Source organism: Medicago truncatula, chromosome 1, assembly GCF_003473485.1.
Source record: "Medicago truncatula cultivar Jemalong A17 chromosome 1, MtrunA17r5.0-ANR, whole genome shotgun sequence".
NCBI classification, from domain to species: domain Eukaryota; kingdom Viridiplantae; phylum Streptophyta; class Magnoliopsida; order Fabales; family Fabaceae; genus Medicago; species Medicago truncatula.
In genome coordinates, this window is record NC_053042.1 from 45683580 (window position 1) to 45755668 (window position 72089).

Here is a 72089-nt window from a genome sequence, read left to right on the forward strand (position 1 = left end):
GTTAGTTGCTGAATTGTAGTTTATCTACATCACCAATCCATTACTCTTTCTTTACGCAACTATTAGAATGGTTGCATATACATATATATATATATATATATATATATATATATATATATATATATATATGGGGTTTGCTACAATAGACCCACTCATTTTCATGAAGGTCTATTTTAGCAACCTGCACCTTTTCACTTGGACACAAATGCCCAAGTTTTTGTTTTTCAGGAAATTAAAACGGAAGGGTAAAACGGTAATTAGCTGTTCTTTCTTTCTTTCTTTCTTTCTTTCTAATTTTTCTTCTCATGTCCGTCGTTCTCCCTCTTCCAATTTTTTATCCCTCTTTGTCCTTCTCTCACCAAATCTCCATCTATTCATCAACAATTCCTTATCATGAATCTTCTGAATTTTCGACCTCTTCTCTTAGTCATGTTTTCGATATCTGTTTTATAGAGAAACAGCTAAAACCCTAAATCCCAAAATCAAATGCAACAATTCTTTTACTGAAGAAAAGGTATACCCCTGCTACTGTGTCTTAATTTAACAATTTGCTTTTTCTTTTTCTTTGTTTAATCTATATTGTGATTTTATTTCTTCTCTTTTTGGGTAATTTATAATTGTTCTTGCCAATGCTATTCAGGTTTAAATTGAGATAGTTATGTCATCGGAGGGAAGAAATGAGGCCATTGATGGGTCCTTGGAATATGAAGATGATGAAATAATAGATTCTCTGACCACTGTACCAGAGCCACAACATGGACCTTTACCTCAAGCCAATCACATTGATGATGGTGTTCTTTATGAAGGAAAGGTATTTAACAGTGATGATGAGGCTTACAATTTTTACTGTTTGTTTGCGCGAAAAAATGGTTTTTCAATTAGACGTCATCATGTTTACAAATCTATTAAGAATCAGTCGGATGATAATCCATTAGGTGTTTATAAAAGAGAGTTTGTTTGTCATCGTGCTGGTACTATTAGCGTAGACAAAGATAATGAAGTGGAAGGTAAAAGGAAACGGAAGTCGTCAAGATGTAATTGTGGTGCTAAATTGTTGGTGAATATAACAACAATTAACTCTGAGAAAAAATGGGTGGTGAAATATTTTAATAATAATCATAACCATGAGTTATTAGATGATAAAGAGGTTAAATTTCTTCCTGCTTATCGAAGTATTCCAACTATTGATCAAGATCGTATTCTTTTGTTGTCAAAAGCTGGTTGTTCTGTTAGTTTGATAATTAGAGTGCTTGAGTTAGAGAAAAACATAGATGCCGGAAATCTTCCATTTTTGGATAAAGACATTAGAAATTTCATTCAATCTCAAAGTGGTATTGGTAAAGAATTTGATGCTTCAAATGTTCTCAAATTATGTAAAAGTCTTAAAGATGCAGATAATGCATTTGAGTATGAATTTTCAATCGATGAAAATAACAAATTGGAGCATATTATTTGGGCATTTGGTGATTCAATTCGAGCATATGAAGCCTTCGGAGATGTGATTGTTTTTGATACCACTTATCGAATAAATCGTTACGAAATGCCGCTTGGAATTTTGGTTGGGGTCGATAATCATGGCAATTCCATTTTCTTTGGTTGTGTTCTATTGAAAAATGAGAAGATTCCTTCCTTTACATGGGCTATAAAGGTATATTTCTATTTATTTGAGGTTATCATTTCTCAATAAATTTGAGTTTTTAGTAAGTTATTTTACATTTTTTGTATTTTCAGACTTTTCTTAGTTTTGTTAAAGGAAAATATCCACAAACAATTCTTACAGATCAAGATCTTGCAATGAAAGAAGCTATTTCAATGGAATTACCAAACACAAAACATGCATTTTGCATATGGCATATCCTGGCAAAGTTACCAACTTGGTTTTCTCTTCCATTAGGGTCGAGATACGATGATTTTAAAGATGAGTTTTATCGATTATACCATTTAGAATGTGAAGATGATTTTGAGAGGGAATGGAAATTGATGGTTGAACATTTTTGTCTTAGCAAGGATAACCATATTGACCTGCTCTATTCGCTTCGTCAATTTTGGGCACTAGCTTATTTGAAGGACTTCTTTTTTGCTGGAATGACTACAACTGGACGTTCAGAATCTATAAATTCATATATAAAAAGATTCTTGGGAGCCAATACAAGTCTGACTGATTTCATAAATCAAGTAAGAAATTAATTGAGTTAATTGATTTTTCTCTAGTAAGATGCATATAATTATTAGTTTTAATTTACTAATAATTAATATATTGTTGTGCAGGTTGGGGTTGCTGTTAACATTAGAAATCAAGCTGGAGAAGAAGCAAGAATGCGCCAAAAGTACCATAATCCTCGTATTAGAACGTGTTTTCCTATTGAGGAACATGCCGCATCTATTCTTACACCTTATGCCTTTAAGTTGATTCAACATGAGATTGAGTTGTCTACAAAATATGCGGCAACTGAAACTAATAATAGTGTATTCATTGTGCGACATCATACCAAAAGTGACGGAGGCCGCTTTGTAAGTTGGATACAAGAAAATGAATCAATCCATTGTTCTTGCAAGGAATTTGAATTTACTGGGATATTATGTAGACATGCTTTTCGGGTGCTTGTGATGAAAAATTATTTTACCCTCCCTTCCAAGTATCTTCCTCTTCGTTGGAGACAAGAAAGTTCATTGATTCCAAAATCTAGTCACATGATTAACAACAATGGTGGCTCGCTTGTTAAGTTTAGGTCCTTAATTCAAAGTCTAGAAATTGAATCGTTGAAGACAAAATTACGAGAACAAGCTGCAACTAGAGAGTTAGAGAAAGCCATTCAAGTGATTAAAGCCATGCCTGAAATTGAAGAAAAGTTGGTGGGTGTTGATTCTACGGTTCCAGATAATGATGAGTTGAATGTTGAAAATCCTTTACCTTCAAAAACAAAAGGTCGACCAAAAGGATCAAGGCTAAAAGGAGGAGTTGAAATTGCAAAGAAACCTCGTCATTGTCATGTTCCAAATTGTGGTGGAACTGATCATGACTCGAGGAATTGTCCAAATAAAAAGAAAAATATTGAAGCATTACCTTCTCAATCTCCTAATAAGTAAGTTTTTTTTTATTTGAGGTATTTATTTTTGAAGTACACAATCTTATTGAATGTTTATATTGAAAATTTGAATTTTTTTTCCTGGTTCTTTGTTAGGAGGATGAAGGGTTGGAGAAAATCATCTTAATAGTGAGATATGTTGTTGCTGCTGCTGTTGTTTGTTGTTGCTACTGCTGCTGCTGGTGTTGTACTTACTGTTGCCGTTTGTTGTTGCTGCAATGGCTGTTTGTATTTTTTTATTTTTTTTTGGGGGGGCTCTTCTTGCTGCTGCTGCTGTTGGTGATTGTGGATTTATGTTTTGGCTTGTTGTTTAAGTGTTTTGACACTATGTAAGACCTGATTGTTTCACAACATTGAATTATGGTACTGTTATTATTAGTTTGATATTGAGAATTGATAGCAGAAGATTATTCTATCATTGAGAATTGAAACATGTCACTAATTAATCTTGTTAGTTTTAACGGAAAAAACCTACATGTACAACCCTTTTGGTATGGTGGATGCCTTGGGTTTTGGTGGGCTTGGCATGTATGTCCGGAGTTGTTTTTCCTGCATTTTTTAGCAGGTTTTTCTGCTGTCCAGCAGCTGCTATTGTGCAGTTTAGCTGCCAGCAAGCTTTCATGTGTTTGCAAAAATATTGCAGTAATGATACAAATGTTGAATCTTTTTTGCAAAAATCAAATGCAAACGGTGAAGCCATCAATAGTTAACTGAAACTAATAAATTATAATACAAAAGAAACTGATATAGCAATGTGTTGGCATCAATAGTTAAACTCTATTCTCATTAATAAAAACTACGGGCATAAGGTATGCCAAATTACATGCATCATTTCGATAGCTAATGTAACATACATCATCAATACAAACAATAGGTGCCGCATATAGACGGAACACCAAATACAAACAATACAAACACCTGAAACCATAAAACTCCAAACCAAAAGTTACCCACAACCAAAATTAATTTTGATGCTATTTTATACTAAGGGTTTAATAAGGTAGCCGAAACCAAAAACAACAATAGCCTTGTTAAATCCTCCAAACCCAGCCGAGCATAAAATTTCTTCAACACCAGCTCCCAGTACTCACAATAGGATTATAGCACAAACATCAGCACACTAGAGAAAAGAAAACCCAGGATACTGTGTAATAGTCAGCCTTGGTTAATAACAGCCACCAAGTCTTGCAAAATCCACACATCTCAGAATGACACTAATGCTACTTCCTCACAACACAAACATTCTTGCGGAACACATGTATACAATTTCCAACCATGACAGTAATAATAACTCAATATAGCTCTTCTTTTCCATTTTCTTTGTTGATATGTAGCACCCGAAATTAATCAAAATTCAACAAAAAAATCATTTGTAGAACCACTATTGCTTCTAAAATTCAGAATTGTTACCAAAATTCACAATTCCTTTTGCAGAGTCCAAAGTAGGAAACAAGTTTTCAATGGGACGACGCAACTGAGATGAGAGATACAATGGGATGATAAAGCCGAAATTGGAAACTGAAATCCCAAATCAAAATAATAATCATGACTAATTTATGTGTTTTTGGGATTTAGGGTTTTAGCTGTTTCTCTATAAAACAGATATCGAAAACATGACTAAGAGAAGAGGTCGAAAATTCAGAAGATTCATGATAAGGAATTGTTGATGAATAGATGGAGATTTGGTGAGAGAAGGACAAAGAGGGATAAAAAATTGGAAGAGGGAGAACGACGGACATTAGAAGAAAAATTAGAAAGAAAGAAAGAAAGAAAGAACAGCTAATTACCGTTTTACCCTTCCGTTTTAATTTCCTGAAAAACAAAAACTTGGGCATTTGTGTCCAAGTGAAAAGGTGCAGGTTGCTAAAATAGACCTTCATGAAAATGAGTGGGTCTATTGTAGCAAACCCCTATATATATATATATATATATATATATATATATATATATATATATATATATATATATATATTACAACCAAGTTTAAAAGAGAGAAAAAAAAACTCATACCCACGAACGACCGGTTAAACGTTCCGAAAAATATCACGGTACACAACATTAGTGGTCTCAGTACACACGAGATTTTCTTCATCCAGTATAAGCATTTTCAATCCCATTTTGAAAGTGATTCTCGACACAGCGACATACAACTGTCCATGAGTAAAAACCGGTTCGGAAAGATAGATTTCAAGACTGACCCTGACTTTTATTTATTGTCATTGCAAAACACAAAACCAACGGGAAGTGTCTCGTAGTTAATTTGAAAGGAAGTTTAGGATCACTTGGAAATAAGTTCATTCTTGGAATAATTACTTTTTCACCATCATTTTTTTTGGTAATAACAGTTGCATCGATAAAGTTCTTCCAAATATTGTCTACAATCAACCTAGTCCAATTGCACAATCCAGTTTCTTGATCAATGTTCCTCATCAACATAACTGGACATCCAACTTTAAATCTCAACTTGTGGTTTGAAATATCGGAAAACTTGATATTGTTTAAGAATTTGTGGGTAAACCATTCACTTTGTATCTCACTACTCTCGTCTGATTCGCAAACAAAATCAAAATTGATATACTCATTTTCGTCTCATGGAACCAATGATAGGAGGAATTTGTTTACGTGCTCAACTGTGTTCAGTGTGGGAGCAAGTATCCCCCTCTCTTGAAAAAAAAAATCCGAGATCTTCATGTTTTTCAAAAAATCCGGATATACAAAATCAACCCGAGAACGCAACGGATCAGAGGAATCTTTTATCAGCAACTCATCAGGAATGAGTACGTTAATTTCTCCACTCTCATTAGCAGATCGTATTCCATCTCCAATTGAAAGCATCAAATCAACAAACTTTCTTATCTCATCTTGCTCGGCACGAACGGTTGAAGCACGTAAAGACATATTTGTTGTAAGTGTGCGAACCTTACAGTGACGCCACAACTTTGATGAGTTGATGGATGAAGCAAGTATGTCTTGTCTGCATCCTTTTCTTATCACTGGCAAAATTTGTCTGAAATCACCGCCTGAAACCACATAAACACCCCCAAAAGGTTTGTCTGTAATATCGACACAATCATAAGACATTATATCGCTCATGGTTCAGTCAAATGCCTCAAAACTATAACGATGGATTATTGGTGCCTCATCCCATATTATTAATGTTGAACATAACAAAATTGTCGCTCTCTTTACCGAATCCATAATTTGACGCTTTGTACCTCATTATTCTCGTCTGTTTGCAAACCGAATCATAACTAATATATTCCTTTTCGTCTCTTGGAACCAATGATAGAATGAATTCGTTTACGTGCTCAACTACGTCCATTGTGGGATAAAGTATCCCCTGCTCTTGGAAAAAATCCAAGATCTTTATGTTTTGCAAAAAATCCGGATATACAAAAAAAAATCAAGGGGCTGAAAAAAATCTTAATATTTATGGAGAACATTTACATAATTAACCATTTTAAACAAGTGTGTATTTTTTCATTTTGACTAAAAAAATCCACTTGAAATTTAGTAGATTGCACTAAATTTTTATTATTCAATAAAATGTTTCCTAAATATACAAAAATAACCTTCTGCTTAAAATTTATTTGAATAATAACAAGTGAGTATTGTTGAGGCAAAATCCCTAATTAATTTTAAAGATAATAAACCAATATGATTAGAGAATTAATGGACTTTGATTAATTCCTTGGTATTTAACTTGTGCTCTTGAGTGTTTTACTAAGATAGGAACAAGGTTTAAATCATACCAAAAATCAAGAAATCAAAGGACATTTGAATTCATGATCTAACATTGAGGTCAGAAAGTTAGATCAGAATGTTGCTCGAAGATCAGAATGTTCAAGCAGAGATCAGAAGGTTGTTCTTATGCAAGCCAAGAATCTCAAGAACTTTGATCAAGATCATGCAAGGCACATGTGACATGGATATATGTCCAGGAAAGTACATTTGCATAGATCAATCAAGCAATAAAGGCATATACAAGGATTATGTCAAAAAGGATATTCAATGTTCATTTAAGACTATGAACATTGATGTACTAGGAATATTCCACAAGGGAATATCATCCTAGATGTTAATTAATATCACTGCTCTTCATTGTTGTTTCACTATTAGGATTTGATTACATCAGATGGTAGTCTTACAAATCATCCTAAGTGAAACAGATGGAACATTCTGATGGTCAGAATGTTCAGCTCAGCACATGCTTACTTTATGAACAGTACAGTAGGTGAAAAGCAAAAAGCAAAAGTAAAGCAAATCTGTCTTGATCAACAAGAGATAGACACGTATGGGAGTTGGTCCAGTACAAGGACCACACAATCCCTCAAAGCATGGACATGAAGATGCAGAATCCCACTAGATCTTTCCTGCACCGGTCCCAAGGAAAATCTGGGAAAGTAACTTTCTGATGTATGTGGAAAAGCTCATACTTTGGTTATTGCCCAGAAACTCATATGAAAAGCATATGACACGCCCAGAAATTCATGTGTTTATTCATACATGATGAACCCAGATGAAGATCATCATGAACACAACAACATTCTGATGTTCATCAGTGATCAGAATGTTTGCTCATAATTTCAAGTAAAAGCTTGTGGGACCCAGGACACGTGGCATAACACCATTGGACACCCTACAACGGCTATATGAGCCCAAAGACTCTATAAATAGAGATCATTGCCTTAGCAAAACTTGCACCATTGTAAAGCATACAAGAAAACAATATGACTTTGTTTGAAGCTCTTGCAATTGAAATTAATCAATCTCTAAGGCTTTTGTTTCCTTAGTGCACATCAATACTCCTTGTTATCTCTCTCTCTCTCTCTCTCTCTCTCTCTCTCTCTCTCTCTCTCTCTCTTAAAGATAACTTCTTCTTCCTCCTCTGTTTGATTCACAAACATTCAACCTCCATACAAATTGCAACAAAGTCTCATCTAGCTTTAGGGGTACTAAAGTGTTAGTTTGAGCGAAGGTTGCAAAAGTCTAAGTGGTTAACTTAGCAAGAAGGTGCAAGCCTGCTGAGGCTTAGAGAATACAGAATTGTAATTGTTCTGGTGAACAAAGATTGTAAGGTGCAGGACTTGAAAGGTTATCTCAAGCATCATAGTGGAAACTCTCACAAGATTGTGAGGAGTGGACTAGCCCACGTTGGGTGAACTACTATAATTCTCTGTGTGTTCTTTCCTCTTTCTTTATACTCTTTAATTACAGTATACACAACACACACTTACACATTTACTTTCTTAAACAGTTTCTTTGTTTATGAACTTCAGAACGTTGTGAAGTCATAAAGTTAACTTAACTATTCCAAGTAAACAACTTGAGAATCACTTTTAAGTTTCAGGATAATTTTTAAAGGGTCACAATTCAAATCCCTCTTCCTTATGACTATTTTATCTACTTCAAGTATTTCTATCCAAATAGAAATGTGAACACTTGCTAACTTAGACTTTAATGTTTTTAGACCAACCTAAAAATATTAAACTCTCAATTTAAAATAAAGGACAATTTACACACTTTAGTAAATTGCACTCAACTTTTATTTTTCAATAAAACATTCCAAAAATTGTTTTCAAATTTACAAAAATAATCTTCTGTTTAAACTTTTGTTTAAACAGTAATAAGAGGATATTTTTATCCAAATAAAACTTAATATGACAGCTTATAACACTCGATGCCTTGCTTTTTTTCTTTTTCTTTTTCTTTTGAGGGTTTTGGTTTAGTCTCTCCTCTTTTACGTAATTTTTTTTTTTTAATAAAATTTCGGCGTGAGTAGTAGAGGATATAAGAGTTTCTTTGAGGTGTCAATTATATTGGAACATCTAAGTTTCACCTTAATGTTTCAACATTCTCTTGGTTGATATATATATATATTCTTTTTATAAAACTGAAATTCGCCGGTCTTTTAAAATTCTGTAGTTTTGTTTTACCAAAAAAAAAATTGAGTAGTTTGGTCACCTAATCTTTTTCTTGTTTTTTTGACACATGGGACCTAAACTTCAAATCATCAAATCCAAACGTTCTTGTGCATAAGGGTAGTCAGCAGTAAAAAAAAACGCTACATGTGTTGAAGAGTAGATGAAAAACACCCTACCAATATTCCATTTATGGTCATAAATATCAAATAATGTAACGGATACATTGATTGTTCTATATAAACAAACTAGCACCCTTCGATTTTGCCATCTCATACCCAAATTATCACAATTAACTCTTCCTCCAAAAGTTATGGCACCATCATCATCACCAACCACTCCCATTAGCAAGGGTCGAGTCCTAATTGTTGGAGCAACTGGTTTCATGGGAAAATTTGTAACTGAGGCAAGTATTTCCACAGCACATCCAACCTATTTGTTGATCCGGCCAGGACCTCTCATATCTTCTAAGGCTGCCACTATTAAAACGTTCCAAGAGAAAGGTGCCATTGTCATTTATGTAAGTTACAATATAAACTTTTTGTAGGGTATCTAATTATTATTATTTTTACTTTTGAGTGATAATGTTTTTCAATTCTATGCTAACACGATTCTTTATTATATGACTTTAAAAATGTTTCCTTTATATTCATTTTCTGAGAATGGGAGAGGTTCTAGTTTTAATCCTACAAAATTTGTTAAAAAGTTTAAGTGAGAAAATTGTTAAAAATGAAGAACTTAAAATACAACATTATTTGTTACATATTTGATTTTATTTTAAAAAATAACCATGAAACTAGATAAAATATTATACAATTCTTTCTTACGTTTTTTTTTTACCATGCACTTCTCTTTACAATGTCTTTTTCTCTCCCTCAATCAACCCTAGCTTCATTTATGTTAATAAAACTTATGTCAGAGTTTTATTTATGGGAAGTGCTATTTCACGAGAGAAAATTTACCTCGAATGTATCCCGAATGCAAGTTTCAGGGATAACCTAGTTTAAGGGTCGTGAAGAATTCGGGAAGTTTGTTGTCGCAGTAACAAGCATTTCCCTTTATTTATTCATCAGTCACACTCCTTAATATTTCCGTATTCATCATTTTTCTTTGCTTGATTTATATAAAAAAAATGTGTATGCAATTTTCCCCCACATTTAGGTCCATTTTTATTTAGTCAGATCCAAGTAAAATTAGGTGTTTTCACACATAATAAGTGTATGTTTGCATGCGTACGTAACACCAAAAAAAAAATTGTATGTTTGCATTCACGATGGAATATTTCATTACCATGCAACTTTGGAGCTTAATCTTTTCACATGTACATGGCAGGGTGTGGTAAATAATAAGGAGTTCGTGGAGATGATTTTGAAAAAGTATGAAATAGATACAGTCATTTCTGCAATAGGGGCTGAAAGCTTGCTGGACCAGCTTACTTTGGTGGAAGCCATGAAATCTATCAAGACTATTAAGGTATAGCTTCTCTATTCAAATGTATACTTTAAATAATCTCGAGTTCCATTTTTTGTAATAAAACAAATTGTTTATAAAGAATAGCTTCACTTTTTCAAAAAAGAAAAAACAAGAACCACTAAAAAAATCAAAAAGAAGAAAAATTTAAACCAAAATGACAGTTTTAGAGTCTAGAGCCATAAATTAATAATTACTCTTGCTACCGTTTTTTGCAGTTCTTTGTGGTACTAGTAGTTACTTTATATTAATAAGTTTCAATTAATGGTATAGTATCTTTAAGTTGAATTTGTAGGGTACTTTCACTTCTATAGAGCAATCAATATTAGAAAAGAGTCCATCTAATATATACCTAAAAAACGTAGTACAAATGTGTGCCTCACCATTTTAAATAAAAAGGTTCTCCACCAATTTTTCCCATTTTTGTGTTTTTTTTTTGGAAGGACCATTTCTGTTTTTATTAAATCCGGATTTAAATATTAAATATTTAAAATAATGTTTAAGGTTCAAAATTCTTAAATCCGGATGTGACAGTGATTAGTGAACCCAAAATACCTTGGTGCAGTGTTTAACAATAGCAATGATACACGAGCACCTATTTTTTTTTACACTTTTGTGATACATGGTTAATCACCTATAAAACATATTGTTAATTCAATTGAGTAGATGATTAATTCAATATACGACATAAAATTATGGTTAATTCAACTACATGAACTAACCATAATTTTAAAAGTGAATTAAACTATCGGTCTATCAAAATCCAACATAGTTAATTATATTTGTGCACGTGATTAACTAGGTGTTACGGGTATATAAAAAAGTGGGTGTTCGTGAAATATTTTTTATTTAAAAAAAAAAAATCATGTGTAATGGTTCAAGATTTAATTAATACACATTGTTAGTGTAAAAAAATTACCACAATCAATTTATCATGATCGTTAGATCATAATATTAATCATGTTGACTTTAATCACGATCCTAAAGTCATATATATACTTGGTTGTGATTCGTTGAAAGTGTAAAATCATTTACGTTTACGACGTACTAGTCTTACAATTAAACACATGGTATGAATATAAATATTTATGCAAGACAAAGGGCACCTTTGCCGTGTGATTCATATATGTTGTCTTAGGATTGCATTAAATACATGTTATAATGAATGTAATATGTTGCAGAGGTTTTTGCCTTCAGAATTTGGTCACGATGTGGACAGAGCAGATCCTGTGGAGCCAGGCCTTGCAATGTACAAACAGAAACGTTTGGTTAGACGTGTGATTGAGGAATCAGGTGTACCATACACCTACATCTGCTGCAACTCCATTGCATCTTGGCCATACTATGACAATTGTCATCCATCACAGCTTCCTCCACCGTTGGATCAATTGCACATCTATGGTCATGGCAATGTCAAAGGTACAACCACACTAAGTACGTGTCTGATATCACAGTGGTTTTGCCAGAATCACGTTGAGCCGATGTGATTGTGGCAAAGTCACTGACTTAGTCACTGGGATACTGAACATGTACTATTCTTAGTCACTGTGATACTGAACATGTACCGATTCTTTGTCACACATCAATCATAATAATATCATATTAGTATTAATTTAACATATAGAATGTGATTGATTGTGCAGCGTACTTTGTTGATGGCTATGATATTGGCAAGTTCACAATGAAGGTTGTTGATGATGAAAGAACAATCAACAAAAGTGTTCATTTTCGACCCTCTACCAACTGTTACAGCATGAATGAGCTTGCTTCTTTGTGGGAAAATAAAATTGCTCGAAAAATTCCTAGAGCAATCGTCTCTGAAGACGATCTTCTAGGAATAGCCGCAGGTTCCATCCTACTCTTAATATTTTTTTATATTCTAAAGTGACAAATAAAACGAATCAATAAAATATTTCATAACAAATTTTGATACAATGTTTGTTCATTTCTCTAAGAGTTTGGCTAATTGGAAGTGAACGAGTATTAATTTTGATTTTTGACTATATGTTAATGCAGAAAATTGTATACCAGAAAGTGTTGTGGCATCAATCACCCATGATATATTCATCAATGGATGTCAAGTTAACTTCAAGATAGATGGAATTCATGATGTTGAGATAAGCACTCTATATCCTGGTGAATCATTCAGGAGCTTGGAGGATTGCTTTGAGAGCTTTGTTGCCATGGCGGCCGACAAGATTCATAAAGGAGAAAATGGAGTTACCGGTGGCACGAAGGCTTTAGTAGAACCAGTGCCAATCACAGCTTCCTGTTGAAGAGTTTCACCTCAAAAACCGTCCTAGGTTATTCTTTATTGAGGTGGATATTTTTTGAGTCATGAGGCATCATGTTATTTCCAAGTCTGTTTCATCATTTCACGCGTTCTATTATTAATGTATCCTAAGTATAAATAATTGTTATCTATGTACGTTCTGGGTTGCAACAAATTATTGTTATTCTGTGTTGAGATAAAAGTCTTCATGTAGTTGTGTTATTTTTTTTTCTCCATATTTTGTTTTCTCATAATGATTTATGTGGAGCACTTTTTGGGGGTGACAGAACACAACTACATCACCACTAAACTAGGAACGTGGGATAACAACAACTGCTTTCTCCTAAAGTGTAGGTACTACTTATTGACTAAAATAAAAAACTGAAATAATAGAGAATAAAGATAAATCAGCCACGTAATGCAGTCCAAAAGCAATAATTAACACTCCTCCTTGCTTTAGAAATTGAGACCAATAGAGAAGGTCAAGTTAGTCAAAACCCTTACAATAATAGTGTCTATGTCAACTTTTTGTGTCAAGATATATTTTCTCTCTATGAAATACATTAGAAATTAGAGCTTCTTTCCTCAGCTGCACGATTCTACAAAAACCATACATTTGACTTGAAGTTTACATCCAGAGAGCAAAGAAACTGTATTTTTCTCCAAAAAGTATACTTCCTGAGGGTAATAAAAAAAAATGGTGTTCATTTACACAAGTATGATTTTGATGAGTTTGAGGGATGACAAAAATAAGTTACCCTAGAAACAAGTACTAGCTTGTTGAAAATGAGAAGTCACTAGTGCTGCTTAAATAAACCAACTAAACGTGACCTACTAATTACTACGTTTTACTATATTAGATAAAAATAAGTCACAAGCTAGTTGATAAACTATACAAGCCAATTTATAAACCTGCCTCCACCATCATGGTACTGCTGCCAAGCGCCAATATCAACATGCTTGCCAACCATCACGCACCCATGAACTCGTCTAGAAACGGCCATTAGCTCACCGTCATTGCTCTTGTCAGCGCAAGTTTTCTTTTCAACTCTTTCCTAGCTTGTTCATGGATACCTCATAATTTTCAAGTTTTTTGTAATGATATGCTTTGGAATTTTTAGTGTGGTACTTGCTGTCGAGTGCAATATCATGAATCAATGTCGAAATCAAACAGCATTAAGTGACTGATTGATACTTCAGAGTCAACTTAGTAGCTGCAACCTCAACCAAACATTCAACAAAGTTTCCTTTGACTATCATAGGTATTTATTTTAGTATTTAATACTCACTCACTACAAACATGCACATTTTAACTGCGCATGGTAGCATTCCTAGTTCGTATAGACTTCAACAAACATCTTGCGTTATATAGATAACAAAATTCAAAATGACTGCACCAAAAACGAGCTTTCAATATTGCAGCTATGCACATTTTAAGGAAGGTGGGGTTTAACTTGCAATGAATGTTTAAAATTATGTACAACTTCAGAAGTTCATCATATCTATGAGCAGATACATTAATCACACTTGGTGCTTGCCTCATCTAAAACCACAAGCCATTGTGAGATAATATGTATATATTTTACAGTGAACTCAGTCTACACATCATATATAGGCATCCGTTCTTCGATTGTCCCACGGCAGATAGGGCACTTCTTGCATTTTTCGCAGCAAGTGCTGTTAAACACATCAGAAGTCAACCAAAGGCAACAAAAAAAAAAATCAATTACTTTAAGCATAAGTCCCTGAGATATGTATCAGTGCAGTGACACAGGTATTAGACTGAGCTATTATTACCTGCAAAGAACGTGATGCTTGCAGGGAAGGAGGACCACATTAATCTGCTCTTCAAAGCAAACTCTACATAATATCTTCTCCTGATATATTTAGCGATCAATTTAAAGCGTGTTAGATCCTGATGCAGTTAACAGTCACTCAAGCACAAACATTGAACAGAAATGCCCTTCTAACTAACAAGAATGCTACTCGTGGATGAATTCAGAAACCATTTTAACTGCTAAGAATTGCAAAGTTAAATCAAGAATGCTACTCCTATGATGTGGTTTATTTACTTCTATAATTTTGTAACTTCTTTTAAATGATATGCAATCAAGGTCAAGAATGTTACATTTTGAAGTCTTTCATATTCTTCCTGGCTGTATTTTGTAACTTCTGTCTGCTCACCAAGTGCAGCTTGAAGTCTCCAAATCTGCGAGTTATAAAAGAGCCGGTTATTGAAATGCATTATGTATGAAAAAGATTAAACATGCTCGTATACTCAGTTTAACTTATTCTTACTATTAAGTAAGAAAAAACATGGTAGCTACATATTTTAATATAAGGAAGGAAATAGTGTCTTCACCTCCTCAACAAGTTCCCCTCTAGGCATTTTCTTCACTGTATCGGGGGAGAAAGTATTATACCTAAATAGTAAATCAAATCACATATCATCATAGAGAAGTGTGAATAACACTATAAACCATTCAAAATAACGCAAAACTTATTGCAAGCAATTATCACCATTCACCATTATACTAAAAATGGTATAATGTAACAGAGAGTACTGACCCAGAACTTCCAGCGCAAAAAAGTCTGGCTTCTTCCTCTCTACTTCCTTCGTCTATTGACCACCAACCTAGCAACCTGCCAAGAGGAGGAGTGCAGCCACCGACAAATTCTTCATGTTAGTTCAACAACGTTTTAAGATTTTCTAGGCTCAGTAGAAAATCCATACCTACAGATAAATTTGTTTTTCTACTAATAAATCTAAACTGATACCTTGATCCATGATTGAAAAACCCAAAGCAGTCACGGGATTTTGATGATATAGATGAGTAGCTTCTAGGAATATCTCCATTATAGAGTAAAAGAATAATCTTCTCTATTAATCTATATGCAGCAAATAATACTCCAGCTCCTTGCAACAGAAGAAGGGGAGAAAAAATTACCCAAATCGGTATATCTTTTGCGCCCGATGGTGTTCCCTGAAGTTTAAACAACAAAAAATGAGGAAAGAAAACCAAAGAATGAGGAAACCTACAAAGTGCAAGAGCAACACTGACATGGTTATTGTTAGCATGTATACCTCTAAATGCATAAAAAGTAGTATTTGGAAAGCTATGAATGGAATTTTCATAATATGCCCGCCTATGTCCTGCAGACTGCAAAACACATTTTGCTGCTCATCTTCTTCGGTAGAAATAACTATGCCTTCTCTACTCCATTCTAGATATCTTACAGTATTTGACGACGAACATGGTTCTGTAATGTGACCGTTTCCATGAATTGTAGGATTGTGCCACTTCGTACAAACGAGAAACGCAAAGCATTGTGCAATGCTGCAAAAGGATAAAATGAGTTTATGATGGAAAAAGTACAAGATTAATATGAAATGCTTAAAACAGTCTACCAAGAGATATTGATTATACCCATAGTTAATAAACAAGTCCCACCAGCCTAGGGCAGCAACATCACCTGCAGGTAATTGAGAAATTATTAGTAACAAATCACATTTAAACAGCGAGTTCTGCAATGAATCATATCAAAGTAACGGTGCTGTCTCACATGACGTATAACCATCAGAATATGATAAAAACAATGACGGTTATGATTGAAATTTAATTTTAATTAGGTAGTTTTCTACTGTTTGTTTATTTTTATTGAACAATAAATGTCGGCGGTGTATCCTTTTTGATGAGATAGCTAAACCAATGTGATCAAAGTTTACTTTTAATATACACTTGCAAGTAGAAACCCCAAATTTTAAACAGATAACCATGTACTGAATCAAGTCTTGCAAATTGCAATCCCATCTTTTTGCAATCATTATTAGAAGGCTGACCCCAATCAAAATCTAAGTTTCATATGTTATTTATTAAATAAATACAAAGTTGTCAAGGCCAAAGAATAGTGTATTACAAAAAAAGCTAATATCTGTATATCTAAAACAAAGTTTTATACATCTTATCAAAATGTTGTGAAAAACTAACCAACTGCGCACTCAATTAGGATGCAGAGAGGTCAAGGAAAGGTAGGCAATGTAGTCTATGACATTACATTTCAAGAGTAAGTTAATTACACAGTCAACAATTGTTTCAGAGAGGAAATTAAAACTTACCGCATATCTTTAGAAGGGTGAACACTGTGGCAGCAACAAAGAAGACCATGGATATCGAAATCCAGAAGTGCTGAAAAACAATCATGCAATTCAAATTTAGTAATGAGCTTTGGGAAAATAGAAAAGCAAGATGGCATAACCGACGGATTAAAAGACTTAAAAATTTGTCTTAGTAAGTATTGAATAACAAGGTAATGCTAATAATTAAGATGTCGACAAATGGTATAACAGGAATATTGCCAAAAACCAAAATAGTGCAAAAGAAGGATAAAACAAAGAGAACTAAGGATGTTTGAATTGAAAGAACATATTTGTTTTTATTTTCTGTTTTACATTGATAATTTAAAAAATGTTATTGTGTTTTACTTTATTTCTTGTTTCTAATGTGTACAGGAAAGGTGAAAACAATAAAATACTATTTCACATTGTCATTTACGAATTTTTTAAAACAAGAACCAAAGTTAAAATAAGATGACATTTGATAATTATTAGTAAAATCATAAAATCAATACAGAAAGCATTTTTTTCTAAACCAAACAGGCCTTTAAACTCTAATCACTAATGTATTCCAACAAAGATTAAGTATTGTCTAGACTATACCCGTCAAAGCTTTTAAATTATGAATACTTCTCAATCTTATTGCTTTTTGTAGAAATCACAGTCTAAATTCACCAGGGATTTGAACAAAAAATGCTGAAAAGTAACCTATCAAAACCGATTTTATAAATTGCTAAATAGACGTCAGATAGGGCATCAGGTTCCTATTTCGGGAGTATCAGTAAGGTGCCTTTATTCAATTTCAGAGCATATCACTGATCAATTAATTAATCAACTAATGAACGATATCTTACAGGAAGAGTTTCCCATACTGCTTCATCCGTCATATTTTCCTCATCTCCAGGCATCAAAGCCCTACACATCCTATAAAGATACATTTTTTGTCAATAAAGCACCAGTTTGATAGAAGAGTATATAATAGTATTGAACCTTGCAGCTTTATAATTGATTAATTTAACATTGAGTCTAACCATGTGCAACCATACAATTAACTATTACAGGCTTATAAGTTATGACGCTTTTCAACAATCAAAATGATTTTCTGAAAATACAAGTTATTTTGTAAATTGTTACATAATGTTGAATGATTGTGGTGAATCTATTGCCAATTTTTTAAGACAGTTCCAACATATATTACAAGATGGGGGACTATTGATGAGTTGAAAGATAAGTGCCAGCTCCATATGAAAGTTTATCATAGAATTTGAGATCAGGGTGAAATTCAATCTCCAACTACCTAAACCTTATAAGCACTACTCATGTCATATTTCTAAGCGATGTATGACTAAACTCCCACCCTCACTCGGATCCGTATTGCCTGCTGCAGGATAAACGTGCAACGATCTCAGCCGTTAATTTGAGATTGAACGGCTTAAATTACAAAGTAACAAAATCAGTTTTAAATTTTAACAATATCGTCGACGGCCAACATTAAAAACTGTGCAATGCTGTTACAGCACCAAATCCATTTCCCCCTCACTCGATGAAGGAGATGAAGGCTGCAATGAGGGTAGCCCTCCAAAGTTGCCACAATTAAGGCGTCTAGGGACAGACCACAGTTTGGGCGGATTTGAAACATATAGAATATAAAGCTTTTTTTTTTTTTTGGTGGTGGCCGGGGTTTGAACTCCAGACCTTGCATATATTATGCATTGTCCATACCAACTGAGCTAAGCTCACGAGGACATAGAATATAAAGCTTGGTAAGCTATAAATGGAACCAGACAAATACCTGATGTTGTCAATCAAAATCGCCAATTCGAAAGCTATGAGAGGTATGAAGACAATCTTTAAATTCACCACTGCATCATTAAAACAATCAATGAATTATATAAAAGTACCACAATTCAACTTCATGTGAAGAGACGGTGATCAATAATATCCATGATAGTTGTGCCATAAGATATGTTACTTACCATAACTACTTCCAAGATGTATACATAGAAGAAGCTCAAATGCCACCAGTAATGGTGTAGCTATGACTGAATGACAAGGAGCCCACTGCACGTGAACAAAATAGTTTTACATCGGTAACAAAAACCTTCTACAGGACAAAAAAACTGTCCACGAAACAGAAGACAATTTGAAGTGTGTCTTACTTGGCGCCCATGAGGCATCGAAGGAGCAGGCAAGGAAAACCTGCCTCTTGCTATCACAACATGAAAAAGCCAAAGAGGAAAAAAGACAGTCCTGCCAAAAAGAAAGATATGTATGATATAATGAACTTTGAAAGGGAAGAGTCTGTTAGATAGCGTAATCTATTTCTTCTCGCTAATCCACAATCTGAGATTCACTACCCAACACCCCACCTATCGATATTTTAAGACATGATTTGAACCAGTAGCCCCTAATTTAAATGGAACAGTCAAAGGTTTATGTCTGGTTTACTGCAACATAATATACACAGCAGGACATCAACATGAATTCGATGCCCACACCCATACTGATGCATCTCATACATCTCAATTATCCAGTAGTAGTTTTTTTTATTGAAAAAAAAAGTCCCAGATACTTCTCTGGTACCTCTTCCATACGATTTACTCTTACCTACGGCTGCTCACTATATCCGGATAAGTAGTCCATCCCTAACGGATCCAAATCCGGTTATAAAAACACATATTAGAATCTTACAATCTAAACACAAAATGACACCCAAATATGGCACAGCACAGGTCAGCAACTCTTACCAACTAGACACATTCTCAACAAGATACGACACGACATTGATCTGCATTAGTGATATTTAACTTTTTATCATTTTAACTATGTGTGTCCTTACTTCACATGCATCCCCAGAAAGGTGAAAAGAAAAAAAAAAATTGCTGCTCATTCCATATTGCCTAGCACACCAAAATGGAGTCCCTCTTCACCAGCCAGGGGCTGTGATCGCACACTGCAGTGGCAATTTTCCTTTGGCTTATGCGTCGGGTGCTGCTGAGTTGCCGCTGTATTTTGTGCAACTGCTTCATTGCTAAGGTTGCCACATTTTCTACATTCCAGTGTCTTATGTTGCTGCCCAGGCTCCTTTCTAGCTCAACTCTTTTGCCCATCGGTGAAGTTACTCCAGTTGCAGAGCTACTGACTTGCATAGCTGATGCCTGATGCTTATTATGTACACTATATTCACTATTGTTACAGCTTGATAACTTGATACTAATTCAGCTTAAATGCACATTATATTTCACAATTCCCATTCCCTAATCAAACAAATCCTCTCCACTAGAACACAAATTGACACACAAAAACTCAGTGTCACAAAGAGTAAAGCAGTCACCAAGAACTCACACTTACACAATTCGTATTCCAAACAAAAATTAATTTAACAAAGGAACAATGAATATATCAATGCAACAAACCACACATCATGCAATTGAATGGGTTAAAACACGCAGCATCATTATCTTCAAAATTAAAATAAAAATAAAAATTAGAGCCTTGGCACATGCATTGAAAGGGGGAAACAGAATTGAAACCAAAAATCATCAACAACACAAAAACTCACAATTTCAGGATAAAACTAGGTATGAATATGATCATTCAAAAGGTAAAATTTTGCTGTGACCCTTTAATCCGTTTCTAGATTTTTGATCAAGGGTTGGTAAAAAAAGGGAAGGAGAGAGAGAGAAAAAAAAAAACTTACCACCATGAGAAAAGGAAGAAACGGTCAAGCTTAAGAACAAGAAGAAGAGAAAAGGAAAAGAGAAAAGCATGAGCTAACATAGCTTGAAGGGACTTGAATACCCTTCTCCAACTCATTACTCTTCTTCGAACCAGCATTTTTGTGTTGCCGCAAAAACCAAGAAATCGCAGAGACTGAAGAGAGAGAAAGGTTGGTGGATGAGAGAGACAGAAACACGCGAATCTACGTTGAAGAGGATGATGAAATATCCTCGGAGGTTGCGAAGAAGATCAAAGAAGAGTGTGCGTGACTTTGGAACAGACACAAACAAACACAACTATTGCTTTTATTTTTCTCTTTCCTTTTGTCTTCTGTTTTACGCCAAACCAATCTCTTTTTTATTTCTCTCTGCGTTTCTAGTTCTGCAAAAGGAAAAATATTGTTGGACCAAAATACCATTGTGTATTATATTTTCAAACTTTATCTTTTCGTGTAAATGGTGGGACCATAGGTATCTGATACGATATTTATTCAGAGCATTAAATATATTTTTAATTTCGATAAATATATCAATTTTTTATTGTAATGTTTTCAAAAAAAAATTGTGCTTATAGGTTCTATAAAATTTTGATGGCTTTAATACATGTCTTGTCCCTTAACTTATTTTTAGATTTTAATTTGATCTTCTAATTTTGAACTGTCTTAATTTTGTGCCCTAATTATACCTCCGTTTACCCAAGTGGTCATTTCTGTTAGTATTTTTCAAAAAACGTTAACTTTGTCCATGTAGCTAACATGAACAAAGTTAACATTCTTTTTTACAAAAACTAACATAAATGACCAGTTGGATAAACAGAGGTATACTTAGGGAACTAAATTGAGATAATTTAAAGTTAGGGGACCAAATTAAAATTCAGAAATAAGTTAAGGGACCAAAACATGTGATAAGCCTAAAATTTTTATTCATCACTTTTGGTTACTAGTATTTTTTAAATCAACTCATATGTAGCATATGTATTTTTTAATGTAATTGTGCTAAAATGTGTAAAATATTGTAAACATTTAATGGTGGTAGGTTGACAATTTAAAATAATTTTGCACATACAATCAATCAAGACATTTAGAATAGTCACATCAATTAATATTTTAAATTTACGTACAATTTAAAATGTTTTGATTGGTCAGTATGCAAAGTTGTTTTGGACTATCAACCCACCACCATTAAACTCTTAACAAAATTAAAATTTTCTAACATTTTGTGTATTTAGAATATTGTCCCCATTTCTGAAAAAAATAAAAAATGAATATAGTATAGTTATGTTGGACCTACTGCTTATTTTAAAATCTATTATCACAAAGCAAAGAAAGTAAATGAGAACGACATTTTTCGCAATTTCTCAATTTTGCCTTTCTGTGTATATATTATGGATAGGGTATTATAAATTTTTATTAAGAAAACAAGATAAGGTATTATATTTTTCTTGTTAATCTTTATGTTCCTAGAAAATATGATTCAAAACAGCACAGAAAATACACTTGGCAAAATGTAATTGGTTGAGCTAAAGAGACATGTGGCTCGTGATTGTGCATATATAGGGAAAGTATGATCACTAAGTGTTATGAAGAAAAAAGATGAAAGCCTCTACTACTTCCTCTCTTTGGCATTCTTGGGAATGATTTCTTCTTCTTAGTCTCTACTTTCCCTTTGACAAATTGTTCTCAATATCCATCCTTGTATTTTCGATCAATTGTTCTTTGTACTCTTCATTTGTACTAATGAAAATTGTTTGAGATTCATTATTTTGCTTGTACTAAATTTTGGTCATTACATAGGCATGGCATCCGAACCCGTCCCTGCTCAGACCCGCACGCCCTCGCCCCGTATTTAACGGGAAAAAGCCGATTTAACTGGGTGTGGATGCGGGGAAAACTTGTTGCTTTAGTATGGGGGTGGGGATCAGGGGGTGGTCAAACCCGCCCCAGCTCCTTTGTTTTAAATTACTTTTTACTCTTACATTTGATAATCATATTACTCTTGTACACTTCTTTGTTTTAATAATCTTGCAACTAAGTAAGATTGTTTTTACTGTGACAATATGATCCTTAGAAGATGTTCTCAGCATTAATGATTTAAGAAGCTTTTGTTATTAGATCTTTTTTCTTATTGTGAAAAAAAAAATTACTATAGTTGCGGGTGGGGGTTGGGTCGTGGCTGGGAAAGTCGTCCCCGCTGGGGGCAGTTTGGGTGTGAATTTTCTATCCCCGATGGGTTTGGGGACGGGGGCGGGTATGCTAAAACTCATCCCCGACCCGCCTAGTTGCTATGTCTATTAGTAATTTTGAGTTTGATCACAAAATAAGTAAAATCTGATTAAGAATTGTTTCACCTAATAATTGAACCCATAATTTAATATACAAACATTTTATTCTTATTACATTTTCGCACATTTTAATTCTTATTCTTATTTTTATACCTGCATTTTAAAATCTAAAGGCATTTGCAACCATCATCAGCCGCCCTGTCAAACATTTAATGGGTCGAGGTAAATTGTGAGAAAATGATCCTCTTAAATAATTATTTTTAAATTTGAAAATATTTCAATAATATACAAAAGAAATAAATTATTTCATTTAATATAATACACCTTAATTCATCATAACAGTTTTACAAAGTATTAAAAAACTTCTATTTTGTTTCAAATAAAAAACTTCTATTTTCTCAAAAAGTCATATGAAGCGGTTTCTTCTAGCATTTTGAGATGCAAAATAATTTATAACCACATTAACAATCAATGTTCTCAAGCATACCCTTTTCAATTGACAAAGTGGCAACAAAGTTACCACTCGGTTCAATCTATCTTATGGCATTGATGATCTCAATTAGGTTTTAATCAACTAGTTTTAAAAAACTTCTTTCGTGGATGCTACGATCACAAACACTATCAGCAAAACTCTATAAGCAATTGTTATACTCAGATAACAATTTGCAAAAAATTTGTTCATAAGTATCAAAATGAAGAATTTCTTGTTCATAATCATCACCAAAATTTTCAATACTATATGCATTTGGCACATCATTAGAATACTTGAATGATCAACAATTTCTTCATTTATCATTTTCATGATCCATGTTTTTGTTTGGTTTATCCAAATTTTCATAAGTATCTACCTTTTGTGCGTCTTTCTCGTGGCGGGAACATTACAACAAGGAAAGATCCGTCCGACCTACCCAAGGCTCAAGGGCGAGCTTTATTTAAGAGACAATGGGGATCCCTTATCAACTTATACATCGTCCATCAAAGAAATCCTCATATTGACCGTGGAAGTTGAACTCATAATATTATTGAATTCATGACTATAATTATATTTACATGAAAAAGTTATGTTTTAGTACAAACATAGTATAATCGTAGTCCAGGAGGGATTAATCACTCATGTTTGAGGGGGATTGTTAGGTTCAAGTGCAAGTGGTTTAGTTATACATCGACTATGGATGAGTTAAATATTGGATGTGTAATAACATCTTAAGACATTAAATAGAGATGTGGCGTCTCTCTTTTGTGGTATTGGAGTATTGACTTGTTACTTCTGGTGCTCCCCGGACACCCCAACAAGTAGAGGTGTCAAATGGGTTGGCCCGGCCCGGGCCCAAGAGGCCCGACTACATAAATGGGTCAGCCCGACCCGACTCAATTATAATTGGGCCGCTATTCTAGAGTCGGCCCGACCTGTGTGGGCCATGGGCCAGCCCGGCCCTACCCGTTTATTTTTTACTTTTAAAATTTATTCACTTTTTTTATATATTTTTTATATATTAGTCACTCACCACTATTTTTTTCCTAAAATATGATTGGATGAACATAAAAGTGTACGTAATTTTTACATTAACATTGAATATTAATGAAACTCTATATTATTCATTCAATTAAATCAAATTAATAGTTTATAAACTTTAAAATTTTAAAACTTTAAGCTAAATTCATTCATTTTTATTAAGTTTATTTATTTAAATAATTTTTTATTTATAAATTTTAAAATAGTTGATAATTTTTTTAAAAAATATACTTTTTTTTAACAAAAAATCAAATTATATAGTAATAATAGGCCGGCCCAAAGCCCGGCCCAAATTTTGTATGAGCAAGATGGGCTTGAGCCAAAAAAGCCCGAGTGTGTTTTTGGGCTAATTTTTTAGGCCGGACCCGGCCCAAAAATATGGGCTTTTGGGCCGGCCCGACCCATTTTTTACAGCTCTACCAACAAGTGATAACAAAACTCTAGTTCAGCTTGATGGCACAACAGAAACGTGATCCTAGTGTTCTTGATAAAGTATAGGATGTGGAAGACTCACATTTGAAAAGAAAATTATTGTATTCAAGTGTGAGTGGTTCGTCTTACATCATTTATTAATGAGTTAAATGTTGAATATATAAGAGACGTCACTCATATACCTACTATCTTAAAATTTTAGACGAAATTGTGGTGTCTCTTCCTTATGATCTTAGAACATCGATCCTAGTTGCTCGTGACGCTCCCCAAATTTTGACAACATATGTATGCTGCATGCGTCAACAATGGCACTCATAGTTGCCACACACTCTCCCTCATTCCCCCACTTGTTGGATCTGACACACCACACCACAATGAAGCTATGCTAATAAGTTCTAAATCTTTGTTTTATTTTTTAAAACAAAATTGTTTGAATGTAATTATTTTTCGTGTTAAATGCATAATTTTGTTGATTTTGTTCGAGTTTTGAATTCAATTTTTTGTGTTGAAATGCAAATCTTGTTGGTAGTGTATTTTTCTTCTTGCTCTCTATCTTTGGATTCATGATAGTTTTTCTCTCTCTTTTTTGTTTTTTGGTCAAGGTTTTTCTCTCTCTCTCTCTCTTTCGATGGGTTCGGTATAATGAACCAAATTATAAGTGTTCATTAACGGAGGAGGTAATAATATTCTAACACAGACTAAAAACTACACTAAATTATTATAAAACTAACTTATTCATTCATACTTTTATAACTATTGCATTCATCAATTCCCTACTTATATAAACTAAAATTGGTATATTCTCTAACAAACTAAACTCTGATTCATCACATTTGATCTATATTGATTCTTTTAAAAAACATGATTCATTATCCAACACTTTATTTAATACTCACTCTCTTATTGAATAAAACTTATGTGAATTTCACATTTTAAAAATAGGTTTCCTATAAAATGGTAAGACATATACAAGTTTAAATCAATAAAACGATGGGTGTTAAAAAAATAATCTTCATAACATTCCTCAATATTCAATACAACTTGGACATATATTCTTTTAGATTGAGCTGCATTGGGTCTTGGGTGCCGTTTGTTGATAAAATAAAATAAAATTTATAAATTTATGGATTATCATCTTATTTAAGTTATGTGAAGAGAAAATTAGAAAAGATAAGAGCCATTTCATCTAAATGTGAAACCCATTATTATAAGTTATGCCACCCATAGGAGATGTTGTTATTATTGACGTTTGATTCCAATTTCATATTTTATTAATATTTATTTATATTATCTTCAATTGGCCTTAATTAAAGTTGAAATTGATTTCTTTTCTTATTCTTTCTTTGTTGCTTCAAAGTCAGCCATGCTATTTTAATCGTAAAACATGGCGAAATGGATTTACACGAGCTGTTGGTTGATGAATATATATAGCTTGTTAGTTATTGTTCAACATTCAACCTCAAATAACTATAGAAGTCCTTATCAACAAATTTTTCTATGCAAGTTATTATAAAATACTATAAACTAAATGGTCGAGCTTAAATAGTTGATGAATTTCATCATATAATCAATTATCCGAATGAACTTGCTTTCAATTTTTTAATAGAATAATTTTCGGTCAGATTTTATTTTGTATCTTTTTAAACTCCAAATTACTAATATCTCATGCTCCATGAATGGAGAGTTAAAAGAATTGTATATTATTATTATTATTATTATTATTATTATTATAAAAACATTTTATATATGATTGAAACGGAACGAAGTATGAATGATTGGTTCAAATAATCCAAATTATTTGAATAACCTTGCATGTCCTTTCTTTAAAAAAAAAACCGTGGATGTCCTTGTCACGTGCTTCTCACCTATTCGGTATGTCCTCTCTTCTATTTCCCAGTGCTTAAGATTGTCAATTAATGAATTTTCAACAAAGAGATATAAAAAATAAGCACTTCAATGATAAGAACCAAATCAATGATTTGATGAGTTTTAAGATTCCTTTCAAACTGATTAAATGAAAACATTTGTTTTATTTTTTAGGAACTAAAATAAAAATTCACTATAATTTTAGGGTCAAAAATTTATTTAACCCAAAAAATAAAAAGATTAATATGATAGTACGATCAAAAGATATGTATTATCTATTTGCAAAATCTAAATTTAATTCTGTATAAAAAATTCTTTTTAACATTACGTAAGCAAAAGTCTTTTATATATAGTTATTTCTAAAATATCACTAGCTAGAGATAAGTTCAACTTTTAGCTTTTTAAAGTAATAATTAGATATAAATTTGAAAAATAATAATAAATGAACAAAGTAATTTGAAATAAGACTTTTTTTAGGGGAGTAATTTGAGATAAGAATTATATAGTTACTTAAAGACAATATTTTTCTCTCTGAAAAAACATATATATAGGTAATGCTCCAAGAAACCATAAAAACAGCAAATAAATTATTTGTGTTTCTAATCCCTTCAACTATGAAGTTTACAACGTCATTATTTCTCAAACACACCATCTACACTAATGTTGGTTTTTATAAACTTATAATACATAAATAAATTCTTTATTTTTACCAGAACATAAATAATTTCATATATGGTACAAATAATAATAAATACAAATAATGCTTGCTATCATTGAAAATAAAGAAGTCTTTAACATTTCCTTGTTATAAAATATGTACCGTGAATCCCCGTGAGCTTAGCTCAGTTGGTAGGGATATTGCATATTATATGTAGGGGCCGGGGTTCGAACCCTGGACATTCCACTTCTCCACAATTTAACTGTGTGAGCTCTACCACTAGGTTACTTGACTAAAAAAAAAAAAATGTACTGTGAAGTTTTTCTTTTTAGTTGCACAATTATTAGGAAGTAAATTAAGATTAAATAGGAAAACCTAAAAGAACTTGTCATCGGCCTATTAGCTCAATTGGTTAGAGTGTGGTGCTAATAAGGTCAAGGTCGCAGGTTCGAGACCTGCATGGGCCAATTCTATATCATTTTTTCACTGGTTTATTTGGCTCAGTTATCATCTGAGGTAGGTGGTATATTTTTCATTAGTACATTCCATTTTTATATACTTGACAATGAAATTCGTCGAAGTGGAAATATTATTGTTGATGATTTCATCTGGAGAATTTGGATACTTATAGTTATATGTTTAATGCTCATATTGTTTATAGTGTTAATTCTAAAAATCTTTGTATGTGTCTATTCAGTAAAGAAACAACGGTGTTTCTTTGGTACCAATAAGAACTGATATACACTTGAAGTCAATACAGAAATAATCACTTTTACGTAGTTGTTGCAATGTAGTGTTATGCATATGTTCAAAGAACCAGAGTAGGTATTCCAATTACAGTTCGATAATATATATATATGCACATGAATTGGGTAGAAATAGAATTGCTCATTTTGTAGGATTCGATGATTCTGTTGTTGTTTTTCTAGATCTCATTACAATGAGCTTAGGGGTGTATTGAATTAGGATTATATGAGATTTTAAAAAACTTTTTAAAAATAAAAAAGTCTTGTATTCAATCAAAACAATCTATAAATTTTGTTCAAGGGTAATGAAATCTGGTGGTGTTTAAATGAGATTTCCCCTAACTTATAAAATGTCTCTTCATATTCAAATTATGTAGATTTTAATAGATTCTTTTATGGAGTGGATTTTGCAAAAATTTTTAGTTAAAAATACACATAAAATACTCATTCAACAATCTCAAAAAAAACCTCAAGACTTTTTAAAACTTCTATAATTATTTTAACACACTATAAGTCATAACATTTCTTCACCATACATTTTAACTTTTTTAAGGTTGTTGCTTCAGGTTGTATTTTTTAAAATTTCTTTTTGATGTAATTGAGGGAAACTAGATTTGTTCTCTATTTCGTGACATCTCAAATTTTTCTTTTTTTTTTAAGTACCATTTCTAGAGTTTTACGGGTCGGCATAATATGAAAAATGGTCTATTATATAATACATTATAATTTTTTTAGTTCATTGTTGTGTTTTTATTAGCTCTTCATTTCGTTTTTTTATTTCGCCTTTCACTACAAAATAAATATTTTTTTAGGCAACATATGAAAATAAATCAAATACTTTATAGACACCAAAACAAAATAAAATACCGTAGAAGTAGAGAACAATAACACATGCGAATCTGATACGTAAGGGCAGGGCGACCAGTACCGGCTATCCGCATCACCTCCTGGACAATCTCCTCTTTAGTCATCTCAGCTTTCTTGGCCACAATATCACCAACTATATGCACAACATCCTGGATGATCGTCAGTGTGTCAGGCATCTCCTTGGCATGCTCCTCCTCTATGATCTGCTCCACGTTCGCTGGCTTGGGAGGAGATCCTTCATCAGGTGGGAGAATACGAGGGTGAGAGACTTTGACATACCAAATCATGTAGCCAGGCGCATGATGCCATGGTCTCTCACACGCATCTCCCCAAGCAGTGAAGAACCACAACTGAGAGTTCTGCAGCACGGTGGTCAACAAATGCATAGGCACCTGAGCGACAGATGACAGATGTCTGGGAACATCCTGTACATAGAAAAGCTGCCTCTTTACCCACTCATGTAAATGACGATACACCTTCTCCTTCCCGCACATCAGAATAACAGAATCATCTAGATAGTCCTACATGTACGCTAAGGTCATCCCTCCCCATGACCACTTCCCAATCGCCTGCAAGTCCGCCATACAATCAAGATATATCAAGTCGATGTGTCTGTTCGTTTTGTTAGTGAACAACGTACAACCGACGAGATATAGAAGAAAACTCCTCACACACCACTGTCTCCTCGTGGCTCTCTCCTGCAGCTCCTCCCTCGTCTGTGGGTCGTCCAGCCGTCTAGCCTCTATCAGGTGGTCTTCATAAACCCGCTTCAGTGTGGGATAACTTATATGACCAGCAGACTCAGTCCTAATCTCAACCCTAGCATCAACATCTGACATGCCCAACAACCTAGTCATCAAATCAATCGCACGCTCATGACCCATTGTCTCATCGTGGACCAGCATGCGGCCGTGAATAGGAATGTGTAGGAGATTATGCACATCGTCCAAAGTGATCGTCATCTCCCCCACAGGTAGATGAAAACTACTGGTCTCCGTGTGCCACCTCTCGCACATAGCACGTATCATGGCATGGGTCACGGTAGAATACCCCATGTATATTAAATTATGTAGGCCAGACCCCTCCATAGGCTCCCAAAACCACCTCAAACCCGCCTCCGGCTTACCAAGCTTTTTCATCCTTTTCCCTGCATTTATACACCTGTAACCCGTCTCATCATGCCACATATGAAATTCAAATTAATTAAGACATTGTCACTAATTTATATAATTAAAACACTTACGCTACATAATATTAAATAATTAAAACACTTACGCTACATTATTTTAAATAATTATAACATTTATCCTACATTATTTTAAATAAGCATTTAAAGAATTTTAAATAATTTAAACACTTACATTATGATGGTTCACCCAAAGAGGGTTCACCACGTGCCTCGCGTAGTCGGACAACAGTGGCGTGGTCTCAGGTCCTCCAGGATAGGGAGGCTCTCCAACAGGATATGGCGGTATCGGTGGAACACGACGACGTCGTCGCTGAGTTTGAGGTTCAGGCTCACCCTCTGACATTCTCTGCCTCCATATAATCCACCACAACATCCTCTGACACCTCCTCATCACATGCACCTCATCATCCTCTGTCTCGTCCTGCGGCTGATAAAACATTATATCCTCCTCCATTCAATCATATCCCTGAAATCCCTCCGCATACTCATACGTCTGTGTCGGATCAACCACCTGGGAGGAGTAATCCATATGTGGTTGTGAGCTCTCTATACCTGGCCTCGCGTCCCTCCGCTTCAAGTCTTCGGGACATATGGGTTTTAGTCCACCTTTTCCTTCCGAGCGCTAGCGGTACTCGCCGCTTTGCCTTTGTGCATCCTATCCTCTCTAATAACCCGCTGCTGCTCATCCTCGTCCCTAGCCATATCTGTTCAAAACAAATTAAAAAAAAACACAAATAAGTGGACAATGTATTTAAGAATACAATGTATTTCAACATTTCCTTAAACACTATATACTTTTAAGGCATTTAACATAGCATAAAAATCCAACCAAATAACATGTAACATATCAAAAATGAAATTTAGACATTCATACAAATCCACACTTAGAACATTCAACAACTTAGGCATTTATATAACATACCACATTATGTTATTCTTCAAACTTGCCAAAAAATTTAAAAATCCAAGTTTATAGTAATTATAATTCTTCAAAAATTCAAACAATGTATTACCTTTGATTGGTATTTGATAGATATATACATTATAACACACAAATCCAAACTAATCATTATGCTCAAAATATGGTTATTACATCATTATGACCAAACTAATCAAACTTGGCAAAATAAGCAAAAATGCAAACTTATAATCATTATAACATACATACATTATAAAATTGAACATATTTGCAATAAAATTACACAAAAAAGCAATATTTTCTCACTTAGGCATTTCATCAAACACCTTAAGTGCATTTCAAAATACTAGCACAATTAGTGTTAATTCAACATCAAATTCTACTACATTGTACTTAAACCTACTCTAAACAACAATGCCAGCAAAAACCAAACATTATAACATCAAATTCTAACATAATTTGCAATTTTTAAACCTAACCTAAACACTAACATTTTGCTAAACCTATGAAAATAATACTCTAAACAAACTACGTTGCATGTAAATAGAAATAAAATAACTTACTTGTTAATTACTTGAACAAATTTGGCTCAAATCCGTGTAATTGAAGGTGGGGTGAAGTTGGGTTGAAGTTGGGTTTGTGTTGTTTTGAACTTGTAACTTACTTGTGTTAACTTACTGCAAGTTTTCTGGGTTCTTCACATACAAAATGCAACAGCAGTTTACAACCGCTGGGTCCAGCGGCAGGCGGTTTCCCCAACGGTAGTTAACTACCACTGGAAGCTTTTTGGTAAATTACTTATGTCAATAGCAAGTATTCCATATCAAAAAAGCAATTTTCTAAGATAATCGTTCTTTAAGCACCTCAAATTCAATTGTTCTTTACACACACTACCACTGCTTACACATAATCTACTAACTATTTAATTAAAAAAAAAACCCACTAACTTAATTAACGGATATCTAACCAACTTACATGACGTGAACGTCACTGGTTCTATATTTTCTATCAATTTCCCTCCCCAGACTCCAAATTATATTTCATTAATTAAGAAACAAGGTATTGCTGTTATCCAGCCACACAAGATTTGATAAAATGTTTTCCTCAACAAAACAATTTTTTTTTTGATAAAGTGCTAATTTTTTAAATTTGAGGAAAAAAAAGAGGAGGAAAGGTTACGTGGACCTGAAAGCCCCGAGAAAATGGAATGAACTGTGTCTTGGTCCAATTGGACTTTCCTTAAAAATGGGTTAGTTTAATTATGACTTATGTCCACTTAATTTTGTATCATCTTCTTTGTTGGTGAATGGTGAACACAGTGGGATCTAAGCTTCAAAGATTTCTATCCAAACAAATGTATTAAGGCTAGGAACCCCTTTTCAACTTATCTTTCCATGTGCTGTGAGCTTATAATGAAAAAAATATCAAGTTCCACATTGCAGAGATATAAAGTTCAAAATGAATTTTGATGTCGTGGAAATTTATTCCTTTAACCAATGAACTTAATGATCAATCTAAAACTTAAGTCAGATTCTTAAGAGATTTTTAGTTAATAGATTTAAAGCCTCAAGTCTTAGTTTACGGTGCAAGAAACACCTAAAAAGACAGCCTGATGCATACGCAGAGTCTGAGAAAGGATCCGTGACCTTTTACTGTACCTTCAAGGCTCCCCCTTACGGTACAAGAAACACCTAATGATAAGAAATTGCTATGAAACTTAAAGAAGAAACAGACTTGTAAAATACCAAAACTACATAAAAGCAAAGATAAAGTAAAAAAAGATATATTATTGTTATTATAAATAAGATTGAGTTATGTACATTGGTCGAATCAACGGTTAGTGCGATGTTTATCTTATGAGGGTAGACATGTTATCAAATAGACAAGTTTTTCATAATGTAAATGAACTTTAAAGTAAAATTCTATTGTTTATAGAAAATGAAGGAAATCTATATAGTGCATGAACGATATGTTTATTCTAACTAACTTAAAAAACTTCTTCCACAGGTTTCTTCTATTCTTGTGAATTTTGAATGTGGATAACATCTCAAATATAAAACTTCTCATATAGAAAACAAAATAATACAAATAAAAAATATGGATAAATGGAGATATGTAATGTCCATCTTTCTGCTAGTACTTAATAATAAGAGTCTTTAACAAGATTTTCAGACATCAAGAAAAAAGATTGTAGCAATAAATATAAAATTGTAAGAAATAAGAGAGGATAAATGGTGTAGTATTATTATTTTTTTAAGACTTTTCTGAACTGATATCAGTGCATGGAATCCATTCACCTTCCCATGGTCACAATTATAATGTCATGCACTTGTGCTGCCATAAAGAGATTTACATGAAAACTTCAAACCAAACCAAAAAAGCCACAAGCAAAGCTACTCATGAATATATATATATATATATATATATATATTAGGATTCTTGCAAGTAAAGTCACACTCACTCATTCACCAAGTCAGTTATTAGAACATGGATTCATTTCTGCTAGCTCCACATTCTCAAATGTGTAAAGCAAGCAACAACCACACATGTAAAAAGAAAAACCACCAAATTATCATTACCTCATTGTCTCATCATCATGTTTCAATGAGACCATATACATAACAACATCTTACAACACACCATGAAAAAAGAAAAGAAAAGAAAAAGAAAACCACCCCCAAAAAAAAAAGATAAAAATTTAAATATCCCAAATAAAAAATATATAATAACCAAGTACCATATACTAATATAATAATAGGCCTTTAATTAGATAAAATTTATAAAGACCATAATTTAATCAATTCTAATTAATTAGATATTGATATTATATTAGTCCTTTGTCTCTTAACACTTCCAGAAGCAGATTCATCTCCAACACTCTTCTCCATCACAGCTTTCAGTGCTTCTTGTATTGAACTAATGCAATATTCATGATCATCTTCTTCACCAGTGATGAACAAAACATTCTTAACACGTCCTCCAAGTGTTGTTATATCAGCTTTGAGTGTTCTTAACCTTAATGCTTTCAATGTCTTGATTAGTTCAGGCAAAAGATCTGACCTATCATCACAGCAAAGTGAGGCTTTTATGATAAACTTATTTCCATTTGATCCATAATCTTCATCATCAGCTGCAGCATCTACTGTTAATTCATCACATTCAGTTGGAACTGGACTTGTTTCTGCTATCAATGATGTTTGACGCTTCAATTCTTTTACATGTTGTATAACTTCTGCTAGCAATGATGCTTTGTCTGTCTATAATAAACAAAACAAACAAAAAATCAAACATAAACAAAGTTTTTTCATATAAATAATTACTTAAAAATAGAGTAAAGCACTAAATTTTTAGTTAATTAAAAATAGATCTCATATATACATAAGGTTAGTAGGTTATAGAGCATATGATATAAAGAATGTGAAATAGAAATAGTGGATATATTTTGAATGGTGGAAGTGTCATGCACATAGTAGTGTAGTGTGTTATGTTTGTGACTGACAAAGGTGCTATGCTAGTTTTTGTCTCTGCCTTTATTTCTTTTCATTCTTCAATTGAGTTTGACTGATCAACATATTATCCGGCAAAGACAATATATTTTCATGCGAAGCTTTTCAACTGCATGCTGTTTTGGTTCCTCTTTATCATACCAAGAGACATTAACACTAATTCACTTTTTATTTACCACTTTTTCTTTAGCCAGCTAGCTGCTTCCTTGGAACTACCACACATTATAGACACACTCCCAAAACACACACATATAGTTACATAATTAAAGTTATTAATGATAAAAAAAAAAGGAAGAAAAGAACAATGTGTTTACAAAAGCAAACAAAACAATAAGACTCTTTGCACCTCATTTTCTAAAAGGTTATATTCGATTTTGATTTTGTTGTTTATGGCTCAAAAGTAATAGATATTTTGAATCTACAAAAGGCATATATTGAATTCAAAAAGGCCACTTAGAAAAAACACTCTTGCAAAACTCACTTTCATACTATTATATTATAGTATTAATGTATTATATATTAGTACTATATTGGTTGAGTTGAGATCTTTGATTAGGTTTGCATTTTAAATTTCTTGGAGCTTAGTAATCAATTGATAATTGCAATAGTTTTTTTTAACTTGAAAAACATGTATGCTAGTTTCAAAGAAGTTGAATTTTTTTTTACTACTATATACTTACTTTGGTTGTGCTTGGCAACAAGCTGCGAAGCTTAGCAAGATGGTTATTGATTCTCTCTCTGCGTCTTCTTTCAGCTTCACTATGACTCTTGGAAGCAGCAAGAGCCTTAGCCTCCATAATTTCTTGAGCACTCATCTTTCCAACTTCACCTTGAAAACCACCAAAAGGTCCTGAACCTGATCCATGTTGAAGTGTATCTGATATGATCCTAAGATGCTCAGAACCAGCATGATGATCATATGCAAACTGAAGAGAAGGAACCCTTCTATTGAACAAACTTGCATAAGGTGAAGCTTGTTGTTGAGGAATAACAAAAGGGTCATGAGGGTTGAAAGGATGATGATGATGATGAAGTTGTTGCATAGACCATGTTTGTTGCAAGATTGGTGAAACTTGATTATGATCACCTCCTGCTGTAGGGAACATAGACCTTCCTCCACCAAATATATGATGATCACTATTTTGTTGCCTCATCATCTGTTGTTGAAGGAGAAACTGCTCTTGCTGATAAGTTTCAAAGTTATTGATTGTTTGAGATGAACACTGTCCTTGATCTTCTTGTATCATACTTGGTTTCTCTTGTTAATTCCTGTTTTATATCCAAACTCCAAGGTTTATATATATACATATGAATATGATGGTGAAGTGAAAATAAAGATTCAAATGTCAGAACCTATAGCTAGGTTTAATTTTGTATGCTTCTATTTTTTTTTCTTTTCTATTATCATTATCTATATATATATATATATATATATATATTATGGACTAACAAAAAAAAAGAAGAACTAAAGAGTTTTTTTTTTTTTAACTATATGCACTTTTTCTCAACAAAAAAAAAAAACAAAACTATATGCACTTAATTGCACAAAGGAATAAAAATGAAAAGGGTATTTGAAAGGACAAAATGGGTTAGTGACAAGATGAAAAAACAAATATAAAAAAAAAAAAAAAAAAAAAAAAAAAAAAAAAAAAAACTATATACCTTTGATAGATATTGTTCTAATTGATTCTATAATGGTGGGGGATCAATGAGTTATATTTTCTTTGTTTGTTTCTCTTATGGTGGTGGGCGGCCAAAGAAAAGTCCAAGGCTTTAGATCTCTCTCTCTCTCTCTAATATATATGCTTCTTGCAATGTCAAATCTCTTTCACTTGGTAGGTTTTTTCTGCCACAAACATTTGTGCGTAGTGATCTTTTTACATTCAACACATAAACTTTCCTTTCCCTTTGTGCTTTGTTGCTCTCTTTTTGGTTTATTTGTTTTTTTTTTCCTTCCTAAATAAACTTGTCTTTGCAGCCTTTTGCCCACCACACTCTAACATATATAGAGTCCCTTCGAGTGCTACTACTTCACTTTACTTTCTTCTTACGGCATTCTCTCTTTCTATATTCTTCCATCTATGCATGCATGTATGTATGTATTGTTTGATTTCTCTCTCACTATGACTATGCATCTTCTTTACATTAACAAAATTATCGAGGAATATAACACTTGTTAAGAAAACTAAAAAAAAAAAATAGGTTTGTAATATTGGATTTAGGCTCTGTTTGGTAAAAATAGCGGATAGCTGATAAGCTAGCTGATAGCTTTTAGCTGATAGCTTTTAGCTTATAAGCTAGCTGGTAGCTTTTAGCTGATAAGCTAACTGAAGTGTTTGGTAAAAATAGCGGTTCAACTAGCTGATAAATGTAAAATGACATAAAGAGTATTCTTAATTCATAATAAAAATTATATCATTAATTTAAGTATTTATAATTTTGTAAATTAATTTTTCTTTAAAAAAATACTTTAAATTTATTAATTTAATATATCCTATGTATTATAAATTAAATTAAATTTTATTCACTAAAATTTTATCTTATATTTATTATCATTTAAGTGTTTCTACTTTATAAAGAAAATAACATTTACCTCAAAAACAAAAAAAAAGGTAGCACTAATAGAGTAATACTAATAATAGAGAATAAAGAAAATAACACTTACCTCAAAAAAATAAAAATAAAAAGTAACACTAATAGAATAGAATAATAGTATTCTGTTTCGTAAAAAAAATAAACGAAGGTATATATTTAAAAAAAAAAAAAAAAAAAAGGTCAGCTGATATATCTACAAAAATTGGAATAAAGGGATAGTAGTCTTTATTACGTAGCTTATTATAAAAATTATAATGGATAAATACAATTTAAATGAAATAATAAGGGTAAAATTGGAAGAAAAAGTGAGAAGCTATAAGCTATAAGCTCAAACGCTACTTGGAATAGCTTCTGAAAAATAGCTTATAAGCTCGTGAAATAAGCTATAAGCTCATGGTGAAAAAGTGTTACCAAACAGAGCTTTTTTTGTCAAACGAGCTTATAAGCTATAAGCTAAAAGCTAAAAGCTCTTTTTTTAGTTTCCCAAACAGACCCTTAATGATCTTTTAAAATGTTTAAATTCATCATTTTTCACCATTTTCAAATGTAATATTTATATTCTTATCCTCTTAACTAATGTCATAAGGATATTCTTTAGCATTTTCCAATTAATAATAAGAGTGTCAATATGATTTTAATTGTTACTATCATTGATGATTTATATATGTAAATTTTTTAAGCAGCAAAAATGATTCAATATAAGTTTAAGTAGAAGGGTACTTAAGTCAACATACAATTAAAGGAAGAGTATAGACAAAGTGGTAAAAACAAAATTATTGATAAAAAGAGGGGAAATATAAGTGTTTGTACTCTAGAACTTTGCAGGATATAATATCAAACATATAATTATTTGACGTCCACATTATTCTTTTCATTTTTTAGGCAATCACATTACTTCTTCATATATTTAAAATGGAGTTAAATTTTGAATTTATTTTTTATCGTAAAATTAGTTAAGTTTAATTCTTATTATGATCCATTCATGAAGTAATCTTGCATGATTATAAGCTTAAATGCATAGTTTTTTCTGATGGTTGGGGTTTGAACCTAAACCTGAGTTAAGCTCACGAGGACATTAAATGCAATGTTTAAACACACATACAAAGTGTATCAACAAAACGTAGAATGTATATTTATTATTATTATTAGTATTATTATTATTATTATAATTATTAGACAAAGTGTTTTTTATGTTTGTATAAACATTATCCATTTGATCTTGCGACAAAGATTAAATCTACATCACTACTAATAACCATAAAAAAAGTGTTAGTCTTATATTTAGGATACTATATATTAAAATGTATATCATATATTTTTAGGTGTAAATGTATATCATATTTGTATAAAAATGTAATTTGCACGCGTCCTAGTATAATCTAACCGTATAGTAGTACTGTAAGTAAACATTCTTTGCTTATGATCCATCATTTCAGTTACATTAGCTTTGTGCAAGAGAGAGATGAGGATGGGAAACACAAGCAAAACATAGTGAACATACAAACACAGATTGTCGACCGACCAAGGACGACCATAAAGGCTGTTACTATCATCATGATTAGAAATGCTTAGCAAAAGCCTTTTCTTTCTTTTTTAAGGGTGAAGTATACTTTGAGGAAAGTAGTTTATGCAGTAGTATAAAATGACATTATTACTGGTATTGTCATGGATCAAAATACTCTATTTTATAGGTTAACTATTTGGAACTAGTATTTGATAAAAGAACTCAATAATTACACATGCATTGACTATATGCTTTTTTTTCTTCACAAACGTACAATCATATTAGTTAATAGACATTTTTTAGGTATTTTAATAAATAGTAAGTTATAGGATTGCATCATGGTAAGATATGATTATATGTCTATTTTAAAGGAGAAGAAACAACTAACAAGGTTATTCATGGAATGGTTTAGAAAGGGAAAACGAAGTTAAACAACTAACAAGGTTATCAAAGAACGGTTTTGGAGAACTTAAATAAATAATTAGAAGGATAAATAATTAAAATCAATACCAATTTATTGCATATATCATCTCCGCATAAAACATGACAATGAGCGACTCCTGACATACGATAATTTTTAGGCAAACCGAGTTCACATCAAAATGAAAAGGATTACGATATCGTGTATGTATGTGACTCCATGGTTGAAGAAAGACTTGAAATAATTGTTTGGTATTTTCTATACTAACAAAATGTATCTTCTTTTTGGTAGCCTAAACCATAAAAACTTCACGGTTAAACGTGCTTGATTTGAAACAATTTTAAGATGAATGATCTTTTAAAAAGTTTTTTAAAAAACATATGAGTGAAAATAAAACACGCTAAAAAAATTATCTTGTTTTGGGACATTTCCAATTCCAGCCCTTTGGCTTTAGGCGTTTCATTTTCTTGGGTACCTGGGTCAAGCCTCCCACGTTATTCTAAATCTTTGCTAGCTACCCTTTCTGCTTCCCCAAGACCATGTAATCATTGTGTCTTGGAACACACTCCACCTCTCTCCCTCCTACTAGCTTGCTACTCCTCATTTGGTCTTGGTTTCGGTTATATAGGTAGGTGCACATTTTTATATTGGAAAATGTTTGATTACCAAGAAATGTTAGTTTTAGTTTTTTTTAATATTTGTTTTTTTGGTAAATGCTCACTCGTGCTTTAATGGCACATATTAAAGAACTCATAATAGAAATATATATATTAAAAGTCGTGCATTCAACATCTTAAAAGTTGAAATGTTATGTTTTTCAATACAGAATTGTTTTTGTTCCTTAACATGTGCCCTTAGAGTACAAGTTAATATAACCCTTGTTTTTTCTTGGATGAAATTAATGTAGATAAGACCGTTTCTTTGAGATTTTGGTGGTCTATGGGGAACCTATAATTTGGGCTTTAACTAAGAAGTATATATATAAAAAAATTGAATTGCTAAAGTGTGAAAATAATTTTCTTGAAGATGATAGTTTTTATTACGTTAGAAAATGTGATATTCAATTCTCTAATATGTATTTTTTTTCCAATTAAAATGTACTATATGATTTTAAGACTTTCTAGTATTTTTTTACTTAATGAACCCTTAATTTTATATTTTGGAGTTCAAATTTTAAATTTATTTTTTGAGGCCTAGAACGATTGTCCTCATTGCCATGCCTCAGATACGTCCATGTATGTAGATCTCATCATTTAATGAAAGATTTATTTTTAAAGTGTGAAACTCACATGGGTTTTACTCAATAAAAAAATAGATGTTAGAGAAATTGTTGTTAATATTTATCTTATATGTATATATCTTGAGAGACAAATAAACACAAAAGTAATGATATTATATAGAGAAATGCTTATTCTAGCGAGAGAAATTGTCCAGAATACATAGGGAATTAATTTGATTGGCTAATTAACACTTTTGCCTACCGTATTTTCTACTAAAGTTCTATGTAAAGTGATTTTGGAGATCTTCTATAACGCTTCACAATGCTTCGTGAAATAATAATTCGCTATAGCACTGTTCTATTATAAATATGACATGTTAATGATGTGATATAAAGACATGTGTAGAGAAAAAAATGAGATGTTAAAATAAAATTTAAGAACAGTTGTTGCAAGTACTCCTTTAAATTTCACCATAGTAGATGTAGTTGTTGTTTTATATTTGTGACTCGTAGTAGCCCTAATAAACACAAATAAGAACCGCGCGAAGATAAAAATTCTATATTGAAAATTGTAAATTTTATTCTCTAAATTTAAAAAAATTGTTCTTTTAAATACAAATTCTTTTCTACTTTGATTTAGTTAGCATTTTTTTAATTATATAACAATTTGAATGTACTATAAATATAGTTTTTTTTTTACATGGAAATTTTTTTATTTTAAGTGTCAGACAATAAGACGATCAATCAAGAACATCTTCAATCCACACATCCTTTTAATAAGACGATGTGTATTTTGCTAAATAATCCATTGTATGATTGACCTCACGTACTATAAATATAGTTCAATTGCTAGCATCAATAACATTAACATGTATGGATTGAAAATCGAATCTAAATTTTTATTTCTTTGTATTTATAGGGTACGAGTCAAACTACTAAATTGCAAAAAAAAAAAAAAAAAAAAAAAAAAATTTGAATAAAACAACTTTTGTATTATCATAGAAATATATATGCGTCACTTCAGAATGGTTGGTAAGATACTGTCCACGGGAATGTTTAAACTTGAAAAGGCCATCCACAACACAAGGAATAATAGATGTTTCCATTTACTTTAGACAAAGTGGCTGCCACACATTTTCCTCTAATTGACTTGTCAAGTTAACAAGTTAATTAATTAAAGTAATTCTTTGAGTTATTTTTAAGTTTCACTATAGTCCTTCTTCAAAAAAAATAAAAATAGTTTCACTATAGTCCTTAAATTTATTTCGTTTATTTTCGTCATTTAAATAATAAATGTAATACACTGTGGTCTTTTAAACCGTTTTCGTTTTATTTTAGTTTTTAAGTTATGAACGTTGGATAATTTGGTGTCATTATATATGTTAAGATACTTTGTTTCTTGATAGTAATATCTGAAGTGTTTAAGATTTGTAACTTAAAAGATTAAAGTATTTAGGTCAAATATTTTCTGCGGTCATTTAAGTTTGATTTCAATGAAAATGCTCATTAATTTGCCTTATTTAGTTCATGAACAAATTAATCGAGTTTGTTGTTGTTTTGAAAAGAAAGGTATTGTTCTAAAATTTTTAGTAGGGATGGCAATTGGACCCAAATCCAATGGGTACCCGCAAAAAATACCCACAATGGGTAGGGTAAAACCCCGCTTTTATGGACTTGGGCACGAGTACGGGTAATACCCACAAAATTAAATGGATATGTACACGGGTAAGGGTACTATACTGCCCAGACCCGCAACCCGCATATACATATTTATATAATATCATAAATTATTTATTTCTTTTTTATGTATAATTAATTTATTTATTTAACTATTTAAGCCTAAACTTAAACTTAAACCAAACAACTGCTTAATACAATAACAACTTCATCATGCCGGTGTATAATTTTTTAGGGATATTTTGGATGTTTTCTATTTGATTAAATACCACGATTCATATTATTTTATGAGTTAATTTTAAAAAATTGGGATCGTAGTTTTATTTCATTTGTGATTTTTTTTTCATAGTTAAAGTGCGGGTAATGGGTGCGGGTATGGGCACTTAGATACCCATAGGGTATGGGGAAGGGGACTAAAGTTGTTGCCCACGAGGGTACGGGCACGGGTACGGGTATTTTTTATAAATGCGGGTATGGGGACGGGCACTGTAGTACCCTACCCATTGGGCACCCATTGCCATCCCTAATTCTTAGAGCCTTTGGTTCAACATTATTATGTGCTTGTATCGGAGCGAAGCAGGGGTGAGAATAGGTCAGACCGACCGTTGTCAGGGGTTTATGGTCCGGCCTACTTAAAACTCGGTTCGGCTTAGTTCATTTATTAAATAGTTTAGACTCAAGCTTTTTTAAAAAGCTTATTAAGCTAAATAGGTTAGATTAATGCTTATAGAAAAGTCTACTAGGCATATATATATCGGTCCATATATGTGTAATTATATATACTACATTATATAATACAAACGTATTAACCTATACAAAATAGATGTGCTTGCTCTACAAAAATTTAATGGATATACAAGCTGTGTGTGCGCACGCGTGCGCACATGTTTTACCAAATTTTATTGATCTATTCGTCTTTTAAATAGGTCAAATATTATATTTAAAATTGTTTGTACAAATTAGGCTTTTAAGCAGACTAATAGGCCAGACCAGGTTTTTAAAAAGATCATGTCAGACTTAAAATAAGTCTTTAACATGCTAATATGTCAGACTTAGACTTTAGTTTTTTCAACTAAACCTGATTTATTTAAGCAAAATTCGACTCGATCTGACCTATTCTCACCCCTAGAGCGAAAAGAAATACTTATCAAATTCTGTGAACTGAGTCTCTGTTAATAAAATTACTACTATAATGAAATACAGATGAATTTATTTTTAAAAGTCCTTTTAACATTAGTGCACAAGGGTGTAAAAGATAGGTTAAATTAAACATTTTGTCAAAACCAATATATCTTCGGATGCAACTATTGCAAGTAATAGGTTGAAGCCACTAATTCTATACAAGGTATTTTCCACATAAATTTTTCTATGTAGCAACTATTAAAAATCAAACCTCAAACAACGATTATTCAGATACTCAAATATCTCTATCTATCACTCATGTCATATGCATACGTGAACATGTGTAAGTGAAATCGATCATTTTAAATTTAATTGGAATACAACTACAAATAATCACATTACTTTGTCTCCCTCAAGGTATCCTCTCCCTATTTCTTTAGGGAAAGAGGGTTATCTTTTTCCTAATAAGGTCAGTCACTAGACACTGTTTTCTTTTCTTTCTGCAATGTTACTATTAACTTGCTTCGGCATGGAACCCCCTTTTAGGCTTTTTATTTCATTTAAATTATACGATTTTTTTTATATTTATTTTTTTGCTATAGGTCATGGAAGCTTAGAAAGAAAGGGTACTTTGTTTTCTAGGACACTTTTGTGGTCACACGCATGTCTGTTTCGGTCCCATTCTTCTTAGCTTTTCATTTTATCTAATTTTATATACGATACACCTTTTGTGTGTATGATAATTTTTCAATTGTTTTCCATATAGTTTAAGAATTTAATTTTAGAAAAACCCTATTCAAACATTTGATGATATATAGGTGCACCACCACTACCAAGGCCATAAAACCACGACAAGTCTCATTTAGTGGAGTTTATGATGACATCAATCCCACCATGTCATGACGTCTTTTCTTTCAATCTTAGTGCCTATAGTTTTGTTACTTATTTTTCTCATTTTAAGTTTCATGCATTTTTGTATTTCTTTCTTCTAGCAAAAAGCAGCAAGTTAATTTGCAATATTTACAATCGCACAACTAATAAAAAAGACTCATTCTCTCTCTAAAAAAAAAAAAAAAACTCATTCTTTTTCCACCGTATTAATTTCTCACGCAGTTTATATATTTTTTATTGTATAATCCGAGCGACATAAAAACATCCATGAAAACCTTCAAAACACGTTAAAATATTTCAAGAATCATGCCATAAAAAAAATCTATCATTTGTTGGGTGATATATATATATATATATATATATATATATATATATATATATATATATATTTTGAGCTATTATATTGATCAATAATGCTTATATTTACCTTCAATAAGTTCCGTGAACACAATAAACAAAAACATATTTGAATTTAATTTGCGACATATATATTAACTTGTAGGTTGTACTAGCATATATGGCTTCTTTTTGACGCAGAACGGAAGCAAGGGTTAACAAGCGCTAAACCTAAAAGATAAACAGACATGTTACAAGTGACAAACCTATCAAATAAGCGTTTCTGGAATCCATCATAATTGAGAGAGAATCTCGAATAATTTTATTGAATTCAAAAATGCATCTTAGGCTGCATAATGTTATGTTTAAATAGCAAAAGAAATAACAAACCTTTGGGCCGAAATAAAATAAAACGAAATAATAATAGAAAGTTCTAGAAATTGCTAAAATATTAAAAGGCGGTTTCGGGCCTTCAGACGACCTCGAATGACTAAAATAACCCCTACATCATGGCAAAGCGATGAGTTTTGCTCGCGAGGTCCGGGACTTTTCGAAAAGGTACAATTCGGATCAAACGGACACCGGGTACAAAATCTACACCGTTTCAACTAAACCTTTCTTACGTACCACTTCGTCTTCGATTGGTGCTACTAGCTTTTCTACATCACTTTTCACCAAAAACTAAATGGTTTCTTTAATTAATCAACAAAAAGCGTATCAAATACTATAGGCAAATTATCTAATGGGATATTTTTGGTGGTGGAATTATCCAATGGGATTAGAATTACTAGTATCATAATACTTGGTAATTGGTACTCGAGAGAACTGATATCAAGTTTCAGTCAGTAGTGTGTATCTTTCTGAGAGGCAGTATTGGATATATACTTAGCATAGCATACTATAGTAGTATTATCTATACTTTAATTTCTCGTTAATGTAAATATTTCTATCCGACCAATAGAAAATAATGATGAGGTTTGTTCGATATATATAGACAATCCAAAAAATATACCCAGTGATGAAAGAAAAGTACTAGTACTAGTTTGTAATATTTTTATAAATGTTCAAAGTGGTCGTTAAAAAAATACGAGGGTATATTTCATCTCTGACAATTGAAAATTATCAATTTCCGTTTCACTCAAAAACTAATTTCCGCTTCAAGTTTGATTGATCGTTGTATCGATTTTGGGGCATTTGACGGGTTTTCAAAATCGTAGAGAAATTATTTGTATGTAGTTTGTTTGTGTTTGAGTGATTTAAAAAGAAATGAATAATCATTGTTCAGCAAAAAGATGAGCTAATTGCTCACTTGTTTGATAAAGTTAAACTATTATCTCTCATCTCCTCCAAATCCCTCAAATTTGCGAGGATGAAAAAAATGATCTTGAAGGAAATTTGGATTCACTCCAAAGTTCACTCCTTCCTTCCTCTCTCCTCTCGCCCACTTATCAACAACCAAAAAGCCCCTTAAGTAAAAGTTACTCCTTGATGTTTCTTTCCCTGACAAATTATACTAAAATATATCCGATAATCATTTATTTAATTAACATTTAATATTTATGCGACGCAGTGGAGTAACACCAATTCTCTTTTTCACCAACAAAAGAAAACAAATTCTTTTTGTCAAGTAGTTTAACGACTAATATTCATCTTTAAGGTGAATAAGTGGGGCGTCTGAAGTTTGAATCTCGACCCCTATATATATATTATGCAATGTACCTTACCAACTGAGTTAAGTTCACAGGTACAACACATATTTAATTATGAGACAAAATAAAAGTTTGTTAAAGTTACAACAATTTATTTTGTGGGGGCAATTGCACCATTTCCTTCAACCTAGATTCATCTCTATCTATGAAGTTTGGATACTCCAAAGATACTCGCATTGTATCCATGAAATATAGAAATTAATTTTCTTCTATTTTAAAAAAGAATATTTTATCGAATACATATAGAATACTTAGCATAAACACTCAGATACTTATAAAAAATTTCACAAATAAATATCCTAGTTGGAGGTAAAAAAAAAAAAAAAAAGATAAGACAATGTTGCGAGAATTTAATAGAGGTGTAGATGATTTTTTTTTTTTAGATGTAGATGATTTCATTCAAGGTGTGAATTAATAAAGTTGTTCCTAGATGAATCAGACTTAAAATATATGTTTTTTGGATGATGGCAGTGAGAGAGAAGAGATTAAGTTGGTCACCATTAAATAAAAATGGTTTTGAGTTCTTTTAATTATGCTTTTATTGATATCCGACCATATGGATGAAAATAGATTGTTATGATTTACACAAAAACTATACACTTTGTGTTTTGATCACATGTTTTTTTCTTCCTTTTTTTCCTGTAAATAGAGATATTTATAATTATATATTAATGAAGAATACTCAACGCTTATTTCTTTCAAATGTTTTAAATGCATATAAATTTTATTATAAAAATTTGTTAGCGTATTTTTTTTTAATTTGGTATCCGATTAGTAGGGGTTTCATTTAAAACTAGAGCAAAGCTCTTTAAGGACTAACCCATCAAAATCGACACAGAGGTAATCAAATCTAAAATTTTGAGAGGAATACACTTTAAAATTCCAAGTAAACACCGCTAAATCAAGCAAGTGAGTTATTTTTTAACATATAATACTATCTTAGTATCTTGGAGTACTACGTATACATAAAAATATTTTAACATGCAAGTATGATGATGGCCAATTACCTCTTACGTGATTTTATATAGTATTTATGTTCTCTCTCTTTTATTTGGAGCCTTAGAGATGATTAGCGGTACTCGATAGCAATAAAAATTACATTTTATTTAGGAGAGCAATAAAAGTTAATTAAATTGCTAAAAAATTATTATTTAAAGTATGAAAAATAAAATAGCACAAATTAGCATGCATTGAGACATGCATGCATGTATATTATGATGATGGCCTGATCGATTGTATATTTAAGTATATTTATCAAGAACTCTCTCCGGTCATATTTATAAGCAAAAAATTACTTTTTAAATTCATTGGATACTTAATGTATTTGGTATATATAATAGACCAAATATATTAGGCATTCAATGAACCTAAAAAATAGTTTTTTGCTTATAAATGTGACCGGAAGGAGTACGTTTTTAAGATCATTTGAGCTCAAGTAATTCAGCGTGAACTATACCTCACCTTTATTGAGCACAAAACAAGTAATGATGATAAAACTAGCTTTATCATTTATTTTTTTCTTCCAAAAAATATCAACATGATCCATGTGACCAGTTTGAGCATTTTTGTTTAATGACAAATGCTTAAACTAGAATCTAGGATCATCAGCTTATTTTTCTTTGTTCAAATCAGTTGAGCTACCGAACCCTCTAACCAGTTTAAGCATTGTTATTTGTCTACTCATAATTAACTACTATTGCACACATAAGGATTTGCATTTGGTCTCAATAAAATATTTAGCAAGCAAACAACTATAATTCATTTAAATTACTATAAACTTAGGTATTGAGTATGTTAGGTGATTAAGAAGATCTGCAATGCAAAATGATGAGGTGTTTTCAAATGGTAATGATATGTCAAAGTGGAGCTTCTAAGGCAATCTTGTTTTGTGTATAGGCATGTGTAAGTCATGATTTAATGTGGCTTCCAATTAGTTTGTCGCCATAACACTCAATTAGTAGCATGGTGTCTTGTGACCATAGGAGATCGAAGCAAGTTGGATAATTCTCATTTTATCAGAGAGACATTGATTTTATATATACGACCATGATTGTTTATTTCAACTATCAATAGTGAACCTTTCAACAACAAAAAGAAAATATCAATAGTGAAGTCTTAATTAAATATTTTATAGTACTCATTATATTGCATGTCTACTTTTGATCAGTTTTCAACAGATAGCAATTGAATACTGATAATTCCATAGACGATCCATGTGGTCCAAAATCCAAATGGATGTTTCTATATACTAATATATGCAACCAGCATAACGTGCAATATATATAACTGAAAAGTTTCTGGCCATACATTACCAATAAATAATCAAGATAAGATTAAAATAAGTTAATTTTCACCACCAATCAAGACCAGCTTCTTAATGGATTGTGTAGTAAATGTGCGTATAAAAAATATATAAATTAATTTCCACTAATTTGTGAAAGTTAAATATGAATTCATTCTTTTTGTGTACCATTGACTTAAGTTGTTAACTTCAATCTTTCTTATATCCACATCTACGTTTCCATCTTTCATTTACACTTTCGGCTAATTCTTAGACTAAGACCAACGAGTCAATTCAAACGTGACACTCTCCAAGTCTCTCAAAAGATTAGATGATTAAGTACTACTACTAGTGGTTGTAATGTATAATCTAAATGATTATGTATTAGTATCAACTCCAGTTCATTTGGTCAAAAGAAATCAACTTCTTCTCATGTTATAAGCCGTTCTAGTAAAAAAAGTAGTTTATTTTATACTCCAATATCAACGAGGTATTAATTATTTATTACTTATTATATCCTTAATCAAATTTATTTGATCTCAAGTCTGAGAAATGTTCACCTACACACACAACTAACTAGTGTATTTAAAGGGAAGATTTTCCCAATATACACTGAAGTTGAAATTGGTCGACTTTTGTTAGCATTTCTTTGTCCACATTTTCCCAGCAAGGGTACAGGCCTTTCTTGAAATAAGACCAACACCTGGTCCATATTGGCATAACATATGCAGCAGCCATACCATATAAATAAAAATAAATTTACGATGCTTGCATACACAAAACATGTATACACACAATACATAGTACTTGATGTAACTCTAACCGTCGTTGAAATAGCAAAATAGGAGCAACTTAACATTTTAGTCACACTTTTGAAATATAGACCTTGCTCACATGGATCAAGAAAACCGAATATGGACCGGATCTTTCATGGATCGAATAGACCGATTAAATTAGTAATATCAATGAAATTTTGTTAGTTCTTAATGTAAGAGCAAAGGGAGCAGGACCATATTTCTGTTTCGAAATACAAGTATTCGCAATAGGTCCTGAGAAGTAGATGGATAAATAAATGATAATCCCACCGAAATGAAATATGAGCAAAAATAGTATTTAAAAATTGTTTTCTATAGGCATAAACTTTAACGGTATACTCTGACCTTACAACAAATTACCAATGCAAGTTTTCATCGCCCAGCAAAGACAGAATCTTTGCTGGAATCTTATGATACTAATTACTCAAGGACTCTTCATCAAATCGAAATGAATTATGAAGATTTCGGTTATAGAGAACCGGACACAATCTAGTCTCATGAATAGGGAACTTTTCCATCTAACCAACAAATGACTAAGAATTCAACTTCGTTGAAGTTGAAATTAAACACTTCCATCACACATTATATATGACTTACATTATAGAATACAACATTATTACATATACTTCCATCTATAATTCTATATTAAGCTCCCAAACCAACTGCATCACAAAGAACCTTATCAAGCAATTTCTATGTACAACTCAAGAGTCAATAAGCCAAAATCAACGGTGACTGACCAATTTTGAGGACATTTTTAAGCTTTCTAGTGTCTTGCATTCACAGAAGCTCCCTTTTGCCTGCCTGGCAAAACAGCACCCTGTGACCAAGATGATGGTTTATATCCTCCAGCCAAAAGGCTAGATGCTGTGCTTGCAGAAATTTTTCTTCTTTTAGACTCTAGTTCCAGCCTTCTCTTACCAGACATGGATGAGACAGACAATCCTGGGAATATAGGGGCAGCATTTATCAATGCCCGCTTGTCCTTCCTATTTCTGTCAAACTTACTAGAAAACTTCACTTTTGCTGCTGCGGCAGCATCTTGGTCTGAAGCTGGAAGCAGTCGAATCCCAAGGCCCCTTTTCCTGGAAGCGGCTTCTTCTTCAGCAACTCTTTTCTTTTGACTCTGAGGAAATAGGAAAAAGAGGGGAAAATATTATAGGATAATTGAATGAATAAATAAACAAGATCAAATTATATGAGCTAAGTAACATACTCTAAGTTTGGCCCGGAGACTTTTATTTAGGGCATAGTCGTCCGAATGTCTGGCATCAGACATTCGCTGGAGACGCACAAGCACTGGTTCAGCTTGTTTCTTTTTTTTCAAATCTTCCTCCTGGTGTTCAAGGCGGTAAAATGGATCAGCAAGCTTCCCTCTCTCTGTAACACAAATTTTAAAATAAACTAAGTTAGCTAACATCCACGGTGGTGAATCAGTTACTACACTTAAGCACAGTTGCAATGCTAGGTAAAAAAAGCATTAAACTTGTTAAAGGGACATAATCCATAGAAAACAGCTGTTGGACCCAAAGGTTCAATGGCAAACTCTGCCAATTCAAAGATGCAATAGCATGTCTCAAACTACTGGGGTAACTGCGCACCAAATCAACATATGTACATATAAATAACAGAAAAGATTTTTAGCATCATGCACACCTTCATCAGCAGGTAACTCAAAAGTTTCTGCATCCTCAACATCAAAATCCTCTGTTTTTTTCTGAGCCCCACCGATGATCACATACTCACAGTTCTTTGGATCAGTTTGAATGGTGATCTCCTGTCTACAGCACGCAGCTTTCATGGTAAAGCTCCATATCTGCATGTATCCAGATAAACACGTTAATGATTAGTAAACAAGACACATTGAACAGCACTATTTAGATTGGTCTCAAGATAATGCAGTGCATTAACCCTTCAAAATAATGTGTAAGGAATGTATATACATCACTATTAGACTATAACTGGTTGTGTTTGAAATTTTCAATTTGAAGCGAGTTTTTTCAGAAAGTTGCAAAAAGTGTGGCATGGTAAGTTATTAATATTGCAAGACTTTAAGCTGCCATTGGATCGAAATTAATTATCGCATGCAAATATATTAAACAAGTTTGTTCACATGAGCAGGTGCTTCTATACCTGCCTTTGTTTAAAAAATAAAAAAATAATTTGTCGCTGTAGCCATAATAAACATTAGATGCTTTGCACTCTACTTCAACATACCTTTGTAGAGTAGTAATTCCCAACTTGCTTCTTCTCTGCATTGAACCGGACACCCTTTGCAATCATAGAATTGCATCCTCCGCACCATATATTGTAAGGCATCTCAAACCTGAAAGAATGGGCATTAGATGATATGGAATAATAGGTAATAAAATAAAATAGCCCAGATTGGAAAATGAAGCCAACTGGTTCAGCTCTTTCAAGTGTACACACGAAGCTAAATTAAAGCATGCACTCAAATACAAGAACCATATAAGACACGGGTATGTACCACCTCTGATCATATAAAGTAGACTATCCCTTTTGATCATAATGGATCATTAAATTGGTCAGAATTCATAAATCATGATACATATCAAATACTTTTTTAGATGTGATATAGCTTCAACTCATTTCTGACTATTCTATTCATAAATCATGAAACATATCAAATACATTTTTAGATATGATATAGCTTCAACTCATTTCTGACTATTCTAGGTACAAAATGGACATCATCCACATGGTTTCATGTAGCATATTACAGAGAATAAAGGATTTACGGTAGGAAACTGAACTTTCATAATGAGTTATGAAGACAAATGGATTAATGGCCACACTGTAGCTTAGTAGCTGCTGTTAAAATGAATCACTTACCTTATAATCAAGATACCCTGATCTAACTTCCTTGCTCTCTCTCTCAAGGCATGTTGACCATGAAACTTGTTCAGAGAACCCTGAAAGGAGGAAATATTGTGTAAGATATATGTACTAAATAGTAAATAATTTAACAGAAAAGATTTGTGTATGCAAATATACCTGGCTTGGATCCCATTCTGGAGGAAAGTAAAAGTTATCTGCTCTAGCCGCTGCAAGGGACGACTGTAGAAAATACAACCAATGCAAGTTAAGTTTATTGGAACATAAAGCAACAAATACCGCATCATCAAATACATACAAGTTACATTTTTTTCTTTTCTTGTGGTGGCCACGTAGAGACAAAGATCAGGGGCCGACAATAGAAAATAAACACTTTAGCCGAGATATGCATAAGTACTCATATTAGATGTATCAAACATGTACAGAATTTTAAAGTTTTTTTGAAAAAAAAAAGAAAAGAAAAATCCATTGCATTTTAATATCATCCATAAAGAAGTTCTAAAACAATGCGGAGCTGAAACAAAATCCATAATTTGCATTCCCTACTCCCCACTACAACCCAGGCATTTAAAATCTATTAGAATGACACGTTGATGCCATGAGCGTGTGTATTACTACCGTCAAATTCTTCAATACTCTCCTAGCGCCACTCACCCCATAATCTATCTTTTAAAACCATGTATCGGGGCAGTGAAGGAAAGAGTTTTTATGGGTTGTGATAGCTAAAATGACTAACTGTGTCATGTCGTAAAACTTATAAAATTTCCCCCTACTTCTGTATCAGTTTTAAATCCATTTTTCCTATGATGAAATACTGTAATATTCTAATTCTACGTATTCGATATTCTAATTTTTTTTTTTATTCTGCAAAACATTCAGCTTTCATGAATTACACATCCCACGAATTTACTCCAAGCTCCACAATCAACATAAAACATCAGTTTGATCATCCATCAATTTGAATCTCAATAACCATAATCAAAACTAGAATTAAACATTAATTGAGTCCATTCATGAAGAATATATTATCCATCAATTTGATCCTTAACCAAAAAAAACCCTAATTCTGCTAAATTTGATGCAACAAAACGAAAAAAAAAATTAAAAAGAGAAAGAGAATACGCACCATTTTGATGTAAGGTTCTTCAAATTTTGATTAGTACGTGAATCAGAAGATTGATCGATGAAGAATTGAATCTGATTGGGAAAGTTTTGTTGGATGAATGAAAAAATCGTGATCAAGGAGTTTCCTGGGTCGGAATATTTTGATTATCTGGTCTGAGTCGGTTTCTAAGGCGGGTCCTGCAAAGTATAAAGACAACCATCAGCCCTTCCAATAATGGATGTTATTAATTACACGCTCCTAATTTATTGTACACCCCCTCATGTTTTGCATGGCCAAACCACTAAGTTATAGCATATAGCTTATAACGTATAAACGAGTTAAGATATTTTCCATTTGCTAAAAATAAATGGAAAATTCAATTTGGTGAGAGATAGATACCAAAAATATGAAGTGGATTCTGCCACTAAATGGATCCCGCTACTATTAATTAAATAAATTATTTTTAAATTTCTGTGTTTTTATCTCTCTAAATGTAAGAAATTGAGAGATTGATAAATGGAAAAGATCTTGACTCCGTATAAACTCATATACCTTTTTTTTTTTTTGATCAAAGCTAGAAAAATTAAAATCCAAAGGAGGAATAGGCCTCAACCTTATTACAACAAATAAGCAGGTCAACTATGACCATCTCAACTAAAACAACATATATGCTAAGAAGCAAAGAAAACTGTTGGCTAAATCTATGCTCTTAAACCATAATCTGCCAAGAAACTAATCTGCCAGACAACATATCTCATGACAGTCAAACATATTTGGGATTGCTTTTGATTACACCCTTTTTGGAACGAGTTTGGATGTGCTCACTACTTGTGACGCCATCAGTGGTTTTGCCATTGTGATTCTGAACTCTTTTCTTACTTGCCTTCCTACCAGGTTTGACAAAGCTATCGTTATGAGGATGCTGCACTAAGTACTTTCCTGCAATACTAGTCTCACAAGTATCCAATTTCTCAGTGTTAGTGTCCGGATCCATAGTACTGTCAGTAGCAGGATCTGTATCCTCCTCATCTCCCCAGAACTTGCGTAATATTTGAACACTCTTCATGCTTGCTGCAGTAAAATTCTTGGAGCTACCAGTGATTATAACCTTCCCTTTATCAGGGCCAAGCACCTCGTCTGTAGTTGTGATAGGAGTGACCAAAGGAAAATGATACAAACTGGTATCAACATATGGATCTGGCATGGGGTGCCTCCCATGATCTGACTCCAACACCTGTGTGTTTGGAACTAAGACAACAAGTTGTGATGAGTCCTTTTCCAATGTACAAGGATCCTCAGAGCTTGTAACTTTCTCCAAACAAACACTCTCCTTGGATGCTTGTTTAGCACTTTCAGTGACCTCAAAAACAGGTGAATCATCCAAGTTCTTGTCAGTTGTATGTATCTCAGCTTGATTACTCATAACATGCATAGTCTTAACAAGTTCCTTGGTCACATTATCACATAGAGTCTCACCACCTTCCACAGCAGTGATAGAGTTGCTTGGTGATTCCATATTATCAGATGGAATTTGAGTTTTGGCAGGCTTTTTACCAACTGCCTCATTGCTAGATGGAGCAATTTTGTGAACAATAGTTTCCTCATCTTTCTTGGAATTCAAACTAGCTTTGGACTGAGCTTTGGTGTTCACATTGTGAGCTTTTCTAGTTACATTAGTAGGTGTCTCATGATTCATTTTAGAGCAAGTATGAATGCTATGCCCCAAATTCTTGCAATGTGCACAATACAATGGATGTCTCTCATACTGAACCACTTATAGAGAGAGCATGGCCTTCCCTTTCAACAATAACAGAGTCAAACATCTTGTTGGCCAAATCAACATCAACTAAGACCCTAGCAAAAAGGCCAAATCTCCTATTCACTGTAGCATCATCAATTGTAAGTGGTGATCCCAAACCTGATGCAATCTCAAAAATCGTTTGTTTTCCCCAATATTCATGTGGCAAATTCATTAGCCTAACCCATACTTGAGCATGTGTTTGTGCCTGCGCCTTAGAGATAAAATCTTTTGTCCAACAAGAAAAGTGCATGAAGCCAGGTTTGAGATTAACAACACCAATGGCCCAAACTTGTTTCATCTCCTCAATTGTACTAAAATTAAGCTCAAAAATCCCTTTCCTAAAGGAATTAAGTTCCAATTGTTCAAATTAGGCCAGAGATTGTTGAGTTTCACCTTCAAAGCTTGCGTAGTTAATGGCGAATCTCCTTTATGAAGGGTTAAACGGCCGTGTAGATTGCACTGACAAGCTGCTAGACCAGATTCATACACAGCTTGAGAAATCTTCACCCTAACTGAATCGCCCATTATCACCTTTGGAGGAAGCTTCGAGAGAAAAGAATCACATGAAACCGCGCCAGAAAGGGCTTGTGCGAAGGATTTCCCGGATGTCGTTGGATTCGTCGCCGCCATGGTTCCGAAATAAACGAAAACTCCAAAGAGAGGTCACCGGAAAAGTGATGCGAAAATCTCCCAAAAATCAGAAAAACGAGATGAAAGATGAAATTAGGGTTGTAGAGAGGACGCAACCTCCGTAGGGAGAAGAGAAGCGCCCGTGAAAAACAAGAGAACTCATATACCTATTTAATAATGCATGTTCTCTCTATAGCTTTTAGTGTTTTTTCACGAGTTTATAACATTTCTTAGCTTAGCTTCTTCTAAAAAAAGTTTATTAACATATATTTTTTCCTCTCATTTTCATCACCATTATCTTAACTAAAAATTAATATTAAAAATATACTTTTATGTCATTTATAATTACCAATTAGCTCAACCACAAGGTGAAAATTGACATCCATAGTGTAGCAAGCAATATATAGAGGCGTAACTTACAATTAGCCTTACATTTACCAATTCTTAACTAATTCTACGTTTACCAGTTAGCCTTTTTCGGAGTGACTTTTAATCAACTCATTTCTACCATTAGCATACAACTGCTACCGGAAGGTTATAACGGTTGAGATTTTAAATTAAAAAACAAATATTTGTTTAATAAAAATACATAATAATAATAACAAACAAATCATGTTCCCTTCTTCTCTCATATCACAACAACCTTTTATTATTTTATAATTTAAAATCTCAACCGTTAGATATTTTTACTGTACATTTTTCTATTTGTCAAACACAAGCTTGATCCCTCTCCCTTCCCCTCACACCATTTAACGCCAATTGCATAGATGGTTGATTATACACACGATTGATGAAAAAACAAATGAAATTAGTTTTGTTTTTGCAAGGTTAAAGAGAAATATGATATTTGCTGAGGAAGAAATTGACATTGATAGTTGAACAAACACGAAGGAGTTGGCAAAAACAAATGAATTTAGGCATAATGGAAGCAGACGTAAGAGCAAGCCTAGTAGAGCTGTTGAAACTGAGGTGCAGTGCAACCGGCGAATGAGCAATATTATTTTCCTCAAATTATGATATTAGTCAAACAATTATGTTTTGTTCATTCTACAACATGTCTCCGTTATCTACATTATAGGTAAAATTTAGGTTGCCCATCTTGTATCACCGCCCTTAAAATCGTTTATTATATCAATGGTAAGAAAAACAGCATGCCACATCGATCCATCTCATGCTAAAAGTCACCAATATGGATTGCAAGCATGCTCAAAACCATCGATCTTTCCTTACAGCCAATCATATCTTCTATTTGATCATGTTAACCAATACTTCCGTGACACTAGTTAAGGAGACCAAAAAAGAAAGTTTTAAATTGAAAAAGAACTTTTGACTTTTAAGAAATTGACTACACAAATTTGCTTCCTTAACTAGTGCCCTGAAGCGGTGTCAGTCTCCTCATACAAGGTTAACATTTCCCTTAATAATAATACAAGGTTTTTCTTAATAATAATAATAATAATAATCATTCCTGATTTGATATTACATTACCAATCATACAAGGTTTTCTTTATTTCTCATGAAACAATAAATGTTAAAAGTGATATCTCTACCTCTCATGTTCCTCACACTCCCCATGGCATGGAGATTATAACATCAAAATGTTACTCTAGACTCTCTGTTCCTCCATCATGGCCTAAATCTCAAGTAATTCACATTCTTCTATGGCTATCTTTCCTATTTTTGCTCTTTCATGGGCATTACAATCTCAAGTCAAAGATCATCAAGAAACAGCGGTTATTACAAGAAAAAACAAAAAACCAAAACAATTGGAATCCAAGTAAATTAAAACATCATTCCACTTTCCTCAATTGTTTTTTCCTCCACTATAAACTAACTGAAACAAAATCAATATCACAGTTTCTTTTGATCATAGAAAAACCAAATCATAATTCATTAGCCTCATAAACAATTGAACCCTCACCTAAGTCTGTCTCCTCATACGCTTCCTAAGCTTCTGATACTTATGTTTGTTCATCTTCTTCTTCCGCTTCTTCTTCACGCTATCTGCCCAAAGGGTTTGAGCATCTTCCAACTCAGCATCCTCTGCCACATGGGAAAGAATCCCATTTTCCAAAACGGGTTTTGAAGCAAACCCAAAAGGGAAACTAGGGAAGATCAAGGTTGAACTTGAGGACCCAACAAATTGATGTGTTAATATTGGGCTTGTCGGGAGAGTTTCAGTGGGTAAGTCGTGTCCTTGATTAAGAGGAATAATGGGGTTTGGTGTTTGTAAAGGGTGAAAGGCAGCGACGAATCTAGAGGATGGAGGTTTTTTCAGAAGTTTCTGAAACAATGAAATCATTGAAGAACCAAAGACAATTTTTTCCTGTTTCAAAAAAGGATTTAGAGTTATGTACATGTTTAATACATCTAATTTGAGCATATCAATGTTTCAGGAGACGTGACCAAAACATTATCCAGAGTTTGCACTTAAGAATATACTATCCCCTCCCCCAACACCACCTAGACATTTGAAATCTATTAAAATGACCAGTTTCCGCCATGAGTGTGTGTATCAATTTCATTCAAGGAAGCACTAAAGCTTCAACATAAAGTGATATACTCCGAAGTAAACTGCCACCCGGCCACCCCAAATCCTTCAACTTTATACTTCCATTTTAGTTTGGAATTGGATACCACAGGTGACTAACAGTATCATTGGTGCCAATAACAATTTATGCATACTTTTGAAACATCATGTTAAAATCTAATATACAAATTAATATGCAACACCCTAAACAATTTCCTTTCTACCGAAAAAATGTATACAACACCCTACCTGTGTCGCCATATAACTTGTAACAAATTGTCATACTCCAGTATTAGTTTTTTTTTTTTTTTTTTTTTTTTTCTATATCCATTTTCATTCCTAAATTCCTATGACACAATACTATAACAGATTAACAGAAGACCACACATATTCGAATTACACACTGCACTATTTACTCCACCCACAACAACCAACATAACATCATCAACCAAAACGAAATAACCATAACAGAATAAAGAATTAAACATTAATACAGTCGTTGTAGAATGTATCGTATCATACATCAATTTGATCCCTAAATCGTGAAAAGGGGTAAATTGATAAATGATGTAATTTTCAGTAACAATATCAAATTGATAATAGGTTAACTTCAAAATCAAACACCACAACAGAAACATGAATCGGAAAAACAAAACTCTAATCCTGATAATTTGAAGCAACAGAGAGAGAGAGAGAGAGAGCACGCACCATTTCGATGTATCCTTGTTCAAATTTTGATTATTTTTTCACTTCGGATCATAAGGTCGATCAGCGAGAAAGTTGTAATGAAGAGGTTTCGCTGAATCTTCCTTTGCCGGTGGTCGGAATACAGATTTTCGGGTTCTAAGGCCTGCAGAGAATGATACTTTGGGCTTTCCTTATAGGCCTGCCTGCAAGCTCTTCCACTTTGGACTAATGAATGGAAGTTGTTATTCATACTCCATTTTAATCTGTAATACACCTACCCTATTTTTTTTTTTAATTTTATTTGGAATATCTCTTTTCGATAACTTAATTTCAGAACCCCTTAAATATATTAGTTTAAAAATTTGATCTAACAAGAGATGTGCTGAATTTTGATGTACAGTGTATAAAATGTTGGTGTGTATTCTTTTTGTTTTTGTTACAAATGTTGGTGAGTATTCAACATCCAATTAATTATTTATTTTAAAAAGAATTTAATTTTTTTTTTAATTAATCTTGTCTACAGAGTATAGTATGATACCCACCAAAACTTCTGAGTACTAAATAATTTTTGAAAAATGTTTAGTTAACTTCAAAAATTATTCAAAATTTAGAAAGAAAAAAACTAGGGTTAAAGGTGCTTTACCCTTCTGTAATATAGGTTATTTTCGGTTTTTCTCCTGTAATTTTTTTTTATTTACCCCTTGTAAAATATATTTTTTTGAAATACCCCCTAATAGGTCATAAAAAAACGATAATTTTTTTTTTTACAGAGGGGTAAATCATAAAATATATTTTATAGGGGGAAAACCGGAAATGACATATATTACAGAGGGGTAAAGTACCATTAACCCAAAAAAACTAATATAAAAGAAAATGATATACGTACCTGACCAGCTAGTCGATAAAAAAATTAAACTATGGAGTTGTTCGAAACTCAAATGGGAGTTTAATTTATAGGTTTTCTTGTAATTATAATGCTTGTTCAGTTGTTATGGAAGAACTTTGGGTAGTTTACATGGGACTAAAGCTAGCTCTAGATTATGGCTTTAAGAAGGTGATTGTTGGATTGAATTCGCATGAAGCTGTTGAGCTTATAGTGAAGAGACACGGTAGACCGTTGAAGACATCTTTTTATTATCATATATATAAATTTTTAGATTTCTTAGTTGTTTGTTAAGTTTATAAGTTACATGTTTCAACATGTCTATCTTAAAATCAACAAAGTTGCGGATACTTTTACCAAGTTTAGGTTGAATAGGTCGGATGGCCTTGAGAATTTATTCGTAGTTCCTAACTTTGCTTCTTGTGCTATGTTAGCTTGTAAGAGTTTTTAGTTTTTTCTTATTGCTTGCGTCTTATTGGGGGTAACCGATAACCCTTCTTATTAACCAAAAAAACACCAAGTTCATCTTAATTAACTGATCTTCTAGAGTTTAAGATGATTACATATATGATGTATCCACTTTTGATCATTAGCTCACCAAATTTGCAAGCATATCCAAAATAAATCCAAATGACCAAATCCATCAACATTTGGTTTTGTTTAATTAAGCTTTTCTTGGATAAATGATTCTTGCATAAGGTTTTGCAGCATTTTGTTTGTCAATACCATCATTCATTCCTAACAAAAAAAGGTCACCTAAAATCAAAACCACAAACATATAACCTAGAAAGCAAACACAACATTCATAATGCATAACTCCCACATACAAAATCCCACAACATCCAAAATTTTAAGACAAAAATACAATAACACCTATAATCAAAATCATAAACCAAACACCTATAAACAAATGTACTCGTATCAAGGGGTCATATAATATATTAACTTAATGTTATATAACTTGGACCGATTATCAACTCAGTCAAGATATTAGATCAATGAAATACTAATTAAGTTAGTGGGTAAATATTGTCGACGTTATGAAATAAAATAACACTTTAGTTATAAAGAAATAAGAAATTAAAAATAGAAGTAGAAAAATAATATAGGGAAAAGTAGAACAAAGGGAGAATATAATTGCTTTCCCTTTATCAACTTCTCTTCGTTGTATCTTTTCCTATTTTATTACTTAGTTTTAAACCACTACAGTATTTTTGAGGGAAAAGTGTCCCAAGTATTGCATTTTTAGATAAAACATGATGCAGATTTTGAACCAGGGTCAAAAAGGTAGAAATGCATACATTAAACCAACCAACCACTCGGTAATTATGACGTGGTAAGTAAAATTTTGTTAAAGATTGTCTAAACTAGAGATTGAATTTGAATACTTAATTGATTTGATCTTAATTGATGTTTATTAATCACTTGAACTCCATCATTTAATTTTGTTGAGTTCAAATATGACTGAACTAAATATTAAATATTAAAGAAAGATGATTCATGTGATGTTTAATCTCTTAGTAGACATATATCATTAGTCTGTTGTTACTCTCGACACTCCTTGAATTATCCGACAAACTTGTCCTTCACATTTATCCAATAGTTAAATTTGCACCGTCACTTATGAGCTTACCTTTGTCAAATAGTTCTTAGATTTAGATTGCTTTGCCAATAGAAAATATAGATTGCACATTCCCCACCCTTTTATTGAGTTGCAATACACTCAAAACCAGCATGGATCTTTCCTTACACCCAATCATCTCTATTTGTTCATTTTCCCCGGTGCATCTAGAATATATTGTGAATAATAATAATAATAATAATAGTGCATAATTTCGGATTTGACATTTGACATTATGATAATAAAAGTTTTTTCTTTATTTCTAAGTAAACATTCATTGGGAGAAGTACTATTAATTTCTACCTCTCATATTCCTCACTCTCCTCATTGAGATTATAACATCAAAATGTTACTCTAATTAAACTCTCATGTTTCATATGAAAAGGGCATTCACACTTATTTCTCATCTCACACTCTAATCCACCAAATCCAAGTTGTCAAAACCTCCATCAACTCAAAAACTATTTTCTATCTTAAGAGTTTCTTCCTCCATATCTTAATTCATGCTCCATGCTTCCCCTTCTCACCATTTACCATCTCCTTCTCTTCCTCCATCACCATGGCCCTCAAAATTTATCAAGTAGTTCACATTCTACTATGGCTATCTCTCCTATTTTTGCTCTTTCATCAATATTACAATCTCAAGTACTCAAAGATCTACAAGAAACAAATCATACAAGCAAGTCATCATTCATCACCCTCTCATCACAGCAGAAAAGTTCTAGCAAGAAAATTTCACTTCTCTCCTTTCTTTAAGCATCTTCATCCTCAAGGTTTTGCAGTGCAGAAGGATCCTTCAGACACAGCGATCGATCCACGTTATGGGGTTGAGAAGCGCCGTGTGCCTACTGGTCCAAACCCGTTACACCATTGATTGAATTCTCGATTTATTTTGTCTTAACCCTCTGGTTCTCAGGAAAATGAGGTCATGCTTGGTAACACGATGCTATACTAAATTAATATATTTTTTGTTCTGTTAACTTTCTCTTTTTGATCTCCATTATTGTCTGCATATTGATCGATATTAATGAATTACCAGGACCAGAATTGACCATAGTACTTTTGTGTAGTATGATGCATACCACTATTGCATGAGATATTATACAGAAAGTAAATAGTACTATATGCATTTTCATGTTTTCAGGGCATTCAAATTTAATTTAGTGATTATCATGATTTGGTTATTTCGTTAATGTAAAGATACATGAAAGGGAACAAGAAATCATTATATTATTCTATAATGCGTGGGTGAGTGATCTCAAAGAAACATAACTGGGACGGCACGGCACACATTGGGAAGATTTCAGTTGGAGCATAATAATTAAATATATATGATGAGTTTGGAAAATTAGCTTTGAAGATTAATAAAATACATTTTGTGCATTCACGTGATCATAATAAACCTGTTGGTTATGAATTATGCACATGAAGACTTCATCTTTTTTCGGGTTCATATCATATGATATACTTTTTTCTACTTTCTATCTCACAGATTACAAACTATCTGTTAATTAACAGATAGTTAATGCAAGAAACCAAAATAAAAAAATGAGTTTAATTTTGATAAGATTACCGTGTTAATAAACTACAATCGATCATAAATATGTGTGTGTGACTTTATATTTTTATTGATCTAACTATTATGATGTGCAAAAGGTATCTATATTAACCATGTATATAAATTAAATTTACAAACAAACACTTAAGGTGTTAGTAAGAACTTAACATTGATCTCAAGGTGGTAAAATGACCATTATTGCCACTATGTTTAATAAAACAATACTCTTTCCCTTTCTTTTTTTTTTTTTTTTTTAAAATTATTATATACGTTTTAAAAAAATAGGCAAATGATAAATAGAATATAGTGAGGAGATAGTCAACCCATATATATACAAAAATAACAGGCCTAGAGACTATAACTAATCAAAGGTGAGACATTTACCAACATAGCTACGTTCTTTTTTTAGAGAACCAGCATACGATATAGGTATATCGATCACTCATATAATTATAAGAACATTTTCAAGAATGTTTAACTTGGTCCAACACATGTTATGACTCGTATGGGACCAAATAACAACGCAATTTAACACCCTCAACCATCGCAACACTTATTCAAGTGAAAATATTTGTGCTGCACCAATTTCCGACATAAATTGGAAACTTCGTACTAATAAATAATATGGTAGCCAAGAAACAATAATAGAGTTTAATGGATATATGTGATCACCTAAAAATAAAATCAATTTTTTACTTTTAACAATAAATGTTAGTATGTTGATTGTTATATAAGTATTTTCTTATGTTAGGATTCGAGCACCAGATATCTTTAACTTCTTAACTTATTTAGTCTCTTAGTTCAATCAAATGAGCTACATAACTCACATACTATAACATTTGATGGGACATTTTAAATTTTCATTTTCATACAATCATTTTCAAAATACACCTACCAAAATAGAGCGGTGTGGTAAAATAATGCCAGTTTTTTCTTTAGAGTAATGATATTTATATTATGTGATAACTTTTGGGAGAACCTTCTTTTTATTTTTTTTATTGGTTAAAAATAATAAAGACGGAAATAGAAAGAGAGAGAAAGAGTAAGAACATATTAAATGTATGAGAGAGAAAATTGCACAAAAATGATCACAAAATAAAATACTAATAAGAATATCATTTCTCTTTTGTTTAAAGTCAATATAATAAAATACTCAAAAGAATATCATTACTCTTTTGTTTTAATGTCAATATAAATTAGTTTAAATCCTTTAAATTTATAATAGTATAACCATCAGAATAAGAAAAAAAAAATCGTGGTTTGACTGCATACATTTTATATTAAGTGTATCTAGAAATGAGCCAACAACCAGCAACTATTCTAAAATCGTTAAGTAAAAGGAAACTAGTGATGGCTTATCTCCAAAGTCTTGTAAAAAATATAATTAAAAATAGGATTTGCCGACTGCCCCATATATAGCAAACATAATAATTAGTGGGTTCATTCTTAAATAATCAGCAAGCCATGTCTTTGTCAAAAATGCATTTTCAAGTTTAGACATTAACACTTGTAGTGGATCCACTGCCACTGTCAATAGCTTTTGCTATATGATGAAATCAACAAAGTGCTTGATTACAATTTGTACATAATAACCGCACAGATAGACTGCGACTGCAAATGAAAGGCCACCTGATCAAAAACCACATTGCCCAAACCGTGTGAGACTCTATTACCAAATCAAGCACTTTATTTTAAAAATAAAAATAAAAATGAATTTGTTAATGGTGTAAGTCTTAATACAAATAGGTGCTAATAGCCATGACCTATCAATAATGGATTGATTAAATGATAATGGACTTCGATCATTTAAACAAGTAGTTACAGGTTTGATCTCTAACTCTTACGTATACATAATATTTGAGGGAGGAGATCCCTAAGTTCCACAAGTTTTTAGAGGAAGATTAATTCCCGTTGATCGATGGTGGAAACTTCGTAGCTATAACATGTTAAAAAAGAATAGTCATATGAGATCTTCCTCTAACTAAACCCTATGTCCTTCAATATGGGCCTGCTTAGATAAATAATGAGTGGTCAAATTAGATAAGACTATTACTTTTCCCACCTTATGCCTTTCCTCGCGCGCCCTATCTTTTTTTCCAAAATACCCTTAGTCTGGATTATACAATCCGGAACCATTTCCGGAATATAAATTCCGGATTATTTTGTGGATTTGGCACTTCATCACTGATGTAGTATTTTTGCATCAAACAATAGTAAGTATTTATATCGTCTCCTCAGGGACTAGTGCGATATCACGGACCGTTCGACACCAAATATCATTTCAAGTTAAACGATAGTTGATTGTTTGTTTTAGTAACTGAATTGCAAATGATAAAATTGAGATTAATAGGGCGTAAAACTTGTTAGGATTAGAGTTCCTTGATCGAGCGTCGCACGTAACCTAATGATCATACATGGATTCTAGCTTTTCTTTGATATTATCACGTATCCCTCGACAACACCATTCGTGTCCAAACAATATTGTGAAATCAATTGTATCATTCAATGGTCGATGTCTCAAACTATTGAATGATTCAAGAGTCGATCTTATCGTTCAATCGATGATTTCTCAATCTATTAAATGATAAGAAAGCTTTAGGTTTGGATACTCAAGGTGATTATCAAAACATCGATTCCATGTCTAGAAACTATGTTTTGACAGATGGTTATTCTAAACCTAGATTCAAAAGTATTTCTCAATCACAATTAAATCAAAGATAAAGATTAAAGTGCAAGAATAACCTCAATATCAATTCAAATGCTAGAACCATATATTTATAGATCAAACGATTACATGTTAAACTATGATCAAGTACCTCTAATCCCAACAAAGGAAATTTAGCTACTCATTGTCATGGAAGCCTTGCAAGAATGAATTGAAGAAGCAAGATTCATTACAACTTGTGATGTCTCAACAAAGGATGAAGAATCCACTCTCTATCACTCTCACTCTATAAAGCACAAGCCCTATCTCTCTCTCTCTAAGAATATTACAAGTGAAAACACAGAGAGAAACTAAGTGAAAAACTATGTAAAAACTATCTCCCTCTGAAATGGTTGAGTGGGCTCTTTATAGAATTCTGAGTCTGCCTTCACTCGCCTCGCGAGCTGCTTCATTCGCCATGGCGAGTTGAAGTTTCTTCCCCATTGGGTTTGTGCCACGTCAGCATTTAGAGGCTAAACCGCCCTTACTCGCCTCGCGAGTCCTTCCATTCGCCATGGCGAGTAAGCTCGCCTTCTACTCGCCATTGCGAGTTGGTGGCGTGTGATCTTTGTTGCATTCTGGAATTGCTCGCCTTTGCTGCTTGCCATGGCGAGTTGGAGGCGAGTGATCTCCTTTTTCTGCCTTTTTGTACTTTTCTCGATTTTCTTCTCTTTGCTTGATGTCTTGAGTTCGAATCCTGCACAAATGGGTGAAGTAAGATAGATAAAGCGTAAAAGGGCAATAATCACTTATTTCTCGGCTTTTCCCTTAATAACTTGCAAAACAAGTAACAAAAGTGCCTAAAATATATCACTTAAATTACAACTTTCTAGCACTTATCAATCACCCTGATGGATGAAGATGTCAGTAATGAATAGATGAATTCGGATTATATAATCCGAATAGTGTAAATCACCCCGTTGAAAGTCAACAAAAGTGGGTGGTGAACGATGGTTCCGGATTATATAATCCGGAAAGTGATAAACCTGTCCGAATTATATAATCCGGAATGCATCAGTACAGAGGCAGAAGCCATCTGTTTTGGCTGAGCCTCTGTTTTAGAGCAGATTTAGTCAATGTTGTTGGCCTTTGACCATATGCAAACCAAAAAATCAAGTTATAAAATCGAAATTAACAACACAATATAATTTTCAAACATTAATAAAACATAATTATCCAAATGTTACATAACATTATGATCCAAAATATTCAAACATTAAAAGTAAATAAAGTACAATCAATCCCTAATAACTACACCCCCAGCACCTTTGCCACCTCTCCACCACCACTACCACCACCCATGCCATCCTCAGTAGCTCCCCGACGACAGTAAACTTTCCCATCATGCACCTCTTTCAACGTGTCCTCCAAATGCTGCCATTCCTTAGTCCCTTTCGGCACCAGACCACTTCTCATCACAGCATAGATGTGGTCTCTGATGCGGCTCATCCTTCCGCTAAACTGTAAGTAGGCAAGGTCTCCATCCTCATGAGCAGCTCGCGCATCATGGATTTCACGCTCTGGTGGCCTCGGCACCGGTACCGGCATGTTTGGAAGAATCATGCGTGGATGGGAATGTCGATATATCCATCTTCTGCCTCCACACCATGAACTTCAGGCTCTCCCAACTCCTGAGGTGTCAGCGCATAATCAAGTGCACGGAGAAAGCGGTTTGTGATCTCCACCAAATTAACATCAACAGTTGCACTCTCAACGGGATGTCTCGGCATGGTCTGAACCCAACCAAACTGACGAAGCACCCTCTCCGGCAGATATCTCACCATGCGCTCTCCGAATCTCAGCCATCCAGAGTAAAGGTTGACCCGCTCAAACTGATGTGTCTGACGGTGCTCTCTATATGGAGCCATGACAACCCTTGTCAAATCCAGCGCATCCAGATAGTTTCTGTAGTTCTCCACTGTGCCTAAACCAGACAGTGGTAAAAAAAAAGCATCGAGCGTGGATACTGATTCTCTACATATCGTTCCCAGACATCCTTGCTTCCCATACCTAGGAAGTGATGAAACACCCAAGCCTGCACCAAAGACAACCACATATAAATATACAAATCATATACACTTCCATTTTAAAAAATAAAACATAGTTTTTAATTTATATTTGCAACAAAGTCAGGTATCCTGTCACCTGACTGCAGTTCCAACGTGTAGCATTGTTGAGCTCCTTATACAAGTGAGCTAGTGCCGCAACTCCCCATGAATATCTAGAAACAAGATCAAGGTCTCTGAAGAACTTCAAGTAGACCACCTGTAACGCCCTAGTTGTTATTTATTTTATTTTGAATTATTTGGAGTCTCACATGTGATTTTATATGATTTTTGGTGATTTATGTGGTGTGTGCATTTTAATATATGGTTTAATAAAATAATAATTAAAATTAGTGGGAATTATTATTATTTTAGAAATTAGGGAGTTAATTAGGATTTAATAGAATTAAGGGGAGTTAATGAAATAAAGGGGAGTTATAGTTTGGGAGTTAGGAAAAGAAAAGGTCAGAAGCAGTTTTACGTGAAACAAGTTTTGGGAGAGAAAACCAAGAACAAGTAGAACCAAGATCAACCGTGTGTCGTGCGATTTTCTGAACTAAGGTAAGGGTGAGATTTACTTTCAATAGTATAGATTGTAATTCTGATTTTGATTTAACATGTTTCTGGTAGAAATTGAGAAATTTGGGATTAGGTTTTGATTATTGGTTTTTGAATGAAAAAGTGTAGAAACCATAGAATTGAATGGTGAAAAGAGTTGTTAATCAGGTAGGTTTGTGATGGGTTAACGTTTTAATGATAGGGTAATCATACGGTGATGTTTATGGATGATTTTGGAGAGTTTAGGGTTGAGAATTGAAGCCAAGGAGGCTCCCATGGTAGAAAATTGCAGAAAATCTGTAATTTTAGTATGTCTGATACTGTCGAAATCATGAGGCGATTCTGGTGATCATGAGGCGATTTTGACAGAAAAATCTGTAATTTTAGTATGTCTGATACTGTCGAAATCATGAGGCGATTCTAGTAATCATGAGGCGATTTTGACAGAAAAATGTGTAATTTTAGTATGACTGATGCTGTCTTACCATAAACCCTAAAATGCAATTTTCTTCACTCCAAATGCTTCCAAACTTCTTCCTAAGTGTAGGGACTTTATCCTAAACGTATAGAGATGTTTTTAGGAAAGATATAACGTTGTATAAGGGTCTAATGAGTTCATGAGTGGCCCTTGGGGTAGGGATGGAAGTTGTCTATAAGGGTATAGCCTCTCAATGTATCTAAGCTAATATAATTGATGTTGTTGATTACTAATATCCTTGAGTTGTTGAATCCTGTTTGAACGTTTTGAATGGAGCTTGATGTATGAGCATGATTAAGATAAATTGTGCATTTTTCTGGATTGTTGGATTGATTAATGATGAACTATTGATGACTGTGTTGTATGTTTACATACATTAAATCATACAAGTGTGGAGTTATGAAGAGTTGAGTCATATACATATATATATATATATATATATGCATTTGTTGAGTTGTATGTAGATATACACAGGTTGGGTAGTTGCATAACATCAAAGTGGGAGAGCTTCGGCTCTGGAACGCCTTGTCGTTCAAAGTGGTGGAACACTAGTTGTTCAAAAGCGGTGTTGAGCGGTGAGGACTTAGGTCCTGATGAGAATGCTTTAACCATTCGACAGCGGTGTGGGTCACGGCCCTGATTATGGTACCACATGCATATTTGCATTTACTGAGGAGTCTAGGGTGTTGTCTTAGCGGTGTTGTCATGTCATTTGCATGAGTCGGTGTTGTTGGTTGTAGTTGCCATATTGACGATGATGATGTTGTTTGATGAAGTATATATTTATACCTATATGATGATGATTGATTTGATGATGATGATGTTGTTTTATGAAGTATATATACATATGCATATAAGATGATGAACTGATTATATTTAGGGTGTTAGATTCAATTGACGAATTTTAATATCTATATCTTATTGTTGTGAATCTCACCCCTTCTGCTTGAAAATGTTGCCCTTCCTATGGGTAACTTGCAGGTGATCCTGAGTAGTTGGTGGTGGCTCAAGTGTCTAGGGCTCTGATACATTTGGGATGGGTTTACCTTATTTATGTTTCATTCCTTATGTATCATATTTTGAAACTTGTTGTTGTAGCCCTTTTTAGTGGTTGAATTTATGTTGTTGAGGCTTTTATGCCAAGGATTATCATGGAGAATTAAACAGTTAATGTTGTTGCTCTTAATGCAAATATTCCGCTGCAGATTATTGAGGTTTAATTAAATAGTTTTATATTTCTATTTAAGAAAAATTTGAAAATGTAGTGTGACATGCCCGTTTGGGATTTACTCTGATGTATGTTTAATTATTTAATTACTTTTGGGTAACGGGGTGTTACACCACCTCAACATCCCACTGGCTCTTGTCAGTGAATATCGTGATCCCCACCAAGTATAGAAAATATATGCGGACAGCCTGGTCTCGCAACCTCTCCACCTCCTCGGTCACACCATACTCAGCCGCCAAATCCCTCTACTCCTTCAAACGCTCCTTGAAGATCTTCTCCAAGTAGCTAAATTGGCAATGTGCACCTTTGGTCTTGTCGACCTCAATAACAGCATCACTATCAGACCCCAAGTACTCCTCCATCAATTCCACCGCCTCGTCCCGTGATATGGACTCGTGGGACAGGAGCATGGGGATATGCAGTAAAGAGACCACATCATCAAGTGTGACTGTCATCTCCCTAAACGGAAGGTGGAAGCTGGAAGTCTCCTCGTGTCACCTCTTCACAAAGGCACAGATCAGACCATGGTCAATCATGTTGTAGCTGGTATCCTGGAGCCAACCAAGGTCGGTGCCCTGCAATCTGTTCTCCCACCACCATGCAGCCATGATAGGTCTAGTGTCATTATCATGCATCTCTTCTATCTTCTTTACGTTGTTGATGCATTTTAATTTTGGGTTAATAGGTTTTTACCCCCCTGCCATTTGGGGGTCTTTTGGTTTACCCCCCTATGGAAAAAAAAATTGGAGATTCCCCCTTGTAATTTAAAGATTCTTTGGTTTTAGACCCTCAACCCATCTGACTGTGCAGAAACGCTGACGTGGCATGCTGACTGGAAAAAATTGCATATTTGGCACGCTGAGTTGGAATTTTATAATTCTTTTTCATTTTTTTTTTACAAAAATTCTTTTATATTTTTATTTATTCCATTAAAAAAAAAAACTCCCTCTTTTTCCTCTTCTTCTCTTCACCGTAGCTTCTTTTTCTTTCTTCCTCAAAATCTTCTTCCTCCTCACAACCATCTTCAACCTTCACAATCTTCTATTCCACAATTAATTTTTCTCTTCATCTTTCTCAACTTCATATCACAACGTTCATCATCAATTCTTCAAAATCATGAACTCAAACTTTCAAATCCAAAACCCATAATTTAACATCAAATGAATCCAAACCCATAAATAAAAACACAATGTTAACCCACTTATATGCTTACCTCTGGCCGTTTTATACCACCACAACAACTACTACATTTGTAAAAGTACAGATCTGGGCCGAAATCTTTGTCAAAATCAAAAGCAGATTTGCGCTGAATCGGTACCAAATCGGAGATTAAAAATGCAGAAACGAGATTAAACAAGTTTGAAGAAGGAAGTGGGTGTTTTGTGTGTTTCAATTGAAGGGGTTTGATGTTGTTTTAGAGCTGGCATGAGGTTTTAGGTTTGTACAGTATTAAGCCGTGGGTTTCAATTGATTTTCTTTGGTGCCTCAGTGGTTTTTTTTTTTCTACACTGTTATTGTTTGAATAATATTAAGATGTTTAAAAAAAATTGAAGAGGTACAAGGAGATATAATTGATGATCTTGTTGTTTTATTGATTTTGATGTTTAAAAGAGGGAATAAGATTTGTTTTAAAGGAGATCATGTTGTTGTTGTTGATGTTGTTCTTGTTGGACATAACAATTTTTTTTAGAGAGAGGATGATTAGAGTGTTTATGATGATGATGATTAGAGTATGATTTGGTTGATTATGAAGACAAGAACAAAATGGGAAGAAGAGAGAAGAAGATTCCGCTGGAGAAGAACAAAATAAATTATGGAACTTAATTTTCAAAAAAAAATTCTAGAAAATTTTCTTATTTTTTATAAGCATTAAGGGTAATTTAGGTATTTTACATCTTTAGTATTATTTTTTGTACAAAAATTATTATGTGTGCCACGTGGAAATTAAAAAAAATCAATAAATAAATAAATACACAGTCACCAAGCCACGTCATCTCATTTACCCAGCGAGATGGCCTTTGGGGGTTAAATCAAAGAATCTTTATTTTACATGGGGGAATCTCCAAGTTTTTTTTTCATAGGGGGATAAACCAAAAGACCCCCAAATGGCAGGGGGGTAAAAGCCTATTAACCCTTTAATTTTCCACGCCATTTCAAATAATTAAAATTAATAAAGTGAGTTTAAACTTATAGCTTCACAAACAAATTTAACATTACATAAACATGTAGTTTCAAAAATATCAACATTATTTTCACACGGATTAACATTAATAAAG

The 72089-nt window shown here is 33.0% G+C and overlaps 6 protein-coding genes and 1 non-coding gene across 8 annotated transcripts; 3 read left to right on the top strand and 4 right to left on the bottom strand.

Annotated features, from left to right (window-relative positions):
- Nucleotides 1-612: 612 nt before the first annotated feature.
- Nucleotides 613-3479, top strand: LOC112422504 (protein FAR1-RELATED SEQUENCE 11). The gene is made up of 4 exons (XM_024785480.2): nt 613-1648; nt 1732-2175; nt 2269-3083; nt 3183-3479. The coding sequence occupies exons 1-4, from the start codon at nt 659-661 to the stop codon at nt 3211-3213; spliced, it is 2280 nt and encodes a 759-aa protein (XP_024641248.2). The 5' UTR covers nt 613-658; the 3' UTR covers nt 3214-3479.
- A 5803-nt stretch (nt 3480-9282) lies between these two features.
- On the top strand, nt 9283-12958 carry LOC11406967 (leucoanthocyanidin reductase). Its single transcript, XM_003591782.3, has 5 exons — nt 9283-9527; nt 10340-10480; nt 11659-11896; nt 12121-12324; nt 12494-12958. Exons 1-5 carry the CDS (start codon nt 9321-9323, stop codon nt 12751-12753), a joined length of 1050 nt encoding a protein of 349 aa, XP_003591830.1. The 5' UTR covers nt 9283-9320; the 3' UTR covers nt 12754-12958.
- A 1183-nt stretch (nt 12959-14141) lies between these two features.
- Nucleotides 14142-20968, bottom strand: LOC11418389 (uncharacterized). Its single transcript, XM_003591783.4, has 14 exons — nt 20564-20968; nt 19023-19113; nt 18840-18924; nt 18656-18725; nt 17718-17787; nt 16867-16936; nt 16178-16223; nt 15835-16087; nt 15528-15733; nt 15318-15392; nt 15112-15172; nt 14878-14958; nt 14547-14626; nt 14142-14426 (listed from the first exon to the last, which is right to left on the bottom strand). The coding sequence occupies exons 1-14, from the start codon at nt 20698-20700 to the stop codon at nt 14348-14350; spliced, it is 1404 nt and encodes a 467-aa protein (XP_003591831.2). The 5' UTR covers nt 20701-20968; the 3' UTR covers nt 14142-14347.
- Nucleotides 20969-27725: 6757 nt separating this feature from the next.
- On the top strand, nt 27726-27799 carry TRNAI-AAU (transfer RNA isoleucine (anticodon AAU)). Its single transcript has one exon. It is a non-coding gene; the product is annotated as a tRNA-Ile (tRNA).
- A 5803-nt stretch (nt 27800-33602) lies between these two features.
- LOC11425468 (transcription factor bHLH30) lies at nt 33603-36550 on the bottom strand. 2 transcript variants are annotated; one of them, XM_003591784.4, is made up of 3 exons: nt 36222-36550; nt 35240-35828; nt 33603-34310 (listed from the first exon to the last, which is right to left on the bottom strand). In XM_003591784.4, exons 2-3 carry the CDS (start codon nt 35804-35806, stop codon nt 33861-33863), a joined length of 1017 nt encoding a protein of 338 aa, XP_003591832.1. In that variant the 5' UTR covers nt 35807-35828; nt 36222-36550; the 3' UTR covers nt 33603-33860. The 2 variants fall into 2 exon arrangements, with proteins under 2 accessions (XP_003591832.1, XP_039685803.1); XM_039829869.1 differs by lacking the exon at nt 36222-36550 and having other exon boundaries at nt 35240-35944.
- A 12876-nt stretch (nt 36551-49426) lies between these two features.
- LOC11417811 (coiled-coil domain-containing protein 130) lies at nt 49427-53265 on the bottom strand. Its single transcript, XM_003591786.4, has 7 exons — nt 53112-53265; nt 52145-52207; nt 51983-52062; nt 51347-51455; nt 50786-50945; nt 50346-50509; nt 49427-50255 (listed from the first exon to the last, which is right to left on the bottom strand). Exons 1-7 carry the CDS (start codon nt 53112-53114, stop codon nt 49896-49898), a joined length of 939 nt encoding a protein of 312 aa, XP_003591834.1. The 5' UTR covers nt 53115-53265; the 3' UTR covers nt 49427-49895.
- Nucleotides 53266-56961: 3696 nt separating this feature from the next.
- LOC11422382 (uncharacterized) lies at nt 56962-58917 on the bottom strand. The gene is made up of 2 exons (XM_003591788.4): nt 58760-58917; nt 56962-57847 (listed from the first exon to the last, which is right to left on the bottom strand). The coding sequence occupies exons 1-2, from the start codon at nt 58760-58762 to the stop codon at nt 57443-57445; spliced, it is 408 nt and encodes a 135-aa protein (XP_003591836.1). The 5' UTR covers nt 58763-58917; the 3' UTR covers nt 56962-57442.
- Nucleotides 58918-72089: the final 13172 nt, after the last annotated feature.

Coding starts and splice junctions, on each gene's coding strand:
- LOC11418389 (XM_003591783.4), bottom strand. CDS start 20,700: ATGCTGGTTCGAAGAAGAGTAATGAGTTGGAGAAGGGTATTCAAGTCC. Junction 19,114..20,563: donor TTCTTCCTTTTCTCATGGTG/GTAAGTTTTTTT, acceptor TCTTTTTGGCAG/GACTGTCTTTTTTCCTCTTT. Junction 14,427..14,546: donor AAGCATCACGTTCTTTGCAG/GTAATAATAGCT, acceptor TGTGTTTAACAG/CACTTGCTGCGAAAAATGCA.
- LOC11425468 (XM_003591784.4), bottom strand. CDS start 35,806: ATGATACAAGAAGATCAAGGACAGTGTTCATCTCAAACAATCAATAAC. Junction 34,311..35,239: donor TGTTGCCAAGCACAACCAAA/GTAAGTATATAG, acceptor TGTTTATTATAG/ACAGACAAAGCATCATTGCT.
- LOC112422504 (XM_024785480.2), top strand. CDS start 659: ATGTCATCGGAGGGAAGAAATGAGGCCATTGATGGGTCCTTGGAATAT. Junction 1,649..1,731: donor CCTTTACATGGGCTATAAAG/GTATATTTCTAT, acceptor TTGTATTTTCAG/ACTTTTCTTAGTTTTGTTAA. Junction 2,176..2,268: donor TGACTGATTTCATAAATCAA/GTAAGAAATTAA, acceptor ATTGTTGTGCAG/GTTGGGGTTGCTGTTAACAT.
- LOC11406967 (XM_003591782.3), top strand. CDS start 9,321: ATGGCACCATCATCATCACCAACCACTCCCATTAGCAAGGGTCGAGTC. Junction 10,481..11,658: donor AATCTATCAAGACTATTAAG/GTATAGCTTCTC, acceptor AATATGTTGCAG/AGGTTTTTGCCTTCAGAATT. Junction 12,325..12,493: donor TCTTCTAGGAATAGCCGCAG/GTTCCATCCTAC, acceptor ATGTTAATGCAG/AAAATTGTATACCAGAAAGT.
- LOC11417811 (XM_003591786.4), bottom strand. Junction 51,456..51,982: donor CAGGGTATCTTGATTATAAG/GTAAGTGATTCA, acceptor CCATTCTTTCAG/GTTTGAGATGCCTTACAATA. Junction 50,510..50,785: donor TGAGTTACCTGCTGATGAAG/GTGTGCATGATG, acceptor TTTGTGTTACAG/AGAGAGGGAAGCTTGCTGAT.